This window comes from Rhinolophus ferrumequinum, chromosome 6 (genome assembly GCF_004115265.2).
Source record: "Rhinolophus ferrumequinum isolate MPI-CBG mRhiFer1 chromosome 6, mRhiFer1_v1.p, whole genome shotgun sequence".
NCBI lineage: Eukaryota > Metazoa > Chordata > Mammalia > Chiroptera > Rhinolophidae > Rhinolophus > Rhinolophus ferrumequinum.
Genome location: NC_046289.1, coordinates 30,701,727 through 30,773,815, shown reverse-complemented (window position 1 = coordinate 30,773,815; position 72,089 = coordinate 30,701,727). Strand labels below are relative to the sequence as shown.

General features: G+C 41.5%; 1 protein-coding gene and 1 long non-coding RNA gene across 5 annotated transcripts in view; both read left to right on the top strand.

The window, feature by feature from the left end:
• The first annotated feature begins 32,449 nt into the window (after positions 1–32,449).
• LOC117022895 (uncharacterized) lies at positions 32,450–57,435 on the top strand. 3 transcript variants are annotated; one of them, XR_004423140.1, is made up of 6 exons: positions 32,456–32,584; positions 46,098–46,179; positions 47,586–47,677; positions 52,028–52,401; positions 53,779–53,939; positions 57,210–57,435. It is a non-coding gene; the product is annotated as an uncharacterized LOC117022895 (long non-coding RNA). The 3 variants fall into 3 exon arrangements; XR_004423142.1 differs by lacking the exon at positions 46,098–46,179 and having other exon boundaries at positions 32,450–32,584; positions 47,586–47,653; XR_004423141.1 differs by lacking the exon at positions 46,098–46,179 and having other exon boundaries at positions 32,450–32,584.
• Positions 57,436–59,396: 1,961 nt separating this feature from the next.
• The window catches only part of FUT8 (fucosyltransferase 8), a 212,372-nt gene continuing 199,679 nt past the window's right edge, over positions 59,397–72,089 (top strand). Inside the window, exon 1 of one of the 2 annotated variants that reach the window (XM_033108282.1) lies at positions 59,397–60,726. The gene's annotated coding sequence lies outside the window, so the exon portion shown is untranslated. Of the gene's footprint in view, positions 60,727–61,544; positions 61,960–72,089 lie in introns of those variants that run through there. The other variant, XM_033108281.1, reaches the window with a different exon arrangement.

The following is a 72,089-nucleotide window of genomic DNA, read 5'->3' as shown; positions in this document are numbered from 1 at the left end:
GCTGCTAAACAAAACAAAGGGATTCAAAACTCAGCTGGAGTGAGACAAAGAACAAGGAGGAGAGAGCAGAAGGGAGGAAACCAGAAAGGCTGGAGGCAAACTAGACCAGTTCCCATGGGAATCCCAGGAGCCTGACCTGTGCCGGATGGGAACAGAAGAAATGCCTTAGTGGCTTTAGACGGTCAGGACTAGTTAACTCTTCATGAGAATGAAGAAAAGCCAGCAGAGCTATCTGTTTTTACCAGCCAGATTTAGTTTAGCAAAAGCTCTGTCTTCTAAGGGGGTAAAAGCCAGATGATATTAGGTAGTGAACACGGACTTCTTCAATAATCGGAGACATGATACCACTGCTTGCAAAGGCATATGCTTTTCTTCAAAGGCAAATCTAAAACTCTGCGTTTCTCATTCATTAATGCCTCCATCATTCATTCTGTTAGTGCTGGGCACTGAGGGGAATACAAAGTTGGGCGGGTCTCAGCTCCCGCCTTCAATTTTGTTCTGGTAAATGTCTATTGAGCATGCACTATGTGCCAGGCACTGGCCTCCATCCTAGAATTCAAAAAGAAATAGAGCACAATTTCTTACCTCAAGGAACTTCTGGTCTAGTCAATTTGCTAATAAGATGTCCTCCTACTTAGAGTATTCTAAACATTGACTTGAACAGATGTTAAATATTTCTCTTCCCTGTGATTCTGTCAGTTCTATGGCCCTTGTTGGGAGAATAAATCCTATGGATTTATTTTAGAAGTTTGCCATTTCAGCTGTAAGCTCATAGTTATTTGTGACTGAGAGAGACAAAAAAATGGTCCGTTTCCCTATCTCTCCCCTACAGGTTTAACAATATGCCTGCCTGGATCGGCAAAATCTGCTTTTTTCTCCTAATGAGGTGTTACATACACTCAGTCATTTTTCTGGCTTTCTAACAAGTTCAGTTCAACACTCCAATTTCCCACCCATCTTTTCCACCTACTTTGTTTAATAATTAAGCTGCTTAATCAATGCTTTTGATGAGGAGGAGAAAGGGGAAGAAGATGATGGCTGCTAGGGCTTACCAGTCCCTGGGGAATATAGCAGCTTCCTCCGCCAGCGTCGTCATGCTGTGGGTTTTTCCCTAGACATCTAGCTGGGTGAAAAGGCCAGGGGTCTTGCCTGCTTCAGGGCCCAGATTTGACAGATCTTGGGCCACTCTGTCCCCAGGGCTGTGCCACAGAACCTGGTCTGGGTCCTGTCTCTTAGTCTCCTTGTTGTTTCTGCTCCTAACTTACCTTTTACTTAACTTTCTTGGGGCTTTTACGAACAGCAGATGATCACTGCTTTTCAAGTACACAGTAGGTTAAGAAGATAGCAGATTAGACTGGCTGTAGGTAAGAAAAAACACTCCAGGCCAGCTTGTGACAATGCAGAAGAGGCAGGAGGCCCCATTGGAGGAGCACATTTCAGTAGGACGGCACTCAAGGCATGGACTTCAGGAAAAGAAGGGATGAGTACCTATCTCTGTGGGGGGGAGGGAGACAGAGAGAGAGAGGGAGAGAGAGAGAGAGAGAGAGAGAGAGAGAGAGAGAGAGAGAGAGAGAGAGAGAGACACGTGCTGTAGGGTGGGGAGGAGCGCTTCATACTGAGAGGTTGCATAGCTTGGGGGAAAGAGTATCGGTTTTGGAATCATCTTAGAGATTTGGGTTCAGATTCCAAATCCCCCATTTATTAGCTAGACAGCTAATAAATCTTAGACAAGTCTTGATCTTAGACAAGTCACTTAACCTTCTCTAGCTTCAATGTCCTCATCTAGAAAACAGAGCCAAAAATACCTATTTTGCACAGTTATTGTGAGAACTAGTAATAAAATACGTAAATATGTCAAGTTACTTGCATGTAGTAGGCACCCAATAAGTGGTAGTTCTAGTTGTTGTTGAGTACCTTTTGTGTACTAGGTACTTAGCTAGGTTTGGGGGGATATTTGTAGAAAGTGTGGTGTGACAATGAATGGTCCCAGGAGCTTTCTCTGGATTTGCCTGACAGTGGGCTAGCTCCCTCTTTCTCCAATAGGAGGGGCTGGCTGTACCCAATCTCAGCTTCCTATGGGACTAGCAGACCTCAAGGCCTCTAGCTGGACATTTCAAGCACTTCCCGAAGCAGTGGGCCCCGAACCTCATACTGCTTAGTGTCTGAACTCCATAATAGTTAACCTCCCACCCCAGCAAAGCCCCTCTCAGGCTGCTGTACGAAGATCAACAAGGGATTCCTTCTCAGGAGTGCTGTGGTGTGATGCCTCCAGCTGCCTCCCAATCTGACCCCCCACCACACCCCACCCCGCCTCAGGATCCAGGGAGAACAGGCACCTGCATACCTGCCCCTTTCTTGAGTTTTACCTGCACCCGTGATGTTACTGGTACTGAGCAGAAAGGCAGCCTCTTTTAAAAACAAAAACAACTCTAATGCTGTGTGATAAATATTATGACAGAGCTATTTCACATGGTCCTGATGGGGCACAGAGGAGGTGCCTTTTCGAGAAGGTGCTATTTGAGCTAACTCTGAAGGAAGAGTTCGCTGGCACATGCAAGGTGTTCATGGGGAGGGACAATCCTTTCAAAGGGAATAGCACATGCTTGTTTCTATAGAGTGTCACTCGAGCTGTGTACATGAAATAATCCTGGGATATAGGTATTATTGGTCACGTTTGACAGAAAGGGAAACTGAAGCCCAGAGAACTTAAGATCATGCCCATGGACACAAGTAAGAGCGTAGCAGTGCTGCGGTTCCAAGCCCGAAGTGCCTGTCTGATTCAGTCCCTAGTCTTCCCACGGCACCTGATCACCTCCCCAGGAGCTGGCACAAGCCTTGACATCATTTCCTATTTTAGCCCTACCATGTGTGAGCCCATGGCTGTATGCTTAGTTGATCAGAGAGAAGGTGGGGGCAATCTTATACTTTTCGTCTTCTGACTCAGATGTGGACGGGACCACCCATGGATGAGTTTGAGTTGTTCTCAGGGACAGAAGATATCCTTCTACAATACAGCTGTCCCGCTAACAGCATAGGGTTTGTACAGACCAGGGAACAAAACTGCTGGAGTGGGGTCCTTGCCTTCTTGTTGAGCCCTTCTTCCTTCTAAGGCTTTTCTTCCAAATACAGCACAATTCAGGCTTTTTAACAACACAATAACCACATTTCTTCCCTTAAGTAAGGGTGAAAAAAAGAAATGTAAACATCAATTAGCTTTTTTCTCCCAGACCCAGATTATCTCTATCTATCTATCTATCTATCTATCTATCTATCTATCTATCTATCTATCTATCTATCTATTTTTATTGAGGTGTAATTGACATACAACATTATATTAATTTCAGGTGTACAACATAGTGATTCGACATTTGTGTACTTTGTGAAATGATCACAATAAGCTTTTTTCTTACATGTATCTTATTATAATGTTTTAATTATAATATATAAAATAGATATAAGCATATACAAAACAAAAAACATTAACGTTCATTATACAATTGCATATATGTATATAAACACTTGAATGTATGTACATATACGTATATCTATATACTTGTGTGTGTGGATACGCAAATGAAGCTATCCACCTCTCTCTATATATCCATATTTCTTTGGCACAAGCTATCTTGCAATTTGCTTTTTTTCAATTATCAGATAAACTGAGTCTTTGTAAAATTATACTGATGGATTTCCCTGACTGAGACAAGTTCTGGAGAACTTCAGTACTGCCACTATTTCCTTATGGCTCACGGCAGTGACACATTTGATAAGGTTTGTGTGAAACTAGATCAAATAAGATCGTGCATCTGAGAGTGGTTCACAAACGATAGGATGCTATACTAATGTTAGTTATCCAAATAGCGTATGTAGCATGCGAACTATTATACAGGAGTGGGTCGGAGGCATCTTATAATGTTCTTGTGCACTAGGTAGGGGCGAGTGTTTGCAGAAGAGCAAGCACTGAGGTTGATGACGTAGTTGGTCCTCCAGCTGTCAAGGGCTCCCCGAGGAAGAAGCCCTTAAAGCCTTACTATGCCTCGTCTCTGGCTGCCTCTGCCTACCTCTGTCCCCCAAACCACCCAGGAGATTGATCTGAGGAGGTTTCCTAACCACATGTGTTTCACCCAACTACAATGGGAGCAAGATTCCTCCCAATTTCCCCTGGAGTCCAGAATCTGAGAGTCCCTCAATGCCACATGGGAGGGTTGACTTGGTCGAGAACACAGGGGCCAATGTAGTATCTCCTTAGCTTCATAAACCACTCAACATTTTACTTCTTGTGGCTTCCAGATGACAGCTTGAGAAAACCCAAATTGGTGGTTGGCTGGTTGGGTTTTTTTTTTTTTTTTTTCACTTAATGGCAAGCCTGTCTTGGAACAATTCAACCATTTTCAGCTTCCAATACTGTGTGTCTATAGATAAACAGGCATTATATATTATCTACTTTTGTTTACTTCTCCCCAAATGGAAGTCCATTAATTTCCCAATATATTTTACAGAATGACTTGCCTGTTGCCAGTATTGGGAGGATATATTAATTCTTAGTGCTAAAATGTTTAAGTTAGAAAATAATGGGAAATAGAAGAGATAGAAGGACCGAGATGACTCGTTTATCTCAGATGTTCACCCTAAACTACTTCAGAAATGCCAGCAATGAATAAAAACCAGAATTCTAGAGGAATGATCTAAATCACACTTCACCAGAGAGACTCCGTGGTTCCTTACCCAAATTTCACTTTATGTCTAGAATAGAGGGGCTTGATGATGGCTTGAGTCAAGTAGCATGAATTAGCTCTAGCTGGTCTGAGGTTAAAGAATCAATATTGTCTGTCTATGGGTAGAAACCTCTTTAGAAGAAGACGAAGGGAAACCACAGTCAAGTGTTAGATATTGATATCCTGTGATATATTAGTACTATGAAGGAGAGCTGGCTTGGAAAAAGAGCAGGGTCTTTTCTTGCTGAATCAGAAACCAGATCTGCTCGTGTGTTTCTTCTGTGGCCCTCCTCTTGCTTTAATTTTCCCTAGGCACAAGGGAAGGGGCCCTACAGAGATCCATCAACTGACTTTTCTATAAGGTGATCTGAAAGCTGGGGAATCCCAACAGGCAATGGATGGTAAAGACTAGGATTTTGACTGATGCAAATATCAAGGAAAAGAGAAAACTCAGGTTAAGGAACAGAAAACTTGGTTGAAAGTTAATAAAAATTCATATTTAACTAGCTACTGCAGGGAAGCCACTAATCTTACAACATAACAGTGTTGTTGATAATGTTAATTACTTCCTTGGATGTTACCAAGAGGTGGCTTTCCATTTTATGTGTTTATTGTCCAAGTTGTAAATTTGGTCTTGGAATTAATAGGTAATAAAGACCTAGGAAGCTTAATAAGGAAGATTATTTATTTTGTATATAAATGAAGAGAAGGACTCAAGTGAATAAAGATTATGAAAGAGAGAGAGACTCTAACCCTAAGCCTGGCTGATAACCCTGGGCTGATGATGTAGGTGAGTCCTCCGTGGGTAGCATACTGTTGGTTAAGATGGTCTTGGAGTCAGGATTGGCCCTAAGTCTTGAATGGGCAGGACCTCCATTTTATCAGTCTGTCTGGCAGTGGGAAGGTTCTAGTATGAGTTGACAGAAAAAAATACAGCGCATCCAGTTAAATTTGAATTTCAGATGAACAATAATTTTTTAGTATAAGTATGTTCCATGCAATACTTGTATTTTCATTCGCTACATCTGGCAGCCCTAACTAGGAAGTTTCCATTAATTAACTCACCCGTGACTTATTTATAAATCAGAATGCCAATGTGTGAATATACAGGGCAGGACCCACCTTTCTACGTATCAGAGCCCTTGTGCCTGCTACCTGTACCATACTCTTTTAGGTGTTTGGAAAACCAAGTTTGTCACTGCTTGGTGAATGCCAAATTGTAGTAAAGCAAGTTAAGTAGGTTCACAGGCTATGCATCCAGGCCGCAGTAAACATGGAAACTGTCGGTGTTTGACTGCAGGAACCCCACCCAGAACCTGGAATAACAATCCAGTCAAACAGACACAGTGTCTCTCTCCCCAACACAGTACTAGTATTGCAATAATGCTGGGCTTCAACTGTCCTTTTACAATATTTATTTTTCAAAATTTTTTCTAAGTCACCCAAAACTTATTCCTCATCTCTTTACCTTTTCCAATATATTTGCTGATTAAATCCATTTTATATTGATTGTTGTGCTACTTTTTAGGGATTCATACTAGATGCTTTGCTGAGTAGTAGGAAACTTGATAGTCTTAATTAATAGATTTTAATTTTACAAGATAGTTTCAGATGTGTAATCTGGATCTTTGATTTTCTAAAACAGGACATAATTTTTACCTCAGACTCCCATTCTGTGTAATGCAAAAATATTAATCTGGTAGTCACCAAGAAGATTAATTCACATGCACACGCTCTCCCTTGCTCTCCTTTAGACGGAATATCAGTAGTAGGGAAGTGAGGGCGGGGGGACCTATGTAACACCACGTGCCTGAGTTAATAGCTCCCGAGACAAATAACGGCGCCATCTTGTCTTTGATCATGGGATCCCTCCTCACTGGTGTTCAGAGTTATCCTGTAAGGTAGCTGCATGCCCACTGGGCTTGCTCAGCTCCTGCTGCCATCCATGGTTGTTCCTGCATGGTGTTGACTCCTTGGGCCTGTTGGCTGTCACTTGCAGCTCACTTCTGAGCTCTTCTCAGGGTGTGAGGAGGGTCCGGCTACCCTCTCACACCTCTTTGGGGCCACAGGAAACAAAGCTGTCATTGACCATCTGTACAACCATCTGTTTTCTGTTGAGCAGCATCACTGTGGGGTTAGCTGCCCTCCTAGATAGGAAGTATACATAGGCCTCTCCATTCTCACAGCTTATCTGGTGTTCTACTTCCAACCACAATTCCCTCTCTTCTGAGTGGATTCACCCTGGAAGAATACAGGGGACTGGGGCTTCTCTTGGAAAGCACCATCCCTACCATCCCAGTAATTGCCTGAGGGCCGGTTATCTTGGATGGAGAAAGAGGAAGGAGTTATTTTGGACCAGTCTTATTTGTCTACTGGCTAGGCTCAAATGTTTTCTGAATGCTCAGAAATTCTTTTCTCCTAAGTGTAGGTCTTGTGTTCAGTAATCTCATTTGAATCTCAAAAGCTAAGCACCTGACGTTCCTTTGCTTGGCGTTCAAGTTGTAGTAACCTTTCTTTTCCCTTGGGCAGGGCATGCTGTGGACTACAGAGGGAGAGTGCAGTGAAGTGTACGGTGTTGATGGTATCAGGGCAGACCTCGTTAATGTCTCAATGCATCCTTCTGCTGCACCTGTCACTGTGCTGAGTGCCTTAGACCCACGTCATCTTCAGAACAACCCCCTGAACTCAGTACTGTCATTCTCACTTCCAGATTAAGAAATGGACACTCAGAGGGAGGCTAGGTAACTTACTCCAAGATTCCAGTTATAAGTAGTAGAAAAAGCGTTGAACCTAGGATAATCTAATTGCAAAGCCTTCAATTTTAAATCCCAACAGTGTTCTCATTACCTGGGTGAAAAACTGAGTCTCCAGGGAGTTTATTAAAAATAATTTTGATAAAGACCCACCTCAAGAGATCCTGACGCAATGGTCTGTGATGGGGCCTGGTCATCTGTATTTTAAAAAGCCTCTGTAGGTAATTCAGATGCACTCCAGAGTTTGAGAGCCAGCTCTGTCACTGGCTAACTGTGTGATTTGGGATAAATTACTCCAACTCCCAGTGCCTTAGTTTCCTCAATTGTTAAATGGGGAATGATGACAGTACCCACAGTGTTGAGTTATTGTGGGAATTAAATGAGTTGAAAATGAAAGCAGTAGGAAGAGTACATGGCACATAATAAGTACTCGATAAGCATTAAAGATGATTACTTTTGCTGTCTCTTAGCAGCAACTTATTTGCAAAACATTTTTTAGGAGTGCTATTTCCTGGGCAGATTACATAAAAGGGTAATTGCATGCATTTATGCAGATTTTTAATGGTCTATGTCTCAGAGAGCCATGTTTTGTTAGCCTTTTCCCCCAAATGTAGGTTTAGGCCTAATTTGGATTCCTTGGTCTCCCGTGGTCCTAACCACCCAGAGGCCTTGTTATGAAGATAAACTGAAATTAAACTGGGGATATAATGTTGATGGCAGGTAAAGGAGGAGTAGATCAAGGGTTCTCAACCTTGACTGAATCTTAGAACTATCTGGAGAGCTTTAAAATATGCCCAAGTCACACCGTTTGCTCTTGATATCAGAATCTTTGGGAATAGGGCTCAGCATCATTATATTTTAATCTCTAGGTGATTCCAATGTGTGCCCATTGGGCCACACCCCAGCTCTAATGAGTAGAAACTCCAGGGATATGTCCCAGAAATCTATTGAACAAGCCTTCCACACACCTCAGGACTGTTGGTGTGAAGCATGCTATATCCTCCTCATGTCCAGGCCTCTCTTTTTCTTGTCTGCTGCGTAGGCTGAGACGTGAAGACAAGAGAGAAGGTGTATTAACCTTTAGTTCCCATAAGTACAAGCAGATCAAATCAGTATTTATTGTAGCCAGTCCCGTCCTAGACTGACAGAATGAGGGTTCTTCAGCCTAAATGCCAGCTTCTCAAGGAGCAGATGATTGATTAAGAGGCTCCACTCTCTCAGAATGTAGATCCTATCAATATTTGCCTAAAATACCCCTTCTCTCCAGTCCTAACTGCCCTGGAAGCTTCACGGAGGCCAATAATGCGTAAACAAGTTCCAAACCAACCCATCTGCTTTTCATTTCCTGCGCTGTGCTAAAACAAGTCTTTTAAGGTTGCTTAAAATATGTCCCTTTCCTCCTGCTCCGCCCCCTGGGGCATTTGCTCTGTGTCCTCAGACCACCTCAGCTCAAGCCTCCTTCTCCACCTGGGTCCTTTCTGCACAGATCTTGGCTTCAAACAATGCTCACAGTTATTCCTGGCATTTGCTTTTTTGGCTTAGCACACATCCAATGATATCTTTTTCTTCTGTTTAAAGCACGGTCTTCAGTCTCCTCATTTGTCCTTTTCTCCTCTGGCAAGTGTACTGCTATCGACATTTGAAAGTGGCCTGATTCCCTTGAGTCTGGTAAATGGCCTTGCTGCTAGAATTAGCATGAGAGAAATGTGTGCAGAAGCGAGAGCATGGCTAACAGGACCTGCTCTCCTGGGGCTCAGATGCCCCTCTTGGGACCACAACAGTGTACTTGGGAGTACTCTGGGGCTTGGGAGATGGGACTTGGTGAGACCTAAATTTGAGCAATGACTCCATGTGACCTTAAACCACTGCCGGCTTTGCTCTGCTTCTGTTTAGCATCTGCTAAGTAAAGATCTTTGCAACCAATTAATGAGAAGCCCACTTCAGTTGCAAAGAACTACTAGGTTGTAAACAAACTTGGAAAGACCAATTCCTGGTGAAGTTGTGGGGTGAGAAAGGTGCCCCAATATTCTCCTTTCAATATCAAAGAGATACTGTCTCCTCTCCCTCAGAGACTTAATTTGGACCCTCTTCTAGGGCAGAATCAGAAATGCCACTTCCTCTCTTGAATGTGCTGCCCTGTCCCATACTTCATCTTCTCAGGGTCCTGCCTCCTACAGGTTAGATAAAATGATAACAGCTGTTATTGCCCTACTGTATCTTCCCTCCAAATTTAACTGTCAATAGCATAATCTTCTGAGTGCCCTCTTTATGCCAGGCATTGTGCTTTAAGAGTCAGTTCTGGCTGGCCATTAAGAAGTTTATGTTCCTGTTGAAGAGGCAGGATGTGTGCGCATGCAAACATGATAGCTTGAGACGTTGCCAAATGAACCAAACAGATAACAAAGGTTAAAGGAGTACACTTAATAAAGAAAATATATATTGAGCACCTGTTATATGCTAGGTTTATTGAAAATACTGAGGCTAAACCAGTGAACAAAACAGATAAAACCCCTGGCTTTATGGATCTTAGGTTCTAGTAAGGCGAGAGAGAATGTGCTTTGAAGAAAAACAAAGCAGAGTAAGGTGATTTTTTAGATGAGAGGTCAGAGAAGACTTCTTGGATAAGGGGGCATTTGAGTCAAAACCGGAAGAGAGAAAGCAAGTCATCCAAAAATCTGGAAGAATTTTCCAAGCAAACTGAGTAGAAATTACAAAGACCTTGAGGAGGGGGTGTGTTCTGAGAAGGACAAGTAGGCCAGTGTGGCTGGAGGGCAGTGAAGGTGTGGGTATATAGCACAAGCTTAGAGAGGTGACCAGGGTAGATCACAGAGCACCCTGCAGGCCGTGGTGAGGACACTGGATTGTCTTCTGAAGCCATTGGAGGATGTTGAGCAGAACATAGTTATTCTGTGATCTGACTTAGGTATTAGAAGGATCACTCTGTCTGAGGACAGACTCTAGGGGTGTAAGAGGAGAAGCCTGAGACCAGTGAGGAGGCTACTGCAATAATCCAGGGACGCAAGGTTGGTGGTGTGGACCAGAGTGATAAGACTGAGGATGTGGTGAGATGTGGTTGGATCCTGAATATATTTTGAAGGTAGACAAGATCGCTAAGACACAGGGTTATGAATAAAGACAAAAATTTGGAATGACTCAAAAGTTTTTGGCCTGAACTCAAGGTTTTATGTTCATAGGAGGGAGCAGCTACTTCTGGTTGAAGTAATCATTTCAACAGCGCAACCCAACATTGTGGCTCACTTGAGAATTTCAGACATGGGAGCAAGGACATGGGGGCAATAATTATGGCAGAGGCCCTTTCTTCTTCTGAGCCTTTCCCCTCCTGTTGTTTTTGTTTGTTTGTTGTTTGTTTTAGAGAAAGTCAGCTTTGCCACAACACTAAATACAAAGAATGGTGTCAATTAGAAGTAAAGGTGATTCCCCAAGATATCGGTCACATTAGGTTCAGGAAATTCTAAGACAGTGCTGTCCAAAAGAAACAGAGTGTGAGCCACACATGTAGTTTAAAAATTTCTAGTAGCCACATTAAAAAGATAAGGTAAAAAGATGACATTAATTTTAATTGTATATTTTATTTAAGCCAAATGATAAGCCAAAATATTATCATTTTGGTATGGAATGATTATAAAAACTATTCATGATAGCTTTGTTTTTCTTTTCTTCCCCATTTGAAATTTTGGTGTGTATTTCATACTTATAGCACACCTCACTTTGGCTAGTCTCAGGTAGCTAGTGGCTACTGTATTGGACAGGAGAGGCACAGCAACATGGTCTGATATGGGGAGGCCTTGATATGGGGAGGCCATGTCGGGGTGGAAGCCTGGCTGTGGTAATGGCTTCATTCATGCTTCTGCTGTTCTGCTTTGGATTCATTCTCTAAGAGATACTAGGTCAACAGCGTAAACATTTTTAGGACTTTAATTATTTTCCTAATAGATTACATCCTTTTATGATAACTACAATAAATACAGGTGCCAATATTACACCAGCTCCAGATTTGGGAATTGGCGTTTTAATTTGGGGGGAGGTTACTTTAGTAAAAGAGTTAATTTAGTTAATTAATTTAGGGGGAAAAATACCATGCTTCTTTTAATCTGCTTCCCTTTACTAACTAGTAAAATTGAATATTTTTTCACAAATTCACTAATACTTATTCTTTTGTGAATTGTTTTGCTACTAGTCTTTGGTTACCAGCGGAAGGAAGTCTTAATGAGATTCTTATAAACTGTGTGAGTTCTTGAGATATCGATAATATTAATCTTTTATGGTTTTTTTGTAAATATATCTTTTAGTACGTTGTTTGTCCTGTATTTTGATGACTTTTTACATTTAAAATTTCTTTCTAAAAATGTTTGTGTTTTCAAGTACTTCATTCAGTCTTTTCTCTATGGCAAGACTATTGCTTCTTATAGCAATAGTATAGAGTCACCTTCCCACTAGTGTTTCAATTCTATTTTCTTCTGGATGTCATAGTTTTAAGTGTATTTAGGTCTTTAAATCAAATGGAATTCATTTTGATGTGTAGTGTAAAATAGGGGCCTAAATTTTTCTCTTCCTCCCAAACTGCCGATCAGGTATCCCTCCATCATGTATTGAAAAACTCTTTCTCTCATTGTATTGTGATGTCTTCATCATGTACTAAAACTTTTATGAAAATTAGGATGGATTTCTGATCTTTCTGTTATATTCCAGAAATCTGCCTAGTCTTACACCAAGACTTTACTATCTTATTTTTGTTATTTTATAGGTTTTTACTTTTAATAGATCTTGTTTACCCTCTTTACTATTCCTCCTTCACTCCTGTCCCCCAATACATTTTCTTTCTTGCTTGTTCAGAATTTTCCTTTCTCTCTTTTCTTTTGTCATACGTTTAAAAACAACCTTCTTGGTTTGTTGTTATTTTTTTTTAAACCAAGATTCCGTTAAATCTATAACTGAAATGGTAGGAAACAGATATTTATGTAATATTTAGGCTTTCTATCCAGGAACCTCTATTTTTTCATTCATTCACATCTTTTCAAACACCCTGGAAGGTTTTATAGTTTTCTTTGTAAAGAAATATATGTTTGCATACATACATAGTACCTTAGATTGGGTTCCATAGAATAGGCTCAGCCTGCCTTCCACTTAATTCCTCTCCTTATGGCAGCTGATGTTATCAGTTTCTTGTGTATTCATTCCAGACATAGTTTACACATTTTCAAATATCCCTCTGTGCACCCTCCACTCCTGACACACTCACAAATAGCCCTGCATATGGCTCTTCTCACTTAGTAATATTTGATGTATTTTCATATCAATACATAGAGAATTGTTTCGTTCTGTAAATGACTGCATATAATTCAAAGTGAATATATTGTGACTTATTAGTTGGTTTCCGACTGATGGACAATTGGGTCTTTTTAGTCAATTTGCGTTTATAAACAATGCTGTAGCTAGCATCCTTCTGCATGCTATTTTGTGCATGTGGAAGTGTATCTGTAAGATAAATACCTAGAAGTAAAGTTGTTGGGTCAAGTGCATTTTTAGTTTTGAAAGTTATTGCTGAATTACTTTCCATAGATTTATACCACTTATCATCAACAAATGGGTATGCTGGTTTCCTCTTGATTTTTGTCAATATTAAAGTGAAAAAAGGCATCTCGTTGTATTTTTAAAGTGCATTTCTCCCCTCTGTTCCCATGGCAGCCTGTGCCACGCTCATCACACTGTGTCGTAATTCTGGCTTCACTAGTACTCAATCTCCTACCAGAATCCAACACTGTGAGGGCAGGGACTGCGTCTGATTTGTTTCTGTATCTCTAGCCCTTAGGACAGTGCACAGTCCAGAAGAGACACTTAATTCATGCTTGTTGAATGAAATCCATCTGCTCGTATTTTATTTTAGAGTTTCAAGTCTAGGGTCACACCAGAGATCAACTTTTAGTTTTATGTTTGTGAATGATTTGTTTGTTGAGATTTGGAATTAGGACGATCTCTTGCACATAAAACAAACTGGAGAGTTTCCAGAACAAATTGTTTAACTTGTAGATTATTGGTTCCTAAAAGTCCAGAGATTCAACAAGTGTTTCCTGAACACATATTGTGTGTTGGGCACTAACCCAATTGGCTCTTTACATAGTGGTATGAGAGCTCATCTCTGAGTGCAGAGTTGATGCTTTCAGGCGGTATTTTTCAAACTGCAGGTCAGATCTGTTTGTAGATAATGAAATCAGTTTTGTGGGTCAAAACTATCATCAAAAGGAAAAAAAAGAATACAACAGAGTAGAACAAAATATATCAGAGTTGCATCACTCTTGGTAAAACTTTATGTATGTATGTATGTATGTGATGTCCTGGGTCAAGATATAAAATGTGTTCTTTTACTGTGGGTGACAGCCAAAAAAGTTTACAGCCGTTGCTCTAAGGGCCAGTATATTTTCTTCCGTCTTTCTCTTTGAAGTGTGTGTTTTTCCACTCCTAACACCTGGGCTCCCTAAAAAGAGGGAAAGACAGGGCTTTGAGATTCTGCCTCCCACAACCACTCGTGCCCCCTCCTCCAACCCCCCAGCTTTAGATTTGGTGAGCCTGGCACACAGTCTTTAGAATCAGAGGCAGAAGTCTAACTCTAGGCTCCAGGACCTACGTTCTCAGCAATCTTGGGCAAGTCACTGAACCTTTCAGGACATCTGTTTCACTCTGGTGAGATGGAGATAACAATACCTGTTCCACAAGACAGTTAAGGGGATTGAGTGAAACATGTGGGAATATTGTGATGTTTAGTAAACTCCCTCCAGTAACTGAGGAGAAAAGGCAAACTTAGCCCATGGGATAAAAAGATCCTGTTTCCTGAGAAGGGAGGAAAGACCTCAGGGAATGGCCCCACAGAGAAAAGTAAGAGGGGACACTGAACACCCAGGGACTGCAGATATTTAAATCAAAAAAGGGGGTAAATCAATGGGAAAAGGCCAGGGCTCTCCCGTTTTTCCAATGAGCAGTTACATTTTATTTCTCGAGGGTGTGCACTGTCAGGGGGTGTCTGGAGGTGCTGACGGCGCACACTGCCGAGTTAGGAGGGGAGAGTTGCTGACGAGGTTCTTTTCTCATAAACTCTGGTGGAAGAACTGGGCATTGGACTCTGTCCTCCCTTCACCCCTTGCAGGAAGTGTGGTGGGGATCATCCAGCCTGGAGATCACTCAGGTTGAAAATTGTGGTTAAGCAGTAAGAGGCGGTGGAATGGGGAAGGGGCCCTAAGGACAGGATGCCAATCCGAGCGCTTGAGGAGTCATTTCTCACACACCTGAAATTCTCTCTTTTGTGACTATCTCTGAGCAATAGTCACAGGGGACAGGTTGGGCACAGGTTGTCCTGCCTGCTCATTTTCTTGAGCTGTAAGCAATGCGCCTTCCTGGAAAACTGCAGGCTTCACAGCCTGGGCTCTCCTGTTGTCAGCTCTGTGAACAGGAAGCCGTAGATGTGTTTTCTAAAAGAAAAAAATTAGTTTTACTTGTTTGGTGTTACCCTTGAATTGTTGAGACTGGGGAGAAAGATTCTGTAGGGGATCCTCTTCTCCCCCACCCCCAACACACACACACACACACACACACACACACACACACACACACACACACACACACACACACACACACACACACACACACCCTGAGACAAGATAAGGAAGATGAGAAGTTGGTTTGCCTTGGCCGGCAACTAGAGAAGTGGAGGCTGGCACCTGGGCTGGGATTTGTCCTTAACTATCCCAAGACAATGCAGAATAAGAGGAAGGGGTAATTCCGAGTTTTAGGTGAAGACTGGGGATCCCCAAGAACCCAGTGGTTTTTTGCTTGTTTGCTTTGTTGTTTTTCCCAGTGATTCTGTCCTTAAGGAGTATCATCCAGGATCTTGGCACCTCCATCCCTGTTCTCTGACACCTTTCAAAGCAGCCGTAGCTCCAAGAGTGCCAGGAGTCACCAGCATGCCCAGTGGGAGGAGGGGCAGTGGCTATGACTCTCTGTTTAGCTCTTTTCTTTCTCTATTTTCCCTCTCTCTGGGCAAACTTTGGTTTCCTTTGACCAACTAAGTAGTAGTTTAGTTGAGAGTTGATTTTTTTTCAAGTAATAGTAACTAGCTTAGGCAAAGGGAGGGTTTACATTATAAGGCGTCCGTACAGCCCAGTCTCGGCCAGGGCTGAACCCAGGACCTGGGAGGCTCCCAGGAAGTGAGGCAGAGTTTGCTGAGGCTCTGGTCTCTGCCTCTCTGCATGTCTGCTCACATTCTGTTCCCTGATATCTCTTTATCTCTCTCCTCCTCTCCTTTCCTGGACCACCATCTTACCTGAGGCCTTTAGTGATTTCCCTGCATTTGATTATATCCTCCATCCAAGCTCTCGTAGTTCATCAGTATACCCTCTGCCTCGGGTTCCATGCTTTAGAGACCCCTCCCCCCACCCCCGACTCTGGCCCACTTTGGCTGTACCTCTCCAAGGTGTACATCAACGGGCTGTTCGTACCCAAAGACCCTGTTACCTTTCTAGAGCCTATATCCTGGGCCTGGCATAAGCTTTTCTCCAGGTACATTCTCCTGAGAACAAACCATACCACTATTGTACTTATTTCTAGGCCTGAAAGGTACCCAAGGGGTGGTGATGGTGAGGCAGGAGTGGCAAAGTGAATGAAACTTGGATGTGGACACGCTCAAGGCCCCCTGTCATACAAGACAGAGCCAGGGCTGAGAAGAGCAGTGAAGGTGGGCCAGGTGCCGGGGGCCAGCTCTCCCTCATTCTACCATGTCCCAGCTTGGGACTGAGAAATTGAGGAATTCTGTATTTGAACCTGGCCTTCCACATTGTTATGCAGGCTTGTTTTTCAGTATAGGGGATGGAACATATTTTATTGAAGAGTTTATTAGTTTGATTTATAACTTTTAGACGTGTGGCATGTGGGCCTCCATTTGTACTCGTGCCCTGGTCCCCTCAGACCTTGAGAGCAAGTCTGTATTTCACTATGGCCAGTTTTGTTTTATTTTTTTTAAATATGTATTCCCTAAACAAAGCTCTGATTGTATCATCACTTGCCTCAAAGCTTTTGATGACTACTACTGCTTCCTGGTTGTTCATTATTCTGTGTGAGGTGAAGCTGACAGTTAGGTGGGACCTGCCTTTCATCAGAAAAGGGATCAGGTCAGGCTTGAGTCAACAAGGGAGCAGCTTGCTGCTCGGAGCTCGCTGGGGAAGCTAAGAGGACAGAAGCCAGGGCAGCCTGACAACGAGCAATTGGAGCCTCCAGCCGAGATGGTGTAAGTTCATGCAGACAAGGGTCAGAAAATCAAAGGCAAGTCTAAAGTAAGCTGTCAAGAAGTGGCCAGTCTGAAGTTAATGAGGAGAGCAGGGCATGCACCAAGGTAAAGGAGACTTGATTCCTGAGGTCACTTTTTGCCTCTGTTCCAGAGTTTCCCATAGTTCCCATGTGCTGGAACTTGTCCTAGCCTAATCCACGTGAGACCCTTCTAAGGGGCGGGCGTGGACAACAGTAACAAACACAGGACTTAGCAGTGTGAAGCAACAGCTTCTAATGAGCAACTCAGAACGATACTGAGCATGCTATGTAACCAATTTCCTACTGAATATCTTTAAGGGGATCAAATTTGGGAAATGATCCGTCTAGACAGGGTAAAGGGTAAGTGGGTAGGACTAAAGTCAGGGGAGGTGGAGCAAGATGGCATTCCATAACCCTCTCTCCACTTTTGAGGTGGAGTCAGGTGCTTGTGCTAGGAAAGACAATGCCAGACTGAATCCAGGTTAAGGCTTCTGTCTGCCAAAGCACTGCAACTTGTAACATTCTCCTTCCAGATGTGCAAGGATCAAGAGCTTCACAGAGGAGCTGTAGTGAAGCTTGAGAGACTAATAGGTAATTTTAGAAATAGGGAACATGGAGGAATGTATATTCTAGGAAAAGCCTTGAGTGTAAAACTGAAGAAAAAAAAATGCATGCACAGCTTTCTAGGACTTCAAAAGCAGGCATTAAGGACAGCCTCTCCGCTGTTCTACATAAAATTGTTTTATCTCCGATTCATTGATATGAGCCCTAATGAAGGGAAATCCTGGCACTTTGGACCGGATGCTGATGTCTTGTGAGGAGTCCACTTACCCAGTCCTTCTTAAACCAGCCTGCATCAGAACCACCGGCCAGTGCTTGTTCAAAATGCAGAAATTACACAATTTTTTTCTTTTTAATCTAAAATTATCTCTTCAAAGCAACTATAGCAAGGATCTTCCTTTTAACAACAAAACAAAAATTCATACATATTAAATTTTTGAAAAGTTAATTTACTAAGGGAACTTTCTTTTAATTTTAATTAAAAACAAAAATTTTTTTTTAACTAACTTTGTTAAGAGCAAATAATATCCCACTTGCAGAAGCTTAGGAAAGGGCAAAATTGAGTCAAAAATTTCCCCATAATAACAACTAGTAATAAAAGCAGAATGGTCTAAAGGTTACATCAGTCAGGGTCCTGGAAAAAAAAATAGCTTTATACTGAGTCATTTGAGAAGAGTGTAATAAGGGCACTATTTACAAAGCATAGGTTGGACTTAGACAAAGAAAAAGGGATGTGCACTACTCTTGAGCTGGTAAGTGCAGGAGCCGTTACCACCAGTAAGCCTGAAAGGGCAAGGTGGGTGGAACCAGTTAAAGGACCCAAGAAAGAAAACTGATGGAGAAGGAATCAGAGAAATACATAGAGCAGTCCTCCCTTACCCATGGGGGGAATATGTTCCAAGACCCCCAGCGGATGCCTGAAATCATGGATATATATATCCTATGTTTTTTTCCTATATATACATACCTATGATAAAATTTAATTTATAAATTAGGCACAGTAAGAAATTAAAACAATTAACAATAAAATAGAACAATTTTAACAATATACTGTAATAAAAGTTATGTGAATGGCTTTGGGGCCATTTGTAAGTAAAATAAGGGTTACTTAAACAAAAGTACTGTAATATCATGACAGTCTTTCTGACAACCAAGATGGTTACTAAGTGACTAACCAAGTCACTAACTGGCAGGCAGTAGATACAGCATGGAGTGGATACACTGGACAAAGGGATGATTCATGTCCTGGATGGGACGAAGCCTGATGATGTGAGATTTCAGCATGCTACTCAGAATGGCATACAATTGAAAACTTAGGAGTTGTTTATTTCTAGAGTATCCACTTAATATTTTCAGACCATGGTTGACCCTGAATGACTGAAACCACAGATAAGGGGGGTGGGAGGACTACTATATGCCAAACTCATTGGGCAAACCTCGCAGAGACTGGATGGCAAAGGGAGCCCACTGATACTGTCCAGGTGGCTCAGCCTCTTGGGGAAAAGAACAGGTGGAGAAGGGTGGAGAGTGGATCATGAGGGGAAAATGGAAAAAACTCCAACATCCATCAGAGACAGCTAAGAGACTGGAGTGGCTTGTGTGTATCTTAACAAGCACTGAAGAAAACAGTAAAGTGATTTCCTTTTCTATCATCTTGTTGATATTACCCGATAGTATGTTTATAAGAAATATATTATCGTTAAGCATTATGGTCTTATTTCAGGGAAGGGGAGCAGAATCCTTTGCCCCGCTCCCAGACCTATAGAATTAAGTCTTACTCTGGAAGGGGCCCAGAAATCTGAACTTTAAACAAGCACTCCAAATGACGCATGTCCAGTATTCAGAACCACTGAGCTACAAAATGAAACCCTGAGCAGTACCATGTTTCCCCAAAAACAAGACCTAGCCGGACAATCAGCTCTAAAGCATCTTTTGGAGCAAAAATTAATATAAGACCCAGTATTATATTATATTATATTATATTATATTATATTATATTATATTATATTATATTATATTATACCTGGTCTTATAGTAAAATAACACCCGGTCTTATATAAGACGCTGTCTTATATTATAGTAAAATAAGACCGGATCATGTATTAATTTTTGCTCCAAAAGACGCAGTATTGCTGATTGTCTGGCTAGGTCTTATGTTCGGGGAAACACGGTCGTAGTTATCTTCTTAGAAAAGTGGTAACAGTTATCTGTGTTGAGAAAACAACTCTGCACAAAGTATCTATGCATGTGGATAAGGACGCGGCAGGAGAGCAGACAAGTGAGAACAACTGGTTAGTGAGGGTGTTCAGAATTTTAAAACATTTTTTTTCTATGATAATGTTCCTCTAAGAGCTTGTTAAATTAAAAACACTTCTAAGAGAACTCGGAGTAGGTGAAACATTAGGTCACAAGGGTCTGACCCCACTCCTGAGGAGTCCCTGCAACTCAACCACAGTATCTAAGTTCTTTCGATCCCTGTCAGGGCTGCTCTGAACCGCAGAGTCTCCCAGCTTAGTTCTGTGCAAACATCCAGAGGAACACGTGTGACCTGGCTTCCCAGGACCCCACAAGTCTTTTAGGTCTGAGTGGGCAGTCAGCCACCATTGATAAGGCTCCACCTTCCCCTGCTCCTGGGCTGAGTGGCTGAACCTCTGGTACTTGGGCTGGGGAGGCCCCTTCTATTAGTTTCCTTGTCAGCAGTTTCCAGACTGTGAAAGTTACCTGCCCAAGGTAACCTTAAGCTGCAACAGAAATAACCCTTGGGACTAGAGACAGCAAGGCTGTACAGAGGCAGCAGGGCTCTGGTGGCTGTCCCTACCAAGCTCCTGGGCTGGGCCTGTAGCCTCTCCTTGCAGTCCTCTTTCTTTGGTCTGCTGGCTTTGGACAGGGGAGGGCGGGCTCAGGGTCAGCCTGACTTCCCCTCGGAGGCCAGTGAATTGCATGCAAAGAGGAAGTTCATCTTGTAGAGCAGGGAGAGAAGCTCTCCCTAGCCCCAGAAATCAGGAAATGCTCATCAGAGTCGATGTAAAGAGACCGCCAGTGCCTTCTGAGCTGACGCAGAGAAGGACTATTTATTTCTCAGTGATGCTTGTCTGAATTGGCAGGCTTGGGCTGGAACAGGGGAAAGCAGATCCAAGACAATCATGTGGTGGAATTACACCTGCTGAGATAAAGAACCCTGCGGCTCCCCAAGCAAACATTCTTGCCGACTCTGCATTGCAAACTCTGGCTCTGGAGGCGCTGGGCTAATTTGTCTTTTGCCAACTAAAGGCAAATGGAGGAGGCAGAGCCTGGCAGCCTCTCCAGCTGCCTGGTGATTTGAGGATCATTGTAACCATTCCCTTCCCCCACTGCTGCCCTCCGACTGATGCCTAAGCAACAGGTATGAATTTGTTCCACTTCATCAAAAAGCAAGGAAATACATCTCTTTATTTTTCCAAATCAATGGAAATCAAGCTCTGAGCCCCACCTTGGCCTGGCTGGTGGGATCCTCTACATTATTATTGAAATTCCATCTTTCCCTCCACTGGGCTTAACTAGAATCCAGGGGCCTACTTGGTAACAGAGGAATGGGACAGGGGTCTAAGATAGTCAATAAAATAGCCACCATTTATTAATATTGCTTCTTTTGTAGCGAGATGCAGTTATTGGACTAAACTGTTTCTAATCAGTTGAATTATGTTAAATGTTGCTATTATGCCACATTACATTGAACACAGTTTGAAAGACATGCTTTTTTTGGGAAATTTCAATATAGGAGCTGTGTCTACGATTAAAAGTAAAAGATTTGGCATGTTTGTTGATTCTAGCTTCATTTAATAACTTATTAGGCACGTAAGTTTAAGCTTTTTTTTAAGTTAATGGGGAAAATTAGAGATGCAATACTAATACTTTAGGATTTTGGTCTTGGGGTTTGTATGAAACTCTGCGGCCTTGATTCGACTCTTTCATTGCATTGTGGTTTCCTTTTAGGTGTACTGTGCTAAGTGAAACTTGTCAAATAAATCTTCCTTTTAAAAACTGCAAATAAAAAATGTTTCTAATCATAGTATCAACTTTGCCTGCAGGCTCTGCCTGAGGGGGCCCTTGTCCACGTTTTCAAGGTCACATAATTAGAGATTGTCCCTGAGGCATTAGCTACGTACCAAGTTTGGGGTAGGGGTGGGGGGATAGAAGGAGTTTTGAGGAAACTTTAGACTTTGCCCCCCTAATCTGGGTTAGTGTCTCCCATTCTTTGCTATAGATAATTAATATTTGCTCATTTCCACGTTTATTGCCACATGAACAGCTTTAGAGTGTCCTCCTCCTCTCCCCAGATTGCTTGCCACTAAGACCCTCCTACTGAGATGTTTAGAGGCCTAACTGCCAAGCACAACTGCCTCCCCGGAGCCCTACAGCCTCCAGAGCCCCACACAGAAGACGCACAGGTCTCCACCATTCAAGGATGCCCCCTCTCAAATGTCCTCCCAGATTGCAGAGTTCAACTCTCTCCCTCATGCAGAAAGCTCCAGCTTCTCCCTACCCATCCCCACCCCACCCCTGGGATACCTCCAGCTCAATTCCTTCTTGGGTTTGACCCCTGAATTGTACAGAAGTCACTACTTAACTGCTGCCACCCTCCAAGACAAAACCAGGAGCCGAGACCACTGAACACAAAACCTTGGCTGACCTGTGGAGCTAGTGGTCCAGTGAAGAGGAACAGAAATTGTTCTTTTCTTTCTTATAACAGGAAGGAAATAAGCCTCACTCAATTATCATGCCTGAAATCCTGTCACAGAGAGTCATTCCTTTGGGTGAGATATTGGTGACTCAGAGGGACCCTAAGATGTCACCCTTGGGAATGGTAACAAAGCACCTTACTGTAAGGGGTTCATCTGACACTGCCACAGTGGGGAATATGGGGGGGCCCAGCTCTGCCCCACTTTACATTTGGGTCCAGAGGCTGGCTTTGTGGTTGGCTCTCTCTGGTGACGCTTACCAGGAAGCCTTCTCCTCTTTCTGTTGAAGATAAACTTGCAAGTTTCCTGAGGTTTGTTAGGCCTGGGCCACCACGTCCTAGATAGGTAGCGTGGCAGGGTGATTAGCTCGGATATCAAACCACCTGGGAGTTATTGCTGTTTTGTAAGAAACAAAGACCCACAAGGCCAAATTTAGAACAAGGAGGGAATCAGAACACAAGTTCACATATCTGGCAGAGGCACCAAGGACCGAGGCCTCCTACAGTGCCACCGGGGTGGGGTTGGAAGTAACTTCATTAAACTCACATTGTCAGAAGCTAGCACTGAGACAAAGTTCTCCCCAGGGCTGCCAACAGCCACTACGCAGCTCTCAGGTCCCATCTGGATTAACAAGCTACGAGTAGACTCTGGCTGGAATCAGGTTTCTTCACTTACTATTTTGGTGACTTTGGGCACCTACTTATGTTCTATGCCTCGGTTTTCCCATCCCTAAAATGGGAATGATAACATACCTACTCCATAAGAGTATTGTGGGGATTTTTTAGTATATTTAAAGCACTTAGAGGAGTACCTGGCACATAGTAAGTGTTATATAAATGTTAATTGCTGTATTTATTATTGTTACTGTCTAAAGCCAGGTGGATCACACAACCAGGAGTCTCAGGTAAGCCTCTGAAGCTGCAACTAGAAACAATTATTTCTACTTGCTCCCAGCCTGCCTAAGGCTACACATGAGATAATAGCTGTAAACACTTGGAGTTTCCCTGGGAGGGACAAAATACCCAGATTCACTACTAGAATCTACTGTGTTTCCCCGAAAATAAGACCTAGCTGGACCATCAGCTCTAATGCGTCTTTTGGAGCAAAAATTAATATAAGACCGGTCTTATTTTAATATAAGGCTGGGTATTAATATAATATAATATAATATAATATAATATAATATAATATAATATAATATAATATAATATAATATAATATAATATAATATAAGACCGGGTCTTATATTAATTTTTGCTCCAAAAGACGCGTTAGAGCTGATGTTTCAGCTAGGTCTTATTTTCAGGGAAACATGGTAGGTGACAGAGGCTATTACTTTGGGGCTCTGGTTGAAAAACCCCCTTATGGCTATGGTTTAAAGGCCTTAGAAAGGCTTTCTGGTCCCAACATATCTTCATCATGGGCTTGCCTGGATGCCTAAAATTGTCTCCAGTGCTTCCAAGACTTCTAAAGAGGGTACCCAGTCTGCAACCACACTGTGTGTGGATCCTGACTCTGTCCTCACTAGCTGAGAATCTTGGAGAAGTTACTTAATCTCTGCACCTCACTTTGCTCATCTGTAAAAATGAGGCCAATGAAAGTACCCTCTTTATAGAGTGAGAATTAAATAAAATAGTGTGTGTAAAGGTCTAGCAAAGTGCCTGGTACACCCTCAATACTCAGTTACTCAGGGATAATGGTGGTTTTGACCAAAGAAGCCATCAATTGGCAACTCAATATTTATTAATCTATGAATACTCGATTTTTAAACATTTTATAGTTAATAAACACTACTAAGTATACAAAAATGTTGAAAAAGTAATACAATGAACATTTTTATGCATACTATTGAGATTCAATAATTGTTTTATCTATGACTTTGCCATTTTTGCTGTTATTTGTGTTTTTTTATGCAGTTATTTTGCTGTTGTGTGTGTATATATTTACCCCTCAATCATTTGAAAGTAAGGTGCAAGCATCGTGATGACATTTCACCCCTAAATTCTTATACCTGTAGCTCTTCCAAATCAGGAGATTTTTTTCCTACATAGCCACAATACCATTACTGCATCTAAAACAATTGACAGTGATTTTAAAGTATTATCCAATACTGAGTGGATAGTCACACTTTTTCTGTTGTTCCCAAAATGCCTTTTAAAATTCTTTTCCAACTAGGAACCAATCATAGTTTACGCATGTATTGTGTTTGATTATGTCTCTAAATCTAGAGTACCCTCCTCTTCTTTTATAGGGGCACTGACTTTTGAAGAAGCCAGGCCATTTGTCTTACATAATGTTCCACATTCTGGATTTGTCTTATTGTTTCCTTGCAGTGCTGTTTTTAGTGAAAATTTTGAAAAAGGATGAAAAAATCTGGAACTTGAACTGGAGTCCCTGGGCTGTCCCAAGTATATATAACCCTATTGCCCATAGGAAATGAAGGAAGAAACCAAAAAATAAGGCACACTTATATTCTTGAAACTCTAAACCTGTTGAACACTAACTTCCCATTCTCTACTCCCCCTAGCCCCTGACACCAGCATTCTAGTTTCTGTCAGTATAAATCTTATTACTCTAAGAACCTCATATAAGAGGAATTGTATAGTATTCGTCCTTTTGTTACTGGCTTGTTTCATTTAGCATAATGTCTTCCGGATTCATCCATGTTGTAACACGTGTCAAAATTTCCCTCCTTTTAAAGGCTGCATTTTATGTGTATTCCACATTTTGCTTGTCCATTCATCTGTTGATGGACCCTTGGGTTGCTTCCATCTTTTGGCTACTGTGAATAATGCTGCTATGAACATGGGCACATGCACTTTGACCTTTTGTCCTGAGGCTAGCCCTCATGAAGCCCCTAGTAACTGGTAATTTTAGGAACCATTTTCCTTTCTATCATTTTCTCCCTTTTGCCAAAGTGTAACATAAAACTGCTCCTTCAGTCTTGCCGTTATCTGGAGCTTACAGCCATCTACACTAATGAGAGAAATCTGGGCACTACTCAAAGCTTACTGTAGCAAGTATATTGATTATAATATCAAGGTGTGAGAAGCCAAAAGCTCCAAGTTTTTAAAGTCACTACATGCAAAAGGCCAGAGATACCATTTAAAATCAACTTAATGAATTTTTTATCTGTTAGGATTCTATACTTAGGAGGCTGGCTTTTTAAGGCACTTATTCCAAGATTCCAAATTAACATGTGTGGTTTATATCTAGCTACCCACAAACTACAAGAGGAAGCAAGGCAAAGTAGAACAAAATCTGAATTGGACAATCAGAAAATGGAATCCAGTTTCAGAGCTCTGTTGATAGCCATGTGATCTGGGACAACCTTTCAACTTTACTGTAAGTGCCCCAGTTTTCTCAACTGCCAAATGGGAGGTTGACTTACAGCCTTCAGATGCTATGATTGCCTGAGCTACATTTTATTTACTTGCAAAAATCAATGACAAGGAGACAGGTATGGAAATGGAAAAGCCCTGAAGTTCTATCTTCTCTACAAATTAGTTGGGTGATCTTCAGAAGATCCCTAATTTTATTGAGCCTAAATTTTCTCACTTGCAAATTGAGGATGATAAATATTGGAGTGCAGTGATAAAGAATATAAGTAATGAACTATGGTGAAGGGGCTTTGTAATTTTAAGGTGTGTTAGGATCACATAAGTGGGATTATGTGGAGGATTTTAAGCCATAGAGAGCTCTACAAATGTAAGGGATTACTACAGAAGTATTCTTAATGACTTGCACAAACTCACAATATTTTACACTAAAAATGGATGATAAATCCCGCTCCCCTCTCTCCAAGAATCCATTCTCTATTGGCCCTGGGTATTTTTTTTAAAAACTGATTTGGATGTTGTGGTAGATCCTTCCCCATCCCTACTTTGTGTACTTTCAACAGCTGTTTGAAAATGCTTTCTTTATTTTGCTCCAGAACTTGTTGCAGCATATCTTGTTTCAACAACCCTCCGGCCTGCCAACGGAGCTTTGGTGTTGCCCGTTGTGATGACTCTAAAGCTCTTTGTCAGTTCTTTTGAGTCCTGGAACACTTGATCAGCTAATTGAGTTGCATGTTGCTTTAACCACTGAAGAGCAGATTACCAGGCTTTGCCGTGTTTTACAGTCTGCAGTTTAATTATGATTTTTTAACAGTGTTCCTCATTAGAACTTCAAATAGTCTCCATCAACCTTTGTTCACTCTTCTCTTTACAACCACACAACCCTTTCTTCTAAGGAACTCCCTGTGTTTCCAGTTCCAAGGGGGATTATTTGAAAAAAAGAATATAGGAAGAGATGAGCTCAGAATTGAGCTAATGGCTCACTGGATTATAAATTGTTCTAGAGTTAAGAGTGGTATGCGAGGCTAAATAAGTAGTACACATAAGAATCACCTGGAATTCATAATAAAAGTGCAGCTTTCTGGACCTTGACTCCAGAGATCCTCCGATTAAGGACTTCCAGGTGGGTCATTTTAGACATGCTCCCCAGGTAATTCTGACGCAGAGGTTCCATGTTTTTAGAAACCTGGTGGAGAGAGAGCACTGGTTCTGCTATTGTTTTATGGACTCTAGACAAGCCACAAACTTGTTGTACTCAGTCTCCATGTTTATAAATAGCTATGAAAACAGCAACTTCTCTCCCAACCTCACACGTTTGCAATGGGAGTAAAATGAGACAATAGACCCGAAACCATTTTGAAGAGTAAAGAGCTCATGCCCGCGCGAGGTCCTGTCATCCTTCTCAGCATTCTCTTACCTCCAAGGAGCAGACCCCAGCAGGCAGCCCATCCTGCCCCCACCCCACTAGGCACTTTCGGGTGTTCACTTGAAGGGAAGGAGGCCCCGCAGACCTGCCTTTGTCTACTTGGTCCAGACAGGCTCACCTAGGTTTATGCCCTTCTCAATAGAGTACTACAGGTCCACACACATTTCTGCTGAAATCTTGCCAAAAACGGATCTGGGATGACCCTCCCAATAGGCCCAAGTACTCCTTGAAATCTAAGTGCATCTGCATCATTAATGATTCCATTAATTGTATTTTTTACATTGTCACAACATTCCTGGGCCACACGTCTTCTCTTTGAACCAGGGCTTATGCACGAGGGCTTGCAGTTTACACCCACCCCTTGAGCTCTGGCTGTGTTCCCAGGTGTATCTTTTGAAGTTTAAAGTGATCAACTTCACATTAATCTTTTCCTACTCACTCTATTCTAATTGCTTTGGAAAGAACCTTTCCAGGGTATTTTACCCTTTTTGGACACATGCAGTTAGGAATAAAGTAATGGGAGTATCATTTCCAGTTAAAACCAGTTAAAGTCAAAATTAAAGTCCAGTTAAAGACACTGTCCTTATCTTTTAGGTAAGGGCAGCCTACCTCAAAAGGCCTATTTTATCCAATTAAATTAAGCAGTTTACGAAAGGGTTATACTTCCAGAACCCAGAGAAAGGACTCCCACCCCTCAGCATATACTGGACTTTTCAACTACGCCCTGGAGACTGAAATTCTTTTTAACCAGTTAAAAGGCCTAACATGCAATACCCTCAGGAGAAGTTGTCAATTAGCCCTGCATACACACTATGATTCTAAAAAGGATACAAACTCTTTCCATAAGGGGAAGGGAGGCAGGAGGAAGAGACCTGTGCTGAAGAGAACTAGAAAAGGAAAGTTAGGGGAAAGGGAAGAGCTGAAGAAAGGGGAAATGGAAGGGAGGGATAGCTGTGTATCCTTGAGCAATTTACTCCATAAGAGACTGCAATTTCTCCAGACTTCTCGGGAGCTTGAAAAAGTCGTGCATACTTGGAGTTGGTCAGAGACATCTCATTAAGCAAATGATTCTTCATGTTTAAGAAGGAGCCTAACGGGTAAGAAAACCTCAAAGGGATGAGACCTCCATTAGTATGTGACCACCGTCACCTATCAATCCACACTGAATGTCAATCCACCCTGAAATCTGTGTGAGGTCTAACTGAGCAGAAGATGGGGTGGATGAGATGGGGGTGAGAATTTAGAAGGGTCCTTCCAGCATCCAACAACCTACCCTCATTTTGTTACCCTGGGCTCCAGTTGAAAGGGTGAAAAGAATGGGGAAAGGTGATGGAAAGAAAAGTCCTAAAGAGTTTTGTGGACTAACTAATTCAATGAATATTTAGAATAATAACATAACCTGAATAAATCCTGAGGCCCTCAGTAGGCTCAGTTTCCAAGTATCATATCAAAAAAGCCAAGAAGAAATTAGGCACAGTTTCCAAGTATCATAATCCAGGAGCCAAGAAGAAATTAAACCTGCATTCCAATCTTCAGAGATGCCAATCTCTAAAAGGACACTAAAGGGAATCTGATTTATAACCCAGAGAATGAAGCTCAAATACCCTTTTCTCTCCTTAATTTGCACCTGACAGAGACTTTTACTCACCAGATGCCCCACGTTGTCCTGAATACCCAGACCATGCATTTATCCCCACTCTTCATTCACCCCCTCTTTCCACCCACCTCTCCAATCCCATTTCTCTTATCTCCAAACTCTGCAAAAACTGATCTCCAAAAGCTTGCAAACTGGTTGGAAAAGACAGGACTATCCTTCGAGCAACTCTGTTCAGTGGAAATATAATGTGAACCACATATATAATTTAAAATTTTCTAGTAGCCACATTTGAAAAAGTATAAAGAAATAGGTGTTGTTCCCGTGTAAGAATGAGGCACTAAGAAGCCGACAGAGTTTTGGGTGGGGGATGGAGATTCCACATAAAATATAGGACATGAGTTCAATTTAAATTTCAGATAAACAATAAATAACTTTTGAATATAAGTATGTAGCAAATATTTCAAGGGACATGTTTATGCTAAGAAACTATCTGTTGTTTATCTGAAATTCAAATCTACTGAGCAGCTTATATTTTTATTTGCTAAATCTGGCCAACTTAGATGGGATCTGATTCAAATAGTGGGACCCCATTTTTGCTTGGGTCTATCAGCTTTCTCAGAGAAAAATCCTTCAGTTTGCCCTTTGGAGTTATAAGTCCAGCTGCTAATGTGCCACAAGCCAGTTGTGGGAAGGGAACATTGTGCAGACTCTTCAGTGCCACCATCTACCCCTCTTCAAACTGTGTCTTGTATGTCTCTCCTGAACATAATCCTGGAAGAGTTGGGGAGGGGCAGTTGTCTGGCAGAGAGGGTTTGGAAGGAGAACTAGTAGTGATTTAAATGTGTTGTTATATGAACTTTCAACCAATCCTCCTGTTTTTAGGCCTGCCCAACACTCCAACCTTTAGAGATGCCCAGTCCCCACCCCACCCCACCCCCACCCCTGCCTGGTGTCTGGAGTTTTTCTGGGATTCTGAGACTCCAATTGATTTGTTTCTACTGTAGGTTTAGATTTCAGCTTTCTCTGAATATTGTTTATTTCTCTAATTTGCTGTGTCTTTGTCTAGTGTTCTTTTAGTCTTTGTTGGTTTATGTCATTTTTGACATAAAAACGTCCAAACCTGTAGATAATTTTAATAAGAATTTGTTTGTGATGACAATGCCGGGAAGCAAGAGCTCAAATGCTCCAGTGAATGACAGTCTTGTACTTTCTTTTATACATTTGGAATTAAGGAAGTAAGGAAGGAAGGTTACTTGGAGGTGGGAGAAAGCAATGCAGGCATTGGATTACAGGATAGTTAACAGGATTATGTGCTCTCTTGAGGGTGGTTATGTTTCTGAGGGGCCTGAAAAAGAGGCATTTCAAAGGTGTGTTAACCTAGATGCACACACAAAAAAAATGGACCTGGCTTGCTTAAGACAAAGATAAACCTTTTATTGAAGAAGTTATAGGCCTGGGCTGTGACTAACCATGACCTGCCCAGTTAGGGACTTATGGTCAGATCACCCTATGAGGTTACTTTTGGTTAGATTTGTTATAGCACCCCTTTTTTATCCACATTGTTAAAAAATTCCTTTGCTGTATTTTTGTGTGTGTGTGTGAGAATAGAGATAAATGTGACTGTTTAATCTGACATGTTTAACTGGACAACAATGATTTTCCCATTTCTTTTCTTGGCCAATGTACCTGGAGGAGAGAAATTGTCTTTAATGTGTTGCATACTCAAGTGTCCCGGGGGAAAAGGTGTTTGAATAAACCCAGGATTTTTTCTTCTTCTCCCTTTTCTCCCCTGTCCCCAAGGAAAGACCAAAGGTGACACTGATATGAGGTATTGGGCCTTTCAGACGTGATACTCTGGCACTGTTGGCTCACCAAGGAGAGCTGGACAAGCATGCCTATAAATCTTCAATCTTAACCAACTGCGAGTTATAACCTACCCATTACCTGCAGATCTGTGGCTTAGAGCAATGGATTTAGATAAGAGCCGGGTTTATTGCTTTACAATAAGTGCTGTTTGATTATTGGTTTACAAAAGCTCTTCAGTCACTAATAAATAACCACCCAGAGTCATTTGTTAAGTTGGAAGATGAGGGATTCCTAAAGTTCAATGAGAACTGAGAACCCTGGACTTTGCCTGTTTCCTTAGACTAAAGAGCCCAGGAAATTTCAAAAGTAGTTTGGTCACTTCCAAAGAATTATTTTTTACCAACTCATATCGTCATAATTAAACAAGTTGGTACATGTGGCAAATATTGTAGGCAGTAAAATTCAGGCTGATAATCATCATAGTCATGGAATGGAAGAAAAGAGCAAGAATAAGGCAGGAATACCAACAGCCTTCACTGGACTTGGCCCCCTTTTATGGATGATTAAATAGGCTCAGAGAACCTTCTTGCAACTAAGCGGTGCCACTGGTATTTAAATTCACATTTGTCAATGAATAAGACAAACAAACAAAAATTCATGGACAGAAACAACAGTTTAGTGGTTACCAGAGGGTAAGAGGGTTGTGATAGAAGAGTGTAAAGGGGGGTCAAATATATGGTGATGGAAGGAGAACTGACTCTGGGTGGTGAACACACAATACAATATATAGATGATGTATTACAGAAACGTACACTAGAAACCCATATCTTTTTGCTAATGATACCCCAATAAATTTAATAAAGATGAAAAAAACAAATTCACATTTGTCAGACACTGACTCTTAGAAAGGGATTTAGACCCTCTTTGAATTTAAGAATCTAAAAGGCCTGTATTCTTTCTGGGAAAGCAAAGTGTAAAACCAAAGAACTTTCTGCAGAAGAAAATTTGCTCTTTAATTTTCCAAACATGGTTTTCCACAATGAATTATCTCTCTAGTAGATATTGCAGGGCAGTTGGATTGGGAGAACAGTTATCAGGAAGACTTCTGTTTTAGTAGTGGTATCAGCCAAACAAAATCAAGAAGAATATGTGGTGGCAAGAAGCAAGACCTGGAAATCTCTCTTGGTTCAGTTCACAGTTAAAGAACACCAATTTTCTTTTCTTTTCTTTTCTTTTCTTTTCTTTTCTTTTCTTTTCTTTTCTTTTCTTTTCTTTTCTTTTCTTTTCTTTTCTTTTCTTTTCTTTTCTTTTCTTTTCGATTTTATTGGGGAAGGGAAACAGGACTTTATTGGGGAACAGTGTGTACTTCCAGGACTTTTTTCCAAATCAAGATGTTGTCCCTTCAATCTTAGTTGTGGAGGGTGCCATTCAGCTTCAAATTGTTGTCCTTTCAGTCTTAATTATGGAGGGCGCAGCTCATCTCCAGGTCCAGTTGCCGTTACTAGTTGCAGGGGGCGCAGCCCACCATCCCTTGCATGAGTCGAGGAATCGAACTGGCAACCTTGTGGTTGAGAGGATGCGCCACAACCAACTGAACCATCTGGGAGCTCAGCGGCAGCTCAGCTCAAGGTGCCGCGTTCAATCTTAGTTGCAGGGGGCGCAGCCCACCATCCCTTGCAGGACTCGAGGAGTTGAACCAGCAACCTTGTGGTTGAGAGCCCACTGGCCCATGTGGGAATCGAACCAGCAGCCTTCGGAGTTAGGAGCATGGAGCTCTAACCGGCTGAGCCACCGGGCCGGCCTCCCAATTTTCTTTTACAATAATGTGAAAAATAATATAAACAGAGCCACTTTAAAATGGAGTCAGAGCTGCTATTCCAGGGGAACTACTACATTGTTCCTCTTATCCCTCAAACCTTTGGATGTTAAACCGGAGCAAAATAACCTCTGGACTGAGTCTAAAGCAGCATTGTATTCCAAAGAACTGTTAGTTATGACCACGGACTGAAAATTAAAGACATTTTTTAGAATTGGCATCACTATGTTAGCTTATCTGCTCCTCTAGAAATTCCTTCTTTCTATTCACATAATTGTTTCCCTTCCCTGTCTTATAAATACCCCAGAACATTATTTAGGTTTCTGCCTGAATCAGTGCTTGCAGAATAGCTATTCTTTGGGATCTTAAATAAATGCTGTTGCCTCTCACTTTGGCTTTTTATTTTTAGGTTAACAGTAGACAAGGTCATCTTCAGGAAAACTAGGAGACCACCTCCCCTGATTAAAAACAAAAAAAAAACTCCAAGTTTGATGGGACTCAGACCTGTGCCTGTTTTGGGTAGGGAGGTATTAGAGAGAGAGGTAAGTTCCTATAAAGAGTTTCATGTGAGGGGAAGAAAGATGGATATGTTAGTTACTCTCAGGTACTGCAGAAGAGTCTGGCAATGTTAGATTTTTATGTTCATTTTAGTTGTTTTGGTGTCTTAATTTAGTAATAAATTGTCAGTTAATCACTTTTATGCAAAAATAAAAGGTGCATAAAATGTTAGTGCTCCTTCGTGCTCAGTGCCCCCTCCCCAGTCTAGAGTGCTATTGAGATATTGTACATTTCACTCAGGTAAGTCGGCAATTTTATCAGAGCGTGGAGAACACTGGCAAATATCCCTCATGCTACAGCAGAAATATAAAAGACCTTCAAGTTCTAATTCCTTCTGGCCCCAAGAATATATCTTATAGAAGGAGCATCTTTGCTGGCCCTGGAGAATTTGGTCACTAGGTTACATTATTTTGATTGTAGGGAAAGCCCATATTCCTGCTTCAGATCTTAGAGCCCAGGGGTTAGTACATAGGGTTAGATAAGTGATTTATGAATGTGATTAAATGGGCATTCTGTGTTAAATCTGAGCTGCATGGGCTTTTAGATCAGGTTTATATAAAAATGCTTTTGAATTCTTTCCAGTTACTAGTGAGGTCAGTGTATCCATGGAAAGCTACCCTGCACAGACACTGGAAAAACAGGGTCATTCCCAATTTCTGCCATGTGACCCTAGTATGACCTTGCTGATGTGTTTGATTTTTAGTCCCTGGATTTAAGTGGAGAAGAGAACCCTCTTTGCAAGGTTACCATAAAGAGCAGTAATTGTCAACCTTGATTTTGCTAAAGCGGGAGCCTTTCTGAGGTTGTTGCAGATTCTCAAGAGATTTCAGTCTATCCTAGTGCACTCCTCCCACCAAGTGCGTGACATCAGGAGAAGCGGTCGTGAAATTAAACAACTGGGGTGACGCAACTCCAAGAAGGTTGGAAATTCTTTACATAATATGGTTGTAAAGCTACAGGCTAAAGGAAGAAGTGACTTGATTTTATGATGACTAATACGACAATCCCAGCACTTAACTTGGTTGCTGTTGCCAAAGGAGGGAGGAGAAAGAAAAGACAGGGAGATGAGGGGCGGAGGGAGAGCTGCCTCGGTTGTGACATTTCTACTACACCATCAATTAAGCTAATTATTAGTATCAGCTGTTACTTATTATTTAATTCAGCAGTTCTGCTCTGTAATTCTATAACTCTTAAGTTGGCAAAGCGTTTTATAATGGAGCTGTATGAAAGATTCCATATAAAATTAAGTTTACTCGTCTTGTTATTATAGTTTAGGAGTCATCCTACTGCACTGGTGTGATCATGAATTAAGAAGATGGGCTGCTAAGGAAGAGCTGAGAGAGAGTGAATGTTTACTTCAAGCCAGTAAACATTCTATAATCCCAGCCACCAGGAACAGGGGCCTGGTAGTTAAAGGTTAAGAAGGATGAAATCGGTGATTAAACCAGAAGTGTGGGTTCTGTTTCTGATTTTTGTCATGATTTTGACCTTTTAGAATGGAGATGAAATGAAAATGTTTGTCTTGTATCTACCTGCCCAGGATGTAATAGAGACGAACAGACTCTAGGAGAGAAATGGAGACACCCCTTAAGAAACGCATTAAGTAATTATCAGGTGATAGAACCCTGGAAGGTCCTGTAGCCACAACAATTTCACTTGAAAGCTATTCACTTAGGAAACAGAAGACAGATAAGGCCTGCAGTTTCAGATGAATGCCCCCTCAGTGCGCCTATGTTAGAACACTTAGGCAGAGCGAGTCCACAGGAGGGGTCGGCCAGTATCTGCGTGTCTTCATAGTGACTCTCCCTTTTAGCATCACAATTTTTCTTTGACTATTCCACATAAAGAATTACGGAAAAAATATAGTAGTATTGTTAAAGACACTTTACAAGGAAGTTTTTAAACAAGTAAAAATAATATGTAGAAACACAGGAAAGCACAATTCTATGAGCAAAATTCAAACAGTCTTCTAATTAAAACAAGCTATTAGGTTGGTACAAAAGAAATTGCAGTTTTTGCAATTGTTTTTAACCTTTTAAACCACAATTACTTTTGCACCAACCTACTATCTAGTGAGCTCCAACTATCTTATGGGGCGGGCAATGTGCTTGGAGCCAAGATCACAGTGATGAGTGACGTAAACCGATCCAGTCTCCACAGAATTTAGAAGCTGCATGTTGTTCTGGGTTCAAGAGAGAAAGGCCTGATCACCTGAAATCTGTTTGGCAAGTAGGTTAGACATTAATAAATGGGATAAGGATGGAGTAAGGTAGTCTTTTAAAGCAGGGCTCAGCAGCCTAAGATAAGGGGTTCAGGAGTGGCTTTGGAGACAATTTGTGATGGTTCAGTATTCAAGCTGTGGAGAGCCAAGTAGGAGTGCTACCCTGTGTCCATCCCAGCCATTCCCAGCCTTCTGCAACCTAATCCGCTCCTCCACTCCCACTGGATTCTGGCAGCTGAAGGATCGTCCTTTGGGGTCCCCCGAGGATCATTCAGGCAGACTGGTCAAAGGACCTGCCTTTTTTTTGCAGCCAGCCCACTCCTGAGCTTTGTTCACTGGGATGTCAACGAAGGAAACCCCGAGGCAGCTACTTCTGAATTTACTGATCCCAATTCTGATAAGTGTTTCCAAGAGAAAAGGACAGCCAATGTCACATGTTTCCCATCTAGAGTTTCCATTTGCATCTGGAAAATTGGAAGCCATCTAGCTTGCTGGCCTATATCACATGACATGGGTAATAATGGGAGGGCCTGGCAATGTAGGATGGCTCGATCCTTAGTTGATATCCCACTGAGCCCACACAATTGCCCATGCATTGTAGAAAGAGGTGACACAATCCTAGCCCTTGATGGATTTTCAATCTAAAGTTACATGTTTTACATTTAAAAGAGGAACTTAAAATATGCAGGTCAATTGCACTTCCTAAATATTTATTGATTGCCATTAACTTGGCCCATTAAGCACTATCTTTTTGAAACCCCTTCTCTCTGCCTTCACTAATGGAGCGTTCTCAATAGTAGGTTTTTTCTCTTAAACATTCTTACATGGCTTTTCCTTTTAAACTAAACTAAGGAAATATTATCATAACTGAAATCTTTCCCTGTTCAGCTGGAAATGAGCATTTAACTTAAAGCAAATTGTAGGCCAAGCTTTAAAGGGCCGTTAATTAGTAATGGTACCAGAGAAGCAAGGTGACTAGATGGCTGAAATTGGGCAGAACAGGGCTAAGTTTTGCTTCTTGTCCCATCTGACAACACTTGTCCCTCAAAAGCACATTTAATTACTGAGTGAGGTAACTTGGTAGAAATTTAGCACGGTGCCTGGCACATGGAAAGCTCTCAATAAGTGTTTTCGGCCGTTTCCCTCTCCCTTCTACCTTCTTTGCTCTCAGCAGCCACCCATACCTTCTTCCATCTCATTATGAAAATAATAGTTTGAACTTCTTCAACTTTTCTAACTTAAAGCTTATCTTTTTGGTATTCCTTTCCTGGTCTGACTCCACTGATAATCTTGATGCCTCCGCCTCCAGGCTCCTCTGCAGCCCCCCTTTGCCAGTAACCCCTTCTTAACTATGTATCTTCATTCTCTCCCGCTCTAATGTTTCCTTACCTTAGTCAACTAATGCACTCTTTCTTAAAATCCAACAAAACTTTCTCTCAACTCTTTTTCTTCTTAAGTTACTGGCTATTTTCTTCTACCTATTGTGCCAAGCTTTTTGAAAGAGTAGTTTACACTGCGTCCCTCCAGTTCCTCATCGAAAATCTGCCCCTTGCTTATTGCAACCTGCTGCTGCAGCTACTAAAATTGCTTTCCCAGAGATCAGTAATGACTCCTATTTACCAAATTTAGTGGCCTCTTCTCATTCCTCTTCCACCTCTATGGCATGTGATGTGCTTATCCACTCCCCCAATAAATTTTTCTGACTTTATCTGTCACTTTTTATCAGCTTGCATGTCTGTACTTTAAATGCTGATGTCCTCGAGTGTCCATTCTTAGTTGCTTTTGTTTGCTCTGGATCAGTGCTTCTCAATCTGGATGCATATAAAAATTACCTGGGGAACTCTTTAAAATTGCAAACCCAGATTATATCTGATTAAATACATACCAATTAAATCTGATTTCTGATCCCACCCAGAAGTCGGATTTAATTGATCTGAGGTTATACACTGGCCTTAATCATTTAAATGCGCCTCAGGTGATTCTCAAGTACAGCCAGGACTGAGAACCATAGCTCTAGAGTACCTACTTTTACCTTCAGTTCTTATCTTATTCCTGATACAAAGACCCAAATTCCCAGCTCTTTGCTGAGCCTCTCAGCTTGAATGCTCCACAGCACTTCACTTTCTAGGTGGTCTGAATCAAACTCCTGTTCCCAATACTAAAAACCTCTTCCTCTGTGCTTATAGGACTACTATTCTCCCATTCTGCCAAGTTGGAGACCTAGTAGTCGTCCTTAAAAATGTCTTCTGCTTTGCTCCTCAGTTCTCTTATTTACCATGCCCTATAGGTGACCAATTTCAAATCCATTCTCCCTACTGCCATCCAATGTCCAATTTTAGCACCTTATTGCAACAACTTTTTACCTGGCCTTCCCGCCTTCAGTCTTTCCCCTCTTCATTTCATTTCCACATGCGAGTAGAAAGATCTTTCTAGATGTGGGGACAGAGCCCCAGAAAGCAGTTTCCAGGCTCTCGGCCTCATGTGGAAAGGTGCTGGCTCAGGTAGTAAATGGCCATCAGCTGTGGCTGGTTGGCCGTCAGCTGTAGCCATTGAGCCATTGGCCACTAATATAACTGCTGCGGCTACGGAGGGAAGTTGAGGAGAGAGGAGGAGAGAGAAGGAGACTGAAGGAGAGTGGAGGAGAGTGGAGGAGAGTCGGTCGGTTGGCAGCAAAGCGGACAGCAGGTCGCACGTTGTGTAAACCCAGCGAGACCATAGTGGTATGACTTCCCTACCTATGGCTCCGTGGGTGTTCCTTTTTGGCCTAACCATGTCCTGCGTTCTTATGTGGGGAGCGGGACCAGAGACCCCGCCTGACACCCCGCACGACACTTGGTGTAGTCGGCAGGATACCCCGCCTGACACCCCGCATGACAAATGGCGCAGCGAGCAGGATATGGTGTCGGCCGAAACTCTCCGGAATGTACTGGAGCAGTTTACACGTATAAAAGCTCAGTTTCGTAAGCAGCGTGTGGTGCAGGCCAAAACCTACCAAAGCATGGTGGAGCGGTTTGTGCGTGTGAGAGCCCAGCTTCAGGAGTCCCGTGAGGAGCGACACCGGGAACGGGAGGCGCGATCCACCTGGGAGACTTAAGCCTCCAGCTGGCACACCACCTTCTTGGCCATGGAAGGCGTTGCCTTAATTTTGATGATCTGCTGCGGCCTTAGGATCCGATGGTTGTGGACATCTTATAAGGAGGCCTCCACCCACACAGACACCTGTCACGGTGAGCAAGATTCCGACCAGGTAGGAATGGAGTCTGACTCTGGGCAGGAGGACAGGTGGCCCCCACACAGTGTGTGGTGTCCGGTGGCCACGGTTCTCAGGAGTTGGACCCCCAAGGAGGGGTGGGAGGACATGGATGGCTCTCCGGCCAGCGTGGAGAGGGCCCTGAATGCTCTGGCTGAGCGGTTGCCGGAGGAGGAGAAGGCTACAGCTGGCCGTGTGGGCTGGCTGTTCCTCACGGCCTTGAGTCTCAATACGGAAAATGCGCTTAATGAAATGGCCCAGGTGCCGGACCAGGTGTCCCAGTTGGAAGCGCTGGAAGCTCGGGTCCGCTTGTTGGAAGCGGGGCCCCACAGTGGAGACTCTGAGGCAGAGGCAGAGGAAGCCAGTGGAGACAATGTAGCTCACAACCCCCAAGCCCGGCCAATCTTGAAGCAAAGAGTAAAACGTGAGCAACCTTTGGGCCCCGGGGGTGTTGCTGCAGGCAACCCAGCTGTGACTGAGTTCACAACCTGCACCCCTTACACTCCCACTGAGTTGCAGGAGCTGGGGAGGCGGTACAGACAGAGCCCTGGAGAGCCAGTCTCGGCTTGGCTACTACGTTTATGGGATGAGGGGGCAGACAGCATTCTCTGCTCCCCGGGCGAGATGGAAAAGCTAGCCTTTGTGACACTGCATCCGTCCCTGCGACAAAGGTTACAGAACTGCCATAGGTTGGCCCATGACCAGGGCAACCATTCTCTAATGGAGTGGCTCACCGCTGCAGTACGCACAGTATGGGGACAGGCTGGTGAGCTGCCAGACACTGTGAGTCAATGGCAGTCATATACGGAACTTACGCAAATCATCCGTGAAATGGGTATGAGACATGCTATTTTTAACCTTAACATGCAGGGGCCGGATGACGAGCTTTTTACAGCCAGCATGAGAGATCTGGTTTTGGATACTGCACCTGTGAGTGCTTTTGGGTCCTTGGTTGCTATTCTTACACCTTATGTAGGGCGACGGATCCATGAAGTTACAACTGCCATGGCCACCCTAGGGGATGTTGAAAGCCGGAGGCGAAGGAGATTAAGACAGGAGGTTCGCACAGTTGAGACCTGGAAGCCCAAACCAAACGTAAAGGGGCGAGGTCGCGGACCTCAGAGAATAACACGCGCACAGATGTGGCGTGATCTTGTGGCAGCAGGGGTTGATCGGGAGAAAATAGACGGAAAACCCAATGCACTCCTGCTGGAACTTTGGAAACAGTTGCGTCCGGAACAACAATTCCGGAGAAGCATAAAGGAGACGTCTGGGCAAGCGCGACCCGTGTCCCTCCAGGACTTCATGCAGCCGCTTGAGGACAACTCCTTTCAGCTTGATTAGAGGTGGGGCCAAGGTACCCGGTCAGAGGGGACGAGCAGGGACCGGAGGCCCCATGTGGAACTATCCATACATTGGTCCCCTTCTAATGTGCAGAGGGTTTTGGCCCTAGTTGACACTGGTGCAGACTGCAGTCTTGTTTATGGGAACCCAGAACTGTTCCCTGGACCAGCAATCTGCATTGATGGCTATGGGGGAAAGACTGTGACTGTGAAAGCTGTTTCCTTACCACTGGGTATAGGAAGGCTTCCCCCTCGTACCTACAAGGTTTATGTCTCCCCCGTTCCGGAGTATATTCTAGGGGTGGACGTGCTACATGGCCTCAGCTTACAGACGACGGTAGGAGAGTTCCGTCTCCGGATCCGGGTGGTGAAAGCGGTGACACGCGGGCATGCTCACCACCCTCCTCAAGTGTTGCCACAGCCCTGGCGCGTGGTTACAGTGCGACAGTACCGCCTTCCAGGAGGGCAGGAGGAGATTGGTCGTACAATATTGGAACTGGAGAAGGCACATATTGTGAGGCCAACGCACAGTCCCTTTAACTCCCCAGTATGGCCTGTCAAGAAGCCAGATGGGACCTGGCGAATGACTGTGGACTATAGGGAGTTAAATAAGGTGACACCACCCTTGCACGCTGCAGTGCCTTCAATACATGATTTAATGGATCGTCTGACTGTCCGCCTGGGGACATATCACTATGTAGTGGACTTGGCCAATGCTTTTTTCTCCATTGACATTGCACCCGAGTGTCAAGAGCAGTTTGCTTTCACTTGGAATGGGCGGCAGTGGACTTTTCAAGTCCTTCCGCAAGGATACTTGCACAGCCCCACTATCTGCCACGGGCTCGTGGCCCAGGATTTGGCACAGTGGGATCGCCCATCCTCTGTGGCCTTGTTTCATTATGTCGATGATATTCTGTTAACATCAGATTCTCTTTCTGATTTAGAGCAAGCAGCTCCCTCTCTTCTCCGCCACCTGAAGTCACGCGGCTGGGCGGTGAATGAGGAAAAGGTCCAAGGCCCTGGCTTATCCGTCAAGTTTTTGGGTGTTGTGTGGTCGGGTAAGACAAAGGTTATACCTGAGGCAATCATTGATAAGATACAAGCCTTTCCCCGGCCGACCAAGGTCTCCCAATTGCAGACATATTTGGGTCTGCTAGGATATTGGCGGGCATTTGTACCCCATTTAGCACAAATGGCAAGGCCCTTGTACAATATGATAAAAAAGGGGGCCTCATGGGATTGGACAGAGGCTGTAGAGCAAGCCTTCGTTGCCACAAAACGGGCAGTGCAGCAGGCACAGGCTCTGCAAGTAGTGGACCCCGGCCGCCCATTTGAACTTGATGTTCACGTAACCCAAGAGGGGTACGGATGGGGCCTCTGGCAACGGCAGGAGCGTCTCCGGTTGCCAGTGGGATTTTGGTCCCAATTATGGAAAGGAGCAGAGGTCCGCTACTCTCTAATAGAGAAACAGCTGGCTGCTGTGTACGCAGCCCTAGTGGCCACAGAAGCCATCACAGGAACGGCACGGGTGTTGGTTCGAACAACCTATCCTGTCCAGGGGTGGGTCCGTACGTGGACCCAGGGACCCAAAACAGGGGTGGCACAGACCACCACCCTCTCCAAGTGGGGTGCCTACTTGGAGCAACGTAGCACCCTTAGTTCAAGCCCTTTGAGGACAGAGCTACAACAGGTCCTGGGGCCTGTGGAGCTTGTAGCCCAGGCTGAGCCAAGCGCTCTGCCTAGAGGGGAGGACTTGGAGCCCTCGCCCTATAAAGAAGGACAGTCCCCAGTACCTGAGGATGCCTGGTTTACTGATGGTTCTAGCCGAGGGGCTGCAGCTGTTTGGACGGCTATTGGTGTGCAGCCCAAAACAGACACCATTTGGTTTGATACTGGGGTGGGCCAGAGTAGCCAGTGGGCTGAGCTACGGGCTGTGTGGATGGTAATCAGCCACGAGCCCGGGCCCCTAGTTATTTGTACTGACAGCTGCGCGGTGTTCCGGGGCCTAACGCTGTGGCTCCCTACGTGGAAACACCAAAACTGGTTGGTAGGACACCGTCCACTGTGGGGTCAAGCCATGTGGCAGGACCTTTGGGACCTAGGGCAGAGAAAAGAGGTGACCCTAATGCATGTCACAGGTCACTCCCCCTTAGTGTCCCCAGGTAATGATGAAGCAGATGCCCTAGCACGGGTCCGATGGTTAGAACGGGCTCCTGCCACTGATGTAGCCCATTGGCTGCATAGGAAATTGCAGCACGCCGGAAGCCGAACCATGTGGCAGGTGAGCAGACGCTGGGGTCTGCCTTTGAAATGGCAGGAGATAGCAGATGCCTGTTATGACTGTGCCGTCTGTGCCCAGGACAACCCTCAAAGGCGGAGGCTCCCCTGGGAGACACAGCAGATTACGCGAGGGAAGGTGCCCCTCACTCGCTGGCAAGTGGATTACATTGGACCCCTGCCTAAGGCCCGCAATGCGATATACGCATTTACAGCAGTGGACACTGCTACGGGATTGATGTTTGCTTGGCCGTGTCCAGCTGCGGATCAGCGGCATACAGTGGTCGCTCTTACACGGCTATGCGCCCTCTATGGGCGCCCCCAAGTCATTGAAAGTGACAGGGGTACCCATTTTACGGGGCAAGAAGTGCAGCGCTGGGCTGCCAGGATGGACGTGCAATGGTTGTTTCATGCTCCGTATAACCCACAAGCAGCTGGCATGATTGAACGCTATAACGGCCTTTTGAAGCAAGGTCTCCGGGTGTCAAAACACCCTCCCACAATGCGTGACTGGGCCTCGCGTTTATGGGATGTCCTGAGAGTCCTGAATGAGAGACCACGGAAGGGAGGGCCGGCACCAGTAGAAGCTCTGCTACATCGAACGGCCGCTCCCATTCAATTACAAGTTACCACCAGTGAGACTCTGTTAAAGCCAGGCTACGGCAGGAATGGAAACATTTTGCTGCCAGCACCCACATGCTTGAAAGCAGGGGAACGGCAGCAATGGACTTGGCCCTGGCAGGTCAAAAGCCCCCACTGTCGATGGTTGGGCCTGATAGCCCCATGGGGGGCCGGTTTGACTCATGATTTGCAAGTGACGCCAGGGGTGGTGGCTGAGTGGCCACCACAAGTGACTGTAGTATACGAAGGTCCCAATACTGGGATGATTTTGCGGGGAGACTATGTGCTCTCACTATGGCCTATTATGGGGTCCCCTGTTCTGTTACATGTTGAAACTATGCAAGGGACCCCAAGCACTGCCATAAAGGTTTGGTACCACAAACCGGGAAAGGTGCCAGTGGCAGCAACCCTCCTTTCCCAGGACAAAAAGCTGGCGTGTATCCTCCCAGATGGAAGGGATTTGCCACTGTTGGTTCCTAAAACTACCGTTTCTTTTCGTCCGTAGGTGTCAATAGGCTAATATGGCACAGGGACCCTCGTGGAAGACTCTTGTCGCGTAGATTATGAGGCGAGAGCCTGTAGGGGTGGAGTGTGGGGACAGAGCCCCAGAAAGCAGTTTCCAGGCTCTCGGCCTCATGTGGAAAGGTGCTGGCTCAGGTAGTAAATGGCCATCAGCTGTGGCTGGTTGGCCGTCAGCTGTAGCCATTGAGCCATTGGCCACTAATATAACTGCTGCGGCTACGGAGGGAAGTTGAGGAGAGAGGAGGAGAGAGAAGGAGACTGAAGGAGAGTGGAGGAGAGTCGGTCGGTTGGCAGCAAAGCGGACAGCAGGTCGCACGTTGTGTAAACCCAGCGAGACCATAGTGGTATGACTTCCCTACCTATGGCTCTGTGGGTGTTCCTTTTTGGCCTAGCCATGTCCTGCGTTCTTATGTGGGGAGCGGGACCAGAGACCCCGCCTGACACCCCGCACGACACTAGAACACAGATCTGATTGTATCCACTCAATGACTGCCACTAAATTACTCTCAGCCAATAATAAGGTCCAAATTCCTTAGCGAGGCCTTCACAGTTTGGCCCCCGTTCTCAAACACCACTCTCCTCTGTCTTGGATTCCCACCCCATCATGTTCTCTTAATTCATTTGTGGTTCCTGAATCATGACATGTATTCTCTCTTGTTTTTAATTATACTGTTCTCTCTGTGTGGGGCTGGATTCAACTCAGATGGTTCAAATGAAGGGATGATTTACAGAGATACAGTCAAGGTAAAGGGAAGCTACAAGAGTAGTTGAGACACCCAGAGACTAGCAGAGTGGGAAGCTCTTACCTTTCCTAGGCCTGAGGGGCCAAGGGCATGAAACAGTGTTACCACAGCTCAGTGAGAGCTGGAGCCATGGGAAAGAGGGCCAGCAGTAGGAGCTGTAGGGAGGGGTGGCTTCAGCCGCTGATAAGCCACAGTGCTGAAGCAGAGGGGACAGTGAATAAACACCCCAAACTCTCTCTCCTCCTGCCCTCTAATCTCCAGCAGGTTTGAGACATTGGCCAAACTCAACCAGAAGCCAGCTAACCACCAAGGGTGGTCAGATGAGGTAAATTACAAAGGAGGGCAGAGAGGGGCAGAGAATGAATGGTGGTATGAGGCTGGGGAAGACTAAATGAAGAACAACTACACAAGCCCTATTTATATATAGTAAAATCCCTTGTATCTTTTAGGGCACAGTTCAAATGTCACCTTTTCTATGAAGTCTTCCCTCATTTTCCTACGCCAAGATCCGGTTATTATTTCACTCCTCTATGCTCCCTTAGTTGTTGTTATGTCTGCATTATTGCAGCGATCAGTCTGACTTATGATACAATTATTTGTGTATCTTCATCCATCTCCCGCATCATATTTTGTGCTGCTGGAGGAAAGGGATAGTACTTCATTTGGTACAGTGTCTTGCAGGTAACAGGCACTCAGTAACTGTTGGTTGAATTTAATTGCATTTTCCTGTTATCGCCTTCTCAGCCTCTGCCAGGGAGATTCATATATACTTGTATGCACAGTGATCACATGCTTCACAGTCCCCCTTTGCATAAGAGTTCCTTTTTTGGTCCTACTTCTGCTTCTTGCTTGATTTTCTCCTTCTTCTGATCTACATTTCTTAGGTGAGATAACTTCAAACTGCAGCTCACCAACAAATTGTTGGGAATACTGTCATCACTGATCCTGGCAAGGGTCTAAAAATCTCCAGCTTGAGTCCATGTCCTAAATAGTGCATATAAATTTATTTTCTTTAATTTATGCATGCACCAAACTTAAAAATGAAGTCACAAAACCTAATTTTTCATCTTCGTTGGACTTCAAACTCTTACGAATAGAAATTATGCTTGGCTTAACAAATTTGCAGGTAGCAAAGGTTGTGTGCTGCTCCTCTGCTTTATAAATACCAATGTACAATATTGGTATAAAGCTGCTCCTCTGCTTTATAAATACCAATGTACATTGGTACATATTGTACCAATGTACAATATATACAGCGAACATATTTTTACTATGCAAACACTATTCTATATTGATGGTTTTGATGCACATTGGTAGGTGGCTTTGAGGTTTTTATATGAAAAGGAGTATTTTTAGACCCAATGAAAATATTATTTTTACATCTGTAATATTGGTCATAGAAATAATGGCAAGAATTCTAATTCCTATAGCGGTTCTGAGTTTTCATCTCAAATATTGTATTTTTCATCTTAAGAAATTCAACTTTGTCTCTTTTTTCATATTTTTCTTTTCTCTCCTTGATATTCTCACTCCTTCCTCTGCTCTCTTGAGCATATAGAGCATAGTTGTAAAAGCTGTTTTAATGTCTTTGTCTACTAATTTTATCACCTGTGTCATATCTGGATCTGTTTGTACTGATTGATTTAGTTTTCCTCATTATGATGGTATTTTCTTGCTTTAATTTGCATGCCTGATTTAAGAGTATCAGTAAAAATTGGATTTTAGGCATTGTGAATTTCACATTGTTGGATGCTATATTTGGTGGGGAGGAGAGGTGGGAAGATTGTTTCTGTTAAATGTTTTCGAGTTATGCTCTGGGACACAGTTAAGTGAGTTGGAAACAGTTTGACCCTTTTGATGCTTCTATTTAAACTGGAATAAGCAGGAGCAGAGCAACCTTTGCTTTAGGGCTGATTTGGCCTAATCATAAGGCAATACCTTTCCGGGTACTCAACCAGATACCCAGTGTGTTAGAAAGTTTTTCCATTCGGGCTGTTGGGAATGTAAACCATTTCTAGCCCTGTGTGAATGCCAGTAATTGCACCTTGCAGGTGTTTCTCTCCCTGGTTGCAGGTAATTTCGTCAAAGTTGTGTGCTGATCAGTGCTCAGCTAAAGATTCAAGGGGATACCCCTGCAGATCTCTAGAACACTCTCACCCTCTCTCCTCTCCCTCTCGCTCACTTTCTCTTTCTCCCCCTCTCTCCCATTCCCCTCTCTCCTTTTTTCCCTTTCTCTCTCTCTCCAGCTTTCTCCTGTCTGGCAATCTACCCTAAAAATTATAGTGGCCTTAGCCAATCTGAATTCTCAATTCCTTCTCTTCAACTTAGGAAACTGTCAGGCTTTGCTGGGGTTCCCTTGGCCGTGCTGTACCATGGACTCTCTCCAGGCCGTGAGCTTCGGAGATTATAGATTCACGCCATTTGTTTTTCTTCTTTTAGAGATCACTGTCCTGTGCTGCATGTTAGCCAATATCTGAAAAGTGGTGTTTATATATTTTGTCTGTTTTTCATTTGTTTAAGGTGAAGGGTAAATCAGGTCCCTGTCATTCCATCATGGCCACAAGTGAAAGTCAGTTTTGATCTTTAAATGGGGGATGGAGAGGTATGTTGAACCCATTTTGTATCAAAAAAATAAGCTAGAGTATGGCCATGGCCCAGTCATTTACTTCTTAGCTTTAGTTTGTTTATCTGTAAAATAAAGAGTTTGGTCCGTATGATCATTAGGTTCTTTCCTGGCTCTTACATTTTGTAATTCTAGAATTAAGCACAGGAGTATCTTTGCAGAGAGAATTGATATATGTAATCTCCAAAGTGATAGTTTAAAGATTTGGAACTATGGAACTTCCATTTTGCCATAGTAAGGTAAATTTAGAAGAGAAAATTTGTGGTTTAATAGATGAAGGAGTCTTTAGTTACAAAGTTGAGAGGGACAACACAATCCCATAGCACACAAATGTAAGATGACCAAACAATTCATTGAGGGGAAAATGAATAGGAATATTCTTAGTTTCATTATTGTTTACAGGGCCTAGGCACTGTGCATTGGACGTGGTAGGTGTTCATTAAATAGATGTTGACTATCTCAGTGATACTTGAAGCTATTTTCCTAACAAAGTAACTGAAAAAGCTTTCACTGTAGCAAAAGTTGGAGACAAACTAAAAATCCATCAATATTGGGTTTGGTCAGTAGTATATCCATGCAATGGGATATTATATAGTAGTCAACAAAACTGAAGCAGAGTGGTATGCATCGATAAGGGATGCTTTCAAAGATATATTGTTAAATGAACAAAACAAGGTCATGACATATATTTTATACTCTTATTTATTTCATAATAAAAAGGTTTAAAAAGGAATTGAAAAAGTAATGTGTACAATAATAGCATTTTACTATGTATATCACATATATTTTACATATATAAATAAAATCTGTTTAAGGCAATATGTACATACATGCTTGCATTTTCAGAGAATACATCTAGAAAGATACACAAACTGGTGCCTCAGGGCAAGAGGACTAAGGGATAGTATGATAGAGAGACTCATTTTCCCCTTTACATCCTTTTATATTAACTTTGAATTTGTTATCATGTGTATATGTTATTTAGTTCTTAAATATTCTTCTACAGGAGATTGTATACATAAAGTATAATGTATATAATACATACAATTTTTTTTAGTGAAATGATTGAAGTTTTCTTAAAGGGGTAGATTTTCATAGAGCAGTCTGGGAAATTTTCCTCATTTCTAGAATATGTATTTAAAGGTGCCAGACCACACACTCTTTGTACTATTACTCCAAGAAAGTACAGGGTACCTCCATGGCTATAATTAATTCCTAATTCCGTATGAATTCCTAAATATCTAAGTGACTGGCATCTGGACCATAATGCTTGCTTGAATATGTGGGAAAGACCAAGGCCATTTGTTTCTAATGATTGTATATACATTTTGCGGTATTTAATTAACCTTTATAATCTAACTCATCCATCTTTCTGGTTTCCATAGGAGCTACCAAGAAAGCATGGAGCTGGACAGTGAAGCTGTGTGATTCACAGGATATTAATTTATGGCCAGTATGCTACTTTCCAGTGCTACGGGTAATGTGTAAATGTGTTTGGAAGAGAGTGAAATAACAAGTGGGGACACTATCCACTTTTATGTTTTAGAGAGAGAGAGTTACACTTCTGACAAGCTGTCTTAAAAGAATGACTTCTAGCCATAACCTGTGTTCCTATGAGTGTCTATGCAATTCAGGTAAAACCTAGCCAAGTATTTCCTGGAAGACATGAGGAGATATTTGGAAACATATGTGCAAGTCCAACATTAAAAATCCATGACTCATTATGCAAGTCAAAAAAAAAAGTGCTAGGATTTGCAATTATACATGCCCAAGGCACTTTCTTCTAATTCTGTTATCTGCTGTAAGATTTCTGGCTCTGTTGCTGGTTTTGAATTCTTGAAATGCCAATGTAGCAAGTAGATGCCAGAAAGATGCCTCCAAGATCCAGCCAGCCAATGAAAAAATATAAAGAATAAGATTCCTGACTTCAAGAAGCTTATTTTTGTCATATGGGAGATATTATTGTGTAAAAATTACTATAGCACATGAATAATAGGAAGGAAAACGTTGTTGAAGGGGGCAATGTTATTTAAAAGGGCAATGATTTTGGTAGATTATGCATTGGCGGAAAGAGTTCTGCTTTTCCCACCCCATACCCCCAAAATCTGAGCCAAAGATCAAGAATTTAATGAAAGGGAGGCCACCACTACTACAGTGCCAGATACAGCAAATAAAAATGCAGGACACCCAGTTAAATTTGAGTTTCAGATAAATAACAAGTCATTTTTTAGAATAAGTATGCCTTGTGCAATATTTGGGATATACTTATACTAGAAAATGATTTGCTCTTTATCTGAAAGTCAAATTTAATTGAACATTCTGTGTTTTATCTGACAATCCTAGTCGCTATACAGAGTAGGAGTAAATGCATTATATGTTGTCTTTCCCTCACCTCTTGGTTCCCTCATGAGGTGAGTTGCTATCAATACCCTCCACATAAGTAGGATCCATTCAGGGGTGAGAACACAGCTGGATTCTTGCTATGCTGCAGAGCCAGAATGGAGGAGCAGGCTATAGAGTGAATTAACTCAAGAACTGAGACGAGCTCCCCCCACCCCCACAAATACACCAGAAGGCTGAAGGACTTGAAGAAACCCCATACTGTGGAAATTCTTGGAGTGAGTAAAGGTGGAGATTCCATCAGCTAGGTCAATGAGTGCTGGAAATGAGATGGGGTGCCCCTGTGATGTGGAGTCATGCCACGCTAGCTTCCAGAGCTGGAGAACATGGGGCTGAGAAGACAAAGGTAGTGATTGGGATGCATAAGTGCATTTATTCAATGAATTGTGGAGGGTCTTGGAGACCATGTTAAGGATTTAGGGCATAATCCATGAAGCAACGGGGCCCCTCTGGGGGTTTCTGGGTAGGCAATGGCATGATCAGAGTTGTGCCTTAGGAATATTAATCGGGCAGCTCTTTGTAGAGGTATCGCAAAGGGTAGGAAGAGTGGAGATAAGGTAACAAATTGCTAGGGGATACAGTCAGGGCTAGTGCTAGTCCATATGGCAACTGTATGTGAATTAGAAAAGGCACCTTCCCTGGGTGGGCGGTGGGGGATGCCCACCAAAGCACTCACTGGGCAAAAGATTATACCAAAGCACATGGTTGGGTGACTAAGTCAGAGGCTTGATTTAAGCGCCCCACCCCCCATTATCCTCTTGGCCAGTATAGTAGTTGGTTAATTAATACAAGTGGCTTAATACAATCAAGGTTAATTCTTTTCTCATGTCACAGACCTATGCCTGTCGGGTGGCTCTCCTCCTAATGGATATTCAGGGATGCAGGCTACCTACCTTTATCTTATAGTGACAACACCTGGATATGAAGCCCCCAAGATCACCAAGGCAGGGGAAGAAAGAGCTGGAGGTTCTGACTGGGGCACGTTTGACCAGACTTAGGAGTGACTTACATCACTTCTGTCCACCTTCCATTGGCTAGAACATTGGCTCCAACCTGACTACCAAGGAGGCTGGGAAACAGAAAAGAGGACAGTAACTTGTGCTGCCCTGAGCCTAGAAAGCTTTGGAAGATGATTCTAGCAGTTGGACAAGATTGTAGCGATATTAGAGGAAATCTGATAACACCTTATTCCATTTTTATTTTGACTATAATAAAAAGTATAATATCCTTTTTCTTGGGCAATGCAATTTAATGGGCATCCATATCTAGCAGTTTAGTTTTTCTAGAACTGCATAAGTGGAAAATTATGAGTCATAAATACAGGAGGGAACTCCAGACATTATATGTCCATGCTACTCTGTCAGAGCATAACTGACTTAAGCCTAAAACCATTTAAAAAAAAAATACACATCCAAGTTAGTTTCTACCGGTAAAAATTTGTCTTACTTCATGTGCATGTGATACTGGAGTTATAGATTCGATGTGATGAATGTAAAATTTATCTGAGGTCCATTGTTGAGCAAAGTAGTAAGTGGTAATTGGGAGACTGTGAAGGGAGGATAAAAACTCTCCTACCACAAAATAAAAATTATTTTTGTGCAACTCTGTTTCCCAGAGCTTCAGTTAGCCTCCATTTCCAAGTTAAGCTCAGAGAGGACAGAGATATTCTTTGAATATTCAAAATACTATTGCATGGTCTCAGACAATTAAAATAGGCCAATCAGAATTTGGCCATATTGCTGAACATCAGCCAAGGACACTTTAAGGAGAAGGTCATGAGGAATCATAACTATAATGCAGAGTTTAAATAAATATATCAGATGCATCACTACGGTATCCATCTGTCTGACTGTATAAGACAATTCAGATTTTAAGCACTAGGTTTAATTGTTAGATTTAGTTTTACTGCATTTGGCGAGAAAACTATGGTCACCACAGCCATATCTATCTGGGAAGAACTGATAAATGCATTCATTGTAAGTTGTGGAGGAGAACTAATCAAGCACATTTTGTCTTAGAGATACTCAGAATATTGAAAGTGAAAGAGCTGCATAGATTATTTTATTAGGCCCTTATTTTAAAAAATGAAGAATATTCCTATAAGAGGAAAGACAAAATTAATTGGATTTATTCTGTTATTTAGGAATGTGGACACTAGTATCTATAAGCTATCCTATGACACTTTAAAAATAGATATTAAAAGGTATTAGAACTTCCTTGGAATTCATTTGCAGTACACAACATGTAAAGACAAAACTTCTTTTATTTAGTGAAATCCTTTCTGTTGAAATAAAGTCCACTTTCTTCATTCATTCATTCATTCATTCACTCATCCATTCATTCAATAACTAACTATTCATTCAGCATCTTCCATAGGCCAGGCACTATTCTAAACAGTAGGGGATACGATGGTGAATCCATCTGACTCAATGATTCTTCATTAGGAATTTGCTTTTGCGTAAATAAAATATTGAGCCTGATAGAATGAACAGAATATTGGGTTTAGGATCATAGGACCTGAAGTCTAAACGTGATTATACTGAACTATGAATTATATTTATGGTATCAAATAACTAGTCACCCAAACCCCAAATCTCATTCATCTTTAGTTACTTTTCCACCTAATCAGTTAGCACATCCTTCACAATTTCTGACATTTGCCTCCTGCTATCCATTTTATCTCCAAGTTATTTCTTATTTAAATTATTGTGTCCAGAACCATACCACATGATTGTGTAAGTCATCTACTACATGTGACAGAGACATTAGTGCCCACCAAGCACCCATGTGCTCCTCTATATTTCCCAGTCTCCTTTGTTGTTAATTTAGAGCTATATGACTTCTATTGTCACTATATTTATATTAGATACTCATACACTCTTTGTTTCCACATATGGTAGTATTAGCTTTTAATAGAACTTGTTTGGAGATGAGCTTTCAAAATGTTTGTCTTCCCTATGTGAAGACAGTTTTGTCCCATTATCATAGGGCTTTCACCTTTTTGCTGATTTTAAAAGGAGCCGCGAATGTTGCTTTTACATAACTCATGATTTCTTCTGAGTTCACCTTGTGACCAAAGCCATGCAAGGAGGTCTGAGTCATTTAGTTGTTGAGAAGCTAGATGGTCCATGTGGAAAGGAACTCCAAGACAGCCCACCTGACTTCATAAACAAAACCAAGACCAACATTTAGTGGGAACATCCATTGGTGAATTTGCAAAGGCCAATATGAAGGCTGAGATTGAGCTGAACTGCTAAGTACTGAGATAGAAGTAGAGAGTGGTAAGATCTGTATGTGACTATTGGAGGGATTAGAAAATCAAAGGTAAAAGCAAGGAAAAGGAGTATAGCAGCGTATCAGAGATATCCATTCTTGTATTGCCTACTTCCTATTTCTACTAAAGAGTCTGCCATGCTTGTGCCCATAGTTGCTGCTGAAGGGGCAGCCACCACCACCTTGACACAGTAGTTTGGACCAGAATTAATACCTGACTGAAGGTTACAAGACCTATGATGTGATTTAGTAGAGAAAGATATTAAGACCCAACAAGATTTCTCTCTCTGGAGAATGTGAAACAAGAAACTGAGAATTTGAAAATGAAGATTGTGTCATGCCATGAAAAAGATGGTTATAAGGCAACAAAAATTATGAGCAAGCAAAAAGGTGGAATAAAAAATGGAAGTTCATTGGTACTGAGAGAAGAGCACAAGAGCAAAAAATGACATGGGGGAACATGAGAGAGATGGAAACAGGAGGAGCAGTCTCCAGTTGCCTCAGTATCTGATGGCAGTTCAGCCACAGGTAAGTTTCAATTCATGTATTTTGAACTGAAAACAGTTTAAAGTCCGCTTTCCTTGAAGTCACCTGAGTTACTTGGTTCTTTGCACCTTAAAGAACTCAAATAAGTTGGATGGACTTCTCAGCCATTTGACATGTCAGTGTAAGAGCCCAGAAGACTGGGAGTATATTTTAAACTAAATGATCAGCCTTGAAATAAATGTTAGCTCCACTTAAACATGTTAGACCCTATCTATGTGAGTTTACAAGTCTACTCGTAAATTGTGCTGACACAATTTATAGGGGGTTGTTTTTAGGACGTTTACATTTTGTTTTAAAAACCAACATTTGTGTTATGGCATGTACTGCAGAAATGAAATGACATTCAGCCTTTCATCCAGGAAACCTTGTCAATCACCTATTTCCTTTTCTACCTGAGATTCTGTTTTCATGTTATTTTGACTTTGGATTTAGATCAGATAATAACAGTAGTGTCCACAAAGGCTTGCTTTAGTTTAGAGTTTTTGTAGAGCTATAAATGGCTAACATTTATTATGTGCTTACTCTGTGCCAGGCATTCTTCTTAAGAGTACACATAATAACTCATTTTACTGTCATGACAACCCAATGAAGTAGATAATATCATTCCCATTTTACGTAAACGAAAAAATGAGACAGAGGTTTACAAAATTTCCCAAGGTTTCCTCACTATTAAGTGGCAGAGCCTGGATTCAAATATAGTTAGGATCCATGTTGCGAACCCTGGCTTTTTCCTGCTGTTTCCTTGGAAACTGTAGGTTATAAGTTTCTTGATCCCCCTGACAATTATATTGTAATGAAAATCAATTAACTCATTCAACAAATATGATACAAAGTGGTGATCAGGACAGATAGGCAGGGTCTCTGCCCCCAAGGGGTCTTCTGGTGTTTCAGACTTTTGACAGTATGGTTAGAGATAGTCTTTTCCCTCAGAATCTATTTTTCTCTGTGGTAAATTTATACAATAGAGTTTTTGCTCTTGCAAAGTGCAACATTGGAACTTGGGTGACTTCAGCAAGGCTCATTCTTACTGGAGCAAGTATTTATAACATTGATAGTGATAAATTACTTTTTGGGCTGGAATTTTTCTCTCTGAATTTTTTTCTCTTGCACCTATCTCATCCTTCCCCAGTCTATAGCTTTATTTTTGGTTTAAAATTTTTAAATATAATAGCATGTACTTTGTTACATTTCTTTCAAATCTTTCTGGATTTGTTTCTCTTTTTGTAGAGCATTAACAATCCAACTTAACTCAATATATCAAATTAGTATGGCATTATATCAGGATTAGGTTCAGCAGAATGTAACAGAAAAATCTAGATAGTGGCTTAAATAAGATAGAAGCTTATTTCTTTTTCACAGAAAATAATTTTGGAGATGAGCAGTCCAAGATTAATATGGAGGTTCCACGAAGTTGTCAGAGATCCAGCTCCTTCCTCATTCTTATGCCATCTCCAGGGTATAGCTATCCTCCTCATGGTCCAAGAAGGCTGAAAGGCTCCAATCATCACATCACGTCCCAGGTAACAGGATGGAAAGAAGTGTCAAGAAGGGTACATCCCGTTCCTTTTTATGGTTTTTTTTTTTTTTTTATCAGAAGTCCCATACAACATTTCTATGTAGATCTCAACAGCCAGAATTTAGCCAGAATTTTAGTTGAGTGGCAATAGGACCATCTAAAAATTTGGGGTTGGTTATTATAGAATGAGAGAATAGACATAGGGAAGTAATTTGAAGTCTCTGTCACAGATACTTTACAGTTGGCATTTGATAAAAACTTCTTCTTTTTTTTTTTTTTAAAGATTTTATTGGGGAAGGGGAACAGGATTTTATTGGGGAATAGTGTGTAGTTCTGGGACTTTTCCAAGTCAAGTTGTTGTCCTTTCAATCTTAGTTGTGGAGGGTGCAGCTCAGCTCCAGGTCCAGTTGCCTGTTGCCGGGGGCGCAGCCCACCATCCCTTGGAGGAGTTGAACCGGCAACCTTGTGGTTGAGAGGAATGCTCCAACCAACTGAGCCATCTGGCCACCCTGGAGCTGAGTGGCAGCTCATTGACTTCATTCCAGTTGCGGAAGGCGCAGCTCGCTGGCCCATGTGGGAATTGAACCGGCAGTTTCGTTGCCCAGAGCTCGCACCCTAACCAACTGAGTCACCCATCCGCCCCTGATAAAAATTTCTTGATTCATTTTTATAAACTTGATGATAATATTCTTAGAGGTATCACTCAAGTTGTTAATAATGATAATGAATGTAAGGATTTTCCCTCTTATTTTTTTTATTTTATGATAACATAATATAGCATATCATCACACTAATTTCATCTCAAATAAACCTATCTGGAATTAGCTTATGCAGGGGATATACTGGAAGGATACAGGGAAACCCTTGGAAGAGGCAAGCCTAAGTAGAAGGAAAGGCAGAGATTCTGTCAATGGTCAAGAAAACCTGAAACTGAGACTTCCAGTATAACACATACACTTTCTCCACCCTTTGCTCTGTCCATTGACTTTATTCTCTCGATGCAAGATGTGCTTTTCACTTGGCAAAAAAATGTCCAATGACATCTCCCAGGTTTTATATCTTGGTGAGGCTTGAGATGACCTCTCTTCCAAAGTCTTAAAATCTTGGAGGAATGGCTTCACTGGCCCATTTTGGGTCAGGTGTCCAGCCCTTGACCAATTAGCTGTGTCCAAGGGGCAGACAGTAGTAACATAGCTTCTTTTCCTGCCAAAATGATAAAAGTATGGAAATGGAAGGAACAGTTCCTATAGGAAAGGTGGGTGCTGGCTATACAGTTGTGTAGGCTACTATCATTATATGTGATGGAAAAACACAGGTGAGTGGTCTGAATTATATGAATGATAGAGAAAAGAATCTATCCTAAATTCAAAAAAATTGATTTAGCTATGAAAAATCATTTGATAGGGCTGCAATATATAGAATGTTTACTATGTGTCAGGCATTATGCTAAGTGCTTTTTATATGTTGAGTCATCTATTCCTCACAACTCTATGAGCTAGAGATTATTGTCCTCCTTTTTTAGATGGAAAAACCAGAGCTCAGAGAAGTTAAGTAACTTTTCCAAGATCATATAGCTAGTAAGTAAGCTATATTTGTCTTAAGTTGAAAGTTTTTAACTACCAGGGTGATATACTGTCTCATTACTTTCCTATGTTGAGTTGGAAACTATGGTCATTTTTGATGAGGCAATTATTAGGTTTTTTTTTTTCCCTCTCAGTTCTGCCATAGCAAAGCTATATGAACTTGATAAATCTTGTACTGTGTCTGGTTCTTAATCTCTTCATCTGTAAAAAAGATTGGGTTGAATCAAATTACTTTTTCCCCTTGTTAATGCAGGTAATATTTTATTTCTGAAGGCAAGATGGTGAGCCATTATATTTTTAAAATTCTAACTCACCTAATATTTTTTAGTGCTCTTTGAGCTAGATCTATGTTAGGAACTATGATGAAATTAAAGATATATAAGGTATAGTTTCTGCTTACTGTGTTATGGAGAAACGAGCAAACAGAATTATTATTTTGCAGAATTTCAAGTTCAGAGAGGAGTAGCCTTCAGGTGATATAACCATCAGCTCAATAAGATCCTCAAGGGTTCTTAGCTGTTTGCCGTCCTCAGTGTGTTGACTTCATTCTGAGGTTAGTTCCTCTTGTGGTCATTAGCTTTCTACCAGTGGCAATATAGCTGACTTGTTCATACCTGGTAGGAAAGAGAATCCTCTTCCCTAAGCATGGACTAAAAATCCTTCCCTTTAGTCTGATTGGGCATTTACCCAGGACTATAATGGTTTTCAGGTGTATTAATTAGAATAGTCTAGGATCTAGCATAACTTAAATTCTAGGTCACACTGCAGTAACAAACAAACAAACAAACAAAAACCCAAAAAACAAAAAACTCCAAATCTTAGTGGCTTAAACAACAAAGGTGTATTTTTTCACTCAAACTATATATCCATCCTGACTTGATGAGGGTTGGAGGTGGGCTGTTCTATACTGTCCTTTCTTGGGGACCTAGGTTGACAAAGGTTTTTATCATTTTCAATAATACTGGCCTTGAGGCTGGAGAAGAATAAAAACTCTAAGAACTTATACTTGCAATTAAATGTTTTACCTGGAAGTGACACATACTGACTTCTACCCACAACCCACTATAGACTAGTGGTTACAATTAGTTACATGGTCCAGCCAACTTCAAGGGTAGGGGTGGGTGGCAGGGATGTATGCTTGAAAATGTAATCTCTGTACATGCCTGGAAAGACAGGGCAAGCATTACAAATCTCTACCATACCAGGGAATTCATTTACTGATTGACTCAGGCTGAGTTGCCCTTTTGTAGATGGAGGTTGGATGGTTACCTAAAAAAAACAAACAAAAACAAAACAAGCAACTCTATTAATAAAGAAGATGCAGAAGTGGATGTTGAAAAAGAAATTAACAGTGTGAACTATATGGTACTTTATCCCAAAGGAGAAGAAGGAAATTACAGCCATGGAGGCAAGTCATAGGGAGGGATAGTTTGGTAAGTTTTATCAGTCTTTAAGTCAATCACTTCATTGATTCTTCTGATTGGAAAGATTGGCTCTGGCTCTTTAATGAGTGGGTGTATAGTTTCTATTTAAGGAGTTGGCTCAAAGGTGACTTAAAACATTTATTGAATTTGAAGACATAGACTGTTTCTCCATATTTCATTGTTGTAGTTACTGTCAAGCTGGCTAGAGTTATAGTTTAGAACTGGCAAACAACTAAAATTTATGTAGTACAATCCTTTATTTTATAGGTGAGGAAATTAAGGACCAAATGTGTAAAATGATTACCACAAGGTCATACCTTCTTGCATATAGCAACAACGGTGCTGTCCTTTGGATGATTTACTGCAAAATGGAATCCTTTAAGAAATGTAGCTGGAAGGAACTCATACAACTCAACAACTAAAAAAAATAAACAACCCAACTGAAAAATGGGCAGAGGACCTGAAGAGACATTTCTCCAAAGAGGACATACAAATGGCAAATAAACATATGAAAAAATGCTCAACATCATTAATCATCAGAGAAATGCAAATAAAACCCACAACGAGATATCACCTCACTCATAAGTGTTGGAGGGGCTGTGGAGAAAAAGGAACCCTCATACACTGTTGGTGGGAATGCAGATTGGTGCAGCCGCTATGGAAGGGAGTGTGGAGGTTCCTCAAAAAATTACCATATGACCCAGCAATCCCTCTCCTGGGTATCTACCCAAAAAATCTGAAAACATTTATCCATAAAGACAAGCGTGCTCCAATGTTCACTGCAGCTTTATTTACGGTGGCCAAGACTGGAAAAAACAAAAATGTCCTTTGATAGATGAATGGATAAAGAAGTTTGGTATATAAACACAATGAAATAATATTCGGCAGTATGAAAAAATGAAATAGGACCATTTTTGACAACATGGATGGATCTTAAAGTAGAGAACCATATGATTTCACTGATATATGGTATATAAACCGAAAACAACAAAAGAACAAGACAAACAAATGAGAAACAAAAACTCATAGACACAGACAACAGTTTAGTGTTACCAGAGGGTAAGGGGGTAGGAGGGTGGTAGATGAAGGTAAAGGGGACCAACTATATGGTGATGAAAAGAGAACTGACTCTGGGTGGTGAACACACAATGCGATATACAGATGATGTAATACAGAATTGTATACCTGAAATCTATGTAACTTTACTAACAATTGTCACCCCAATAAACTTTAAAAAAAATGTAGCTGGAGCAACAATTAGAAAACAAGAACAATAAAAAAATTATTAAAAATTATTAGGAATGTTTCCAGGGCTGACATCTGGTTGGTCCACATTGGGGGAGATGGAAAAATTTCTAAACTATTTGGTAAGTAGCTGCTGCTGAAACATCTGAGAGCCTCCTCAACCCTTCTCTGGGACCCCACAGATCTCCCCATGGTAATTACAAGGTCTACCTTGAAAGGTTGATTTGAGAATAAATGATGGAGGCCAAGAGTTTATCATGGGGCCTGGCATTCAGCAGTATTACACACTGGCTATTATTTTTATTATAGTCTTTAATAAAATTGTAGTAAATTTCAAACTAGTTCCTACAAGAATGTTCACAACTTTTGAAATGTGATAGTATTCAAGTTCTTTAATTCGATCAGCTAATCTCAATAAAATGGCTACTCAGGTACTCACTTAACTTTCATTTTGATATTTTTCCATTGTCTAATGGTTGACTTCTCCTTGCCCCACCCGCAAGACCCCACAGTTCTGGTTGAAGACTAAGAATTTGACCCAGGCTGTGTAAAATATGATGTATTGACAAGATTCTATTAGTTCACAGTATAAAATGTCATGAAAAATATTCTGTACAGTGTTTTGTTGAGCAGAACTTATCTTCAAGTTTTTGCATAAGCACAGATAGGACTAAAGCCTAGTTAATGAGGGAGGGGTGGAGGAAGTGGTGGAACACTTCTACTTTCTTAAGCAAATACCTGAAACTAGGAGTGATGCGAGGCAGAGTCAGGCAGCTGGGGTGAGAAGAGAGAGTGAGAAGGCCCAGCAGCAGAGAGGGAGGCTGGAGCTTGTGGAGAAAACATTCTTTGACAGAGATGTTTTCTGGTGGCCAGTGATGTGTAGAACCTTGTGGGGATACTTTCTCACTCAGAAATTTAACCTGGCAAGAGAAAGGCAGTTTCAGTAATATTCCTCTCTGGAAAGAATAAAAGAAATGTGTTTTTTAAAAGCTGAGACTTGTGAATTTTCTGTAAATTGATAATTGGCCTGGAACTTAATGTATAAAGATTTGTTCTCAAAAGTTAGTTGTTTTAACTGATACTTCCAGTTCTGAGGTGGCAGCTAAATCCTGGGCATATCTTGGAAAGGACCTTGATAACAGTGTTGTCACAGGCTGAGAAACGCACTGACTCAACAGAGTGCAGTTGGAATTGCCGAAGACCTAGTTTCTGAGTATATGCTAGAGACACCAGTTATTTGGTATTTTAATAATATTTTATACTGTACTATGAAAATGCATTGGACAAATCTTAGACAAACATTCCTTGGACAGATTTTTTTTTTCCTTTTTGAGCAGGAGGCAGGGAAGATAAATATTTTAATCTCTAGGTTTCTGGAATGGAAAAATGAAGACCAGACAAAAAAACAGGATGTTTTGAGGCAAGAGTAAAGCTTTGAATTTGGGATCTTGAAGTATACAAGGTAAGCTTTGAAGTTAAACATGTTTGCTAAGATTTTTTTTAAATGCTGTTTCAACTAAAAAGTAAATATCCACCTCATATCTGACTTCTAAAAATTATCTACAAAATGACTAATAAGACTTTGGCCTTTAACCCATCTTTCTATGGCATAAGCCTAAAATTTGTTTCCAACAACCAAAGCCTGTGGCCCTTATAACAGAATTTTCTTCTGTTTATAAGCTTAGTGCAGAAACGTCTTTAGTGGAGGATAGCAACCATGTATTCAATAAATGATGGTTGATTGATGACAAAGCTCTCTGACTTGGAACATAATTCTGGCTCTGCCAGTATATTTTTTGTGTAACCTTAGATAAGTCATTGTACTTTTCTCTTAATTTCCCCTTTTCACAGGGCGATAATCATAAAAATGATTGTAAACTACTTCGTGAAGAGCTTTTTGTTTAAAGGGCTGCCAATAAATACGAGCCACAAGGTTCAGCAAATCTCCCTCAGAAGCTGAGCTCCTTGAGGGACAGGGAAATTTCTTCTTTGATTCAACAGTATTATATTTGTAATACAGTTCCTGGCCTATAGGATGGTTTCAATACATACTGTATGTAAATTTATGAATGTTATTAGGCAGATTGCAGTCTTGGCAGGCCACTGTCTCTTAAATATCTTTTCTGTGATTCTTTTCACATTCAGCATCTAAAAGTCCGCACTATTTGCTCTAGGATAAGTACCCAAGGCATTTACTTAAAAATAACCAAGTCTAGAGGGATAACTTTTGTCCTTAGGTCACCATTTCGCTTTTCCACGGCACTGCGCCCTAGGCTTGGGATCTGGGTCCGGACGCACAGGGAAGAGTTCGGTACGGGAAGCTCATCCTCTCGCCCTCTGATTGGTCTGCTCGCACTCCACTCACGCAATTCGCGTCCCTGATTGGCCATCATGGCACCCCTTAGCCGGCGACTACTTTGTGTGCGGGGGCAGCGCGCTCCGGTCCTGCGTCTCAGCTCGCGATCTGGGCTGGTGTGGGTTAGTTCTGCGGCTCACTGCTCTGCATCGCGGGCGCCAGGAATTTCCCGAGTCCGAGCGGGTAGGAAGCATCCTAAGGAAAAGCTCCCCTACCCCGTCCCGTGTTCTCTTTCCCATACTGAATAAACTTCCGCTTCAGAGAGGCTGTCGCAGCCGCCAGTCGCGGGTCGGGGGAGAGGCCAGGCATCGAACTCAGGCCCTCGTGGGAGACCTTTCTGTCCGGGCGAACGTGAAAACAGCTCTCATAAGATAAAGTGGGTGCGACTTCGTTAGTCGCATTGTGGGTGCGATGTCATTCTATGGCATCAGTCCGTGTTGCAAACTGCAGACGAGCGGCCAGACCTGCCTGCAGCGACTGAGCAGCAGCAGTCACCCCTAATAAACAGCAAAGAACCGCCTTTCAATCTCCTCCAGTACCAGTGCTCCTTAGGGCTGCGGGCTAAACTGGCATAGGCCGGTCCATTCCTGGCGGTGGAGAATACGGCATTCCCTGGAGGTGGCGCTCCGGGAATGGGGAGTCCGGCTACGCTCGCGCCCCCCTCAGCCTCCGGCCTTCTGGCGGTAGAGGGCGGCGTACGCTCGTGTTGCAGCCGGCGCCTGTGCGCGCAACTGCTGCCCTGCTGGAAGTCTCCTGGTCCCGCTGTGGCCCGCGGATCTGCCTGGCTGTGGATGCTGCGGCTACGCTAACCAAGGGCGCAACGAGAAGGGGGCGGGGTGAAGCCCTAGCACATGCCAGGGTCGCCGTAGGTGGCAGCGGCCGGCGCATGCGCGCCCTCTCCCAGAAGCCTGGAACGCTGAGGGGCGCGCGCCCCCATTCGCGCGCGCACGCTTGCGCTAGCCGGGGCTTCCCCGCCTGCGCTGGTTGTCAGCCGCTCCGGCGCGTGCGCGCGTTATCTTCGGTCGACCGGAGTGGCGGGGTTCCCTCCGCTGCAGGCCCCCGCCCCCCGCCGCCCCCTCCCAGCCCCCAGCCAACCGGTCCCCTTCCTCTTCTCGCGGAATGGGGCCGGCGCTGCTCGGGGTCGCGCGCCCGGGACCCGGCTCGCGCTCGGTCTCGCGCTGTCAGCGACTGCCGGGCTCGCGCCGCCTCGCGCTCTCCCTCAGTCACTGGCGCCGAAGGCTCCGTTAAGCGGCGGCGGCGGTGGTTCCTGTTTCCGTTTCTTCCTCTCCCTTCAGTCGGGAGTAGCATCCTCCACCCAGCCACCCCTCCCGCTGCCCCAACGTTGAGCAGCTGCGGCTGAGGGCTGTGGCGGCGGCGACTGGGGAACGGCGGAGACCGCCTCTTCTCCCGCCTCGGGTAAGGGGGCGTTTGGGGGCCGGGCCCCGCGAGCCTCGGAGTCTGTGGCTGGGGAAGCGCGGGATCTGATGAGGCTCTGGGGATGTGACTGGAGGCTATCGCTGCTCTTTTCCCCCAGGCGATCCACAGGCCTGTTGCTGCAACTGCTGCTGCTTATCCAGCGGCTCCGGGAAAAGTGGGGAGGGAGCCCCTGGGACGCTCTGGCGGGTGCCTTTGAGCGGACCGGAGGGCGCGGGCTTGGGGGTGAGGGGCGCCCGCCGTCCGGACCTGGACGCGGAGCGGCGGCGTCGCTGCTGCTGCCCTCGGCGTCTCGCATCCTTGCTTAGGGCAGGGGCCGAAGCCGAGGAGAGAAGGGATGGGGGCGGGGTGGGAGGTGTCCCTCTTCTCTTCTCCATGTCTACCTGCCCTTTCGCCAGCAACTCGGTCCCTATAGTCACTGGCTATGGGGAGAAGGATACCTGTGCGTTAGGGGCTTTAGAGAGGGGTTCTCGGGCTAGAAATCAGGGAGTGGACCGTACAAAGACCCGGTCTCGGCGCGGGGCCAGTGCCAGGGCACTTAACGGCATGAGTACCCCTGCGTTCCCCATTTGATGTGGAAATGATGAGCTGGCAGGTTTTGAGTATCTAAACTTATTTGAGAAGGTTAAATGAGTTCATCTTTATTAGTTAAAGGAGGTTTGTCCTGCAAAAGTGGGTGGGTTGTCGGACGCAGCACCTGTTCTCTCACTGTGGGGATTGCAATCTTCAGCCACAGTGTATCTTCAGTCAGAGACGCAGTGTATTTCCTAAGTTAAATGACAATGTCATGATTAGGGTTTATCCCTGGCGAGCTTTTAGCGTTTTGCCATATATTAGTCTTTTGATCGAGGTCGTGTATAAAGACTGGAAGAAGTGTTGCTACTTCCCCATGTTTGAATTAATTTACAGTTGACTTGAGCCTACTCAAGAAGGTGGACTTAGAAAGCCAGAATCTCCATTAGATAACCCCAAACCTCAAGGTAACGCAGAACAAATTTCAACAAAAGGTGTTTTTTTTTTAATCAGTTTAGAATTAAGCTCATCACAAGTTAACTGACTGAACTTTGACTTGGCTCTCTTTAGAAACTGTAGGCAAGATTTCATTGTACTAGTTTTTTTTTTTTTCCCTGTTATTCCTGGGGTTAAGTGCATATTTGTTTTCTTGGTTAAATTTAAATTTCATGTTTTTATGCACAATTCTTTTAAAGAGTGCATCATATAGAAAATATTTTAGGAGAGGAGTAAGTTGTATTCTGCCTTCTTTAAAATGTTAAAAATGACCTAAAATGCTGTGTCAAGTAATAAGGCCCTGTATGTTGCTATCCTTGTGAAATATACTATCAAGTATGTTTAGAAAGTCTAGATTACTTGATTTATAAATACAATAGTAAGGGTAAGGTGGGAATTCAAACATTTGAGATTGTGATTTTTACAGCTTAATATATAAAAATGTAGGGAGTTAGAAATGAATTGTCTGTAAGGAACCAGAAGGGTGGTTTGGAGGCATGGGTTTTACTTTTGTTGCTTTATAAATTGAGAATTCTACTTGAATTGAAGAGCTGAACAGCTGGAATGAAACTTTCATAGACTGCAGAAACAGATGCAAAAATGTGTCTTTGATCAAGTGGTGAGCTAACATGAAGAGTGTATTGTGGTTTATTAGGATAGTGATTCAAAATAATTTCTATAAAATATAGCACATTGATTGTATTTTAAGATGTTCTTAAAATTTAAGAGTCACTTGAAGTTATTTTCCTACAAGGCAGTTTTGTTTGAGATGTATGAAATTGAAAAAAACAATAATTCTGGTAAGATTCTGCAGGGCTTGGTTACAGAGTCTAACTAGTTAGTTTAAGGAATTGGAATGCCTCTAAAAGTGGTGAAATTTGAAATTTGCTAGTGGCTTGGAAAAACTTGTGTTTCTTGTTTATTTTTTTTAAAGTGCAGTTGTATTAGTAGATTGGTCTGGAGGGGGAGCTAGTGCCAAAGCAAAGCATAGCTTAATATATGTTTGAATTTTTCAAACACGCAAAACACGCAGATTTTTATGACCAGAAGAAAACAAAATTTTAATTAAAAGAGTAAGGGAATTGAGAAGAGCATATATCTGTATATAATTCTTTGTGGAGTATATATATTGTGTATTATAAATTAGTTAGAATTTTCATGATCTGAAATAATGGAAAGTACGTGCTTAAGGTTTATAGAATTTCTCATTTGAAATCTCTGAAAATATGTTCCAAAACTTAGAGTGTGTGTGATAGTAGTTTCTTAACCTTCTTGTGTAATGCAGTAAGAAAGAAAGGAGTGTATATTGACCTTTTGTGCATGTTGCATTTTAAATTTTTCATTATGATATATACAGCCCTCAAATTTCAAAAAAGCTTCAACTAGAATCCTATATGAACAAAGATATCTGTTGTGTAGTAATCTAGGTATTTATCAAAAATAGAGATACTTTCAATAAAGAAATGGACCCTTGAGACATCTGGAGAGTGGGATCCCAAGGTCACTTCTTAACCTCTGTCTCCTGCAATATAGTGCAGTGAGTCCAGCTGATCTACTAAATTGAACTTGTGCCTTTCAATATATGAAGCAGTTATTTTTTCATCTACTAAATTGAACTTGTGCCTTTCAATATATGAAGCAGTTATTTTTTCGTCTGTGGCACTTTATTTAGATTTCTAAACTGTAACCAGTTAGGTATGTAAATTTACTTCTCACAGTTCACATATTCTTTAAATTCAAGGCTAGAAATTGATAATGCATATATTAAAATCATTAGAATATTTGGTTTTTCTAAGGATAGTGATTGTGCTGTGTGTTCTCTATTGCTCTTCATTATGTAAATAGAATCTCAATGCTGATAAGATAAAGTAGGTTCTTTGGAAGGAATGACAATATCTGTGAAATACAGAATAGTACGGTGTTTAGTATATTAAGTGGTTAATGCTATAAATTAAACAAAGTTTTATAAGACATGCCAGATATTTTTATGTATCTTTTACCATTTTTAATGGTTATTTTTGGTTTATTATAACCTGCATTTAGTAAATCTCCCATTTCCTATTATAGCACATTTATAAAAGAGTCTTCATTTTATAATTATAAGAGTAAATATAAACATGTAAATAAAATTCTTTACTTAAAAATAAAGCAAAACCTAAGATTCTAAACAACTCTGAAACTGAAAGTATTACTATTGTAAGCACTTTTATATCCTACATCAATCAGTACTTGTCCTTTGGTACTTTTCAGATGAGATAGATATCCACTTCTAGTCTTCTATAATCAACAGTAGTACAGTATAGTAGGTATAGCGTTTAGAGAGGACCAATACAATATTTCCTTTGGTTTTCCTTTTAAAGATTCTGTGGCTTATATTTCTTTACCATAAAGTATATAGTTTCTTTTTTGCAGTTTGAATTGTTATTAAATTGTAGTTTGTTATAATGAGACAGTTAAACATGTTAAAAAGTAAAAGATATTTACAATTGATTTTTAAAAAACCTTTAAAAAATTTCCAGCTGAAGAAGGTGATATGGGGATGTGTATGCATTTAAGATATATTTAACAGATTAGTCTCAAGTCTCAACCTTACTTTCTCTCTACATTCTACTCTCTTGCCTACATCTCCTCTTCTTCAACCACTCTCCACCATTCCACTGTTTTTTCTTTGGAATAATTAATGCGATGAACCATATCACTCACCTGGCATAGGTTTTTCTTCCTTGATGAAATGACTTTACATCAATCTCTAAAGTAGTATTCTAAACATATAACCTGTATAAACTTTATATGATACTGTACATTTTCTTTTTAATGGAAGAAGAACAAAGAGAGCCTATGGGATTATGTCATGTATTTCAATATAAGAGTTACTCATACTCTATAGCAGGGGTGTCCATACTGCGGCCCGTGGGCCAGCTGCGGCCCGCAATCCATTGTTAATTGGCCCGCAACAAATTCCAAAAATATATTTAGTTTACTTAAATAAACGAGGTGAGGCAATACGTACTTCACCTCGAGTGAGTGGCCCGGCTGTTTGTGTATTTTACCGCATATGGCCCTTGGTAAAAAACGTTGAAAAAAGTTTGGACACCCCTGCTCTATAGAAAGTAGAGCTATAGGGTTAATTTTATTTGTTTTCTTTTAAAAAGACTTCATTTGCAAAAACCTAATGCTTCACTCATCTACTTTTTTTTTTTTAACTTTTATTTAAGTGTTTTTTCAGGACCCATCAGCTCCAAGTCAAGTAGTTGTTTCAATCTAGTTGTGGAGGGCACAGCTCACAGTGTCCCATGTAGGGATTAAACTGGCAACCTTGGTGTTGTGAGCATTGTGCGCTAACCAACTGAGCTAACCAGCTGCCCCACTCATCTACTTTTTTGAAAAATATCTTTTTGTGATAATTTTTTTTGGTCAGAAAATGACATGTGAAGGGAAAATGTGTTTTGAATTTTAAGTTTTTTCTTAATTGATATACCAATATAAGGCTAGTATTGAGGTAGTTCAAACTTGCCTTTGCTATATTATTCTCGTTTCTTTGTATTGTTTCTATAATATAACGTCTTCACTGAAGCACTGGAATAAAACTTGAAAGATCACTACTTGAAATGCTCCCTGTATTTGTTGTATCTTAGAACTTGGGTTTTTGAAATGTATTTTTCCAATGGGATAAACTGAATAAATGTGACTTACCAGATTTATGTTAAGAAGGTAGACTTAACAGTTTTACTTATCACAGTCTTAATGACTAGTTAGTGTAAATAAAGTTCACCTTACAAATAATAAAATGTTGATGTTAATCTAGAAATCAAGCTAATGTTTATTTTAGAACCTGAATTATGAGAAACATTGTGTGATATGAATTTTAAATACTATAACTTTCTGATTATAAATGTACAAAAGTAAAACAAAAATGGGAGATTCTTCTCTTTGACCTGAAACATACAACTAAAATGAACCTATTTTGTGTCTATATAAATCTTATTCAGTCAAGACTGTTAATGAACCATGAATGAATTTTAAATTTTTAGTAATTTTATGGCTGGCTATTTATATCATATCTATTTATATCACATCCCTTAAATGAGATATCAAATGTCTTTAATACCTAGAGCCGGCATAAATTTGCCTATAGTAAAAACAGTATTTACAAACCATCCACCTGTAACAGCATAATGAAGTTATTAAATGACTTAAGTCTACATTTCATAAGCTAGTTTTTAAAATCATTTTTATAATTTTTAAAGTATAATTGATTGTAATATCTTGACTAGTGGTAAAGTTGGAAAAATATAATTTTTAGCTTCTATATTATGTCTGTTGTCTCAGACCTTAGCTATGCTTGGGGCAGTCAGTGAAGGGAGGGAGATTGAGAGCAGCCGAGGATTGTATTGGTTGATGAGTCTGCCTTATTTGGAGGTGAGGGAGATTTCTTCAGTTTTTCTCTCTCATTCCACTTCTCTCTGTCATCCTTCCTCTCCCAACAGTGGTAGGAAATGTGGGAGTTAACCATCTTTATAGGATTTCTTTTTCTTAGAGTTCACAGAACATGTCCTGGTAAAACATTAGCTTTTATGTTACAATAGGTTTATTATGATGACTTTACTTCCTTTTGAGGTAGTCGTAGGCAAGAGATTAGAAGAATTTCAGTTGTACGTCCATATAAAAAGGGATATGGGAGATGCTGGTTCATGGTTAAGGGTCCTGTATCAGTTGCGTTACTGTTCTGCTTAATATTTAATATATTGTAATCCCCTTGAATGCATTCTCATGCCTCCTGTGTTATATCTATCTTCATCTATGGAGTTTCTGACTACAAGGAATTGGTTTTTAGAACATCTTTGCAATAATACAATTTTTAAAAAATGCTGTGTCCATTGATCATTGAAGAGAACTAACTCTTAAACTCAAATGAACAGCAATGTTCTCCATTCATAGGAATACGATTAGGAGATTTAAGCCAGTTATTGTGAAACATTCACAAGAAGAAACTGTGTGTTTGATAATTAAGCCCCTAATGATTTTGGATCTGACTGATTCAATTTCTCTAACAGATGGAATTGTACTTATACCTGAAAGAGAGATATATTCAGTAGAGATTATGTTGTATTTTTCATGTCTTAATTTCTTTGAATAACTACTTATATAGTTAGCAAATGTCAAAATATTGTAATTTTGAGAAAACGTATTTAAAATTAGAGTTTAAGCCAGGGTAAACATTTTACTTTATTTTTATAAGTTTCAGGTTTTTCTTTCTTTTAGAAAGTTTAGTGAAACTCTAAGGCTAGGAAGGTGGTAATTGAAATTCTTGAGGCCAAAAGGTCTTTCCTTAGCCTTCGTAAACTGAGCCTCGGCAGCATGAGAAATGTAGGTGTACTGAGTAATCCTGACTGCTTCCTCTGACATAGTTACAGGTATCTGGGCCTCCATTAATTGAAACTTTATTTTTAAGGTCTAAATAGAAGTGTCAGCTTATTAGTTCTCATAGGTGTAAAGCTTTCATAGGATGAGAGAGATAATGTTATTTTTAATTTGTAAGGAAACAAAGAATATGCTGTCAATGCTGAGTAAGCTGAAGAGATGTATACCTACTAAGGATGTACAAATAATAACTAAAGAAACTTGCTAATATGCAATAAGGGATGGTTTCAAAAGAATCTATTAGTGTTTAACTTATAATGTCATAAAGATGTCATGGAAATAAAATCACCAAGGAATTCTGTTTTGGAGTAATTTGTCAGACAAGATAACAGATAAAAAGAACACACCTTCTATAACTGTCTGCATAGGCTTCACTACAGTGGTGTAGATCCTACCTGAAATAAAATAATGATCAAGAGCTAAAGTGTTTTCATTGGAATTTTGCACATTTCCTATGTGTATATTTGTGCAGTACCTGTCACTTTCTGTTTCTATGGCAAATGTAAGGTTGGAAGGTAAAGTACCTAACTTTTAGAAATTCTGAAGGGAAAAGTATCTGAAGTTTAGAAAAAAGCTGGTTTCTTCATATTTTAGTAATATTTTGACATATAATTTCCTGAGAGCTCTACAGACTTAAAGCTAAAATCTGAGTTCCTTCTTAGTAACTTTTTGAATAGCTTTATTAAAGTATAATTTATGTACCATAAAATTCACAGTTGAAGTTTTAGTAAATTTATACAGTTGTGCACAATTATCACAATCCAATTTTAGAACACTTTCATCCTCCAGAAAGCTCCCTCTTGCCCGTTTGCCTAATCCCTGCTTCTACCCTCATCTCCAGATAATCAGTTATCTGCTTTTTGCTTATAGTTTTGCCATTTCTAGAAATTTGACATTAATAGAATCATATAATATGTAGTCTTTTGTATGTGGCTCCTTTGATTTAGTGTAATCCTGTTTAGTAATTTGAATGGATAAAGTAGAAAAGCTTTGAACTTGGACTCAGGAGACTTGGATACTAGTGTTGGCTTTGCCACCAAATGTATAAATTTGAGTAAGCCACTTACCCCTCTGGGCCTGTTTCTTTCTCCATAAAATGAATTATTTTGATTTTCTTCTATTCCAATTTTCACCCTGGGTTGACATTTACTGACCTTTTCTTAGAATGTACCTTAACTCTTCCTCTTAAATGTAGTCACTATGTCTTTTTTTTTTTCCTGAATCAAAAATGAGGATTATGGTCTAATAGATGATTCAGCAGTGGACAAATTTGGGACTGCCTTGAAGAATCAAGATGGCTGATTAAACTTTTTCTTGGGCATTTCTTAGTTCATGTGCACAACTTTGAGAATAGCTATAATCTTAAATGCTGAGTTAATAATAAAGATTTTTGAAGAGAATGAAGACAAAGTTGAATAATTTTCAGAGGTATAGGTTCAAAAGTGATTGAAGCTTCTGATGAACATAAGAAAAGACTATGCTTCTTAGTTTCATTTTTTTCTTTGTTTTGGGCGTAGAAAATAGGATGGAACAATTTTAGTTAAGTTTGAACCAAGTTGGGCTTAATAAGGCAGCATAGTGGGATTAGACTGTTTTTCAAAGAATCCAAGGAATGTATGGCTACCATTGGGAAGACTGTTCTTAGGGCTCATCTGGAGGCAAAGCCAACAGAGTACATTCAAGTGACAAACTACGGGAAAAAATAGAGGTATAGGGAATTAAAAATAGAGGTGTATATAGGAGTATATACAGACGGTGCCAAAAAATACATGCACATTTTAAGAAAGGAAAAAACTGTATTAAAATTGTAATACTCAATATATACTGATAACAAAAGATGAATACAAGTCACATTTGACTTCTGCAATTACAAGAAGTGCTCAGAGAGGTTACAATCAGAGTAATTTTAATACAGTTTTTTGCTTTCTTAAAATGTGTACATTTTTTTGGCACCCTCTGTATATATACATATATGTGTATATATATTAAGTTTGTAACAGGAGTATATTATGTATACATTATGTACATATATATGTTTGTAACAGGAGTAGACAACTGACTGCACAGGCTGGTATCAGGTATATGACACGGGTAATGTGCATTTTTAGCATAGTATGAAAAAAGATAGGGCATTGAATGACAACTAGCTAAATTTAAAAATGAGAGTGCTTTAACTACTTTCAAATATTCAGTAATTTGACTCTTAGAAACCGTCAGAGCTTCTTGTATTACCTATGATAGTAAAAGTATTGCTGTAAAATGATTAAACTTTTATTTTTACCCAACATACTAGGATGTGTGAGTGGTAACCCACAGAGCAGGCACTGTAGAAGAGGGGAACATACTTATAAATATATTTTAATAATGGTGTCATTATAGTAGCATAAGAAACTTTGTTTTGGGGCCAGCCCTGCGGCTCAGGTAGTTGGAGCCACTGTGCTACTAACACTGAGGTAACCGGTTCGATTCCCACATGGGCCAGTGAGGTGCACCCTTTACAGCTAAGATTGTAAACGACAGCTCTCCCTGGAGCTGGGCTGCTGTGAGCAGCCAGAGGTCGGTGCAATGGGCTGCTACGTGCTGCCCTGGGCTGACCGCCCGCTGGAGACCGACTGCCTCAGTGGGGGGAACGCAAGACTCATGACACCAGCCTGGGCCAGGGAGCTGTGCCCTACACAACTAGACTGAGAAACAGTGGCTTGAACCGGAGTGGGAAGAAGGGGGAAAAAATTTATTTCATGCATTATAGTCACACTTTTTGTTCAAAAGTGGTATTTCTAATTTAGATAAATCACATTATGATAACTAGAAATATCCCCAAATTCAAGTTACATTTAATGAATGAAGATTTGTCACTTTTGACAATATTATAAAGATTGTGGTAAGACTTTAAAGGAGTTCCAAAAGTTGAATCCCAAAGCTTTTTATTCAATGGCAGCATTCTAGGAATAAGTATAGAGCTTTCTAAGATGACTATTTTTATGATAACAATATTCTCTTGAATGTATGCTATGCCATATTTTTACATGTTGCACTGAATTTGTAATAAATATCAAGTACCTAAGTATGAGTTATATAATTGGAAAAATTTCAGTGTACATAAAGGAAAAGAGACATTTCTTTCTATAACTTCTGAAGCTTCAAAATATTAAAGACGATCATCATTCATATTTTTCCAGGGCATTTTTATTTTTAATCATAATAATAAATGAGCAGCTGTCAGACAATATAGCCATTTCTAGGTTTAGAATGCCTAATTTTTATATAGTTCTCCTAAATACTCAAATACTTGTCTTTTAGAAAATAGATATTAATGATTTCTTGAGTAATCAAATACTGCTTTGATATTTAAGCAAAGCATCAGAGCAAGACTAAAATCATGTTAAAGCATTAAAATAATTAGTTTAAAAGCTTTGTAACATAGCAAAGAAAAAGTGGAGTAATACACAATGGAAAAGATACCGAATATCCTTACCTCGGATCATAATATAGAAGGCTGTCTTTAAAACAGAATAACAACCAAGTCAAATACACTAAAGAATTTGTACTCTTCTCCTAGTTAAGTGAAAATGAGATGAACAATTAATTAGAAAGTGTGTTCCAAAATACTTGCTTACGTTGATTGGCAGTTCTTTTCTAATTGACTTCCTACAGGGGCTATTTCAGACTTCTTCTAGCCCCTG